Genomic DNA, 72,089 nt, shown 5'->3' on the forward strand with positions numbered 1-72,089 from the left:
ATAAGACCCCAGGTTAGTTAGGTCCAGTCTCCTGGAAAATCACTAGAATGTGTCCTTGGCTTTGGAAGCTAAGAGCATCTTATTTTCAGGGAGAGCCATGTAATATTTATTTTAATAAATTATCTTTATTGATAAACCTTCATACTGATAATCCTCTTGTAGTGGTCCCAAAAGAAAACATGACTAAAGATATTATCCATTTTAGTACAGACGCATTTCACGATTCAGTAACCTGACTTGTCCAATAGATGGTAGTGTAGTACTTCGACTAAGACATGCTATGGAAATTGCCGGTAAAAACGGAAAGCTCGTTTTCCATTTTAAACGTTTGTCTGACTGAAATGACCACATGTTGTACGTATGTAATCGTACTATACATCTAACCTTCAGCGTTGTATTACCTACCTTAATTATCTGCAGCAATAAAATATGTACGCGTAATTGGACATGTGCAAGTTAAGCAATCTGTCTGATTTTAAAGTAGGCATGGATGGATGGTAAGATGAATGCAGGAAAGACCCGTGAATAAACTGAAAGTATACATAAAATATGATAAAATAATAAATATTTTTAAACATTTAACTGGATAACGACAGCTTCACAGTACTTATATAACCCTGCACAATTTCGAATATCATCACAGCTCCCTGAAAATTAACAGCTATCATTATAGTACCAATAAGCAGTTATCCAGACATCCCGAGTCTCCCGGAAGTTTCGGGAGTCTCCCACATATTGACAGCGACTCCCTGATACCCGCAAATTGAATAAAATATCCCGGAAAGAAGAGCAAGTAAACAAGAGAATGCATGCGAGACAGTAGCGTGAGCATCGCGCACTTGAGAGACGCGCGCGTACGACGGAATGAGCGAGAGAGAGAAAGATAGAACGTGCATATGTGTGGATCCCTGCGTGTGTGCCTATAGCCCGTGCTAGACAGACAGCATCCTGATTAGTTTACTTAGCAAAATAAGCCAATCAGATTTCAATGCGGGCGGGCTTTTATTTAACTTCTCGAGGACCGAAGTTATTGGTTCAGTGGAGCATCATGACAGAGGGAGAGTGCCCCAAAAAACGAAAATATAAAACGCATTTCACTTCAGACTACACAAAAGTGTATCCTTGTCTAATATGGATGAAAATAATGACAATGTTGCGCGCGCTGTACTATTTGCAACAGTGATTTCAGCATTGCCCATGACGGTGTAAGCACCTGTGACAATGTTAGACAGGAAATTGCATGTTTTTGTTAGTGTTCTGTACGGACTACATTTCCCAGAATGCCAGGGCAAGAGTTGCCGCGTTTTGGACACATAACAGTGGCCAATCCTGCTCATCCATGTTGATGGGTTGCAAATAGGATGTACATGGACCAATAGGAAAGACGTGTTAAGGAACTGCGCGGCTAAGAGAGAGCGGGAGAACACGTTGGAGAATCGTCGGGGCAGGACGTGAAGAGGGTCGGAGCAGGATTTGAGAGGAGACGGAGCAGGTTTCGGTTTCGCCCTTCGGGAAAAGGAAAAAAAGTGTCGCCCGGAGTGTTTTGCTGTTTTGCCCCGGTGCCGGAGACCAGGAGGTATACGGCTGCAAGGGAGGTAGGCAACGCGACGCCGTGTGGATTGGCACAACGCCGAAGGAAGCCCTGCTCGCCGGAACTCGCCTGCGCCCACTGCTCGGCATTGAGTTTTCTTTTCTTTTGATCCCGAACAAAGTTGTGGAATAAAAAGTGCACCAACGACTGGGCCCCAACGCACCACGCTGTGCAACAGGTTTTTCTTATGCTTATACTTTAATTGCATTGCAGCGAAATGTAAATGTAGGTTTACCGTTTAAGGGTACGCTGCTCTGTTTTTTTTTCCTCTTTACTTTAGTGGTCATATTGGAGCTGTTGTTTTCTTCCTTGCTGAATAGGGCTCAATAAATAGCCCGGTTATGTTTAAGTAGTGTTGAATGTCTTTATTGAGGATGTGGTGGTTTTGTTTTATATTCTGGGGGAATATGTTATGAACTGATTAGCTTCATCTCAGTTCAATATTCCCACAGTGGAGGCACCGCGCTGCTAAATCTATTATTTGTGTTTTAAATGTTCGGTCTAAGGGAACAAAATCTCGTCGCATAACACCTCGCGGGTAAACAGGGAGTCACAGCCACCTCTAGTGAACTTAGAACCCAGGATCTAGTTAACGTGGTCAGCTTGTAGTCGCGTGTACCCCCTTTGGTGGCTGAAAGGGGGGGGGGTTACAACGGTTTAAACGATTGTAAAAGGCATGTTGAGGTGAGTTTTTAACAAGTGTCATTTCATGTGCTGTATTATTCAAGTCCACACTAGTTAAACACTTGGTTAGTTGCTAATGCTGTCATGAAAGATTCCTTGAAGACTTTTGTAAAGTAGCAATGGAATATAATTAAGGAATTTGCATAAATGGTAGAATAATCTACTTATATTATTGTCAAAATACATAATATTGACATTCGTGAGTGCGCTGACTAGAGAAAATTAATGAACAAATTAAACTGTGAAATCAAGTTTGTTGAAGTTATCTCCCTCCTGGTTGGGGGCACCTCCCTGAATTGAGTTTTTGCAGGTTGGGATGTCTGAATTATCCCACCTTAGGGATGGAAGGGGGTGCTGGCTGTGAAAGTTGTGGGGCGGCGGCAGACTATCCGTAGCCACGCCCAACATACAATCCGTAGGCACGTGGCCACTTCCCTGCGTTTGATTGCTTTTATTTCTGTGTGGACAGATTTCCGGGATGCTGCACATCATTCGGGGGCGTGAGGGAGCTGTAGTGCATTTGCGGGAGTCTTCCGGGAGAGGTGTGATGTCTACATAAGATTATGTTTTAAAATGCGATCCAGTTGTTTAAATGTTATGCCACTACACATTTCTATGCAGGACATAATTCATGGACTCAAACAGAGCACTAGCACAAAAATGTATTGGTTATTTTAAGAAAGCAAGATAAATTACTGCGCATATGATACAGTAAAATGAGGTCAGTAAGAGCTTTTTTAACGTTAGTACTGCCTAAATCTCATTGCGGCGCCTGTCACTCAGACGTAAACACGCGAGAGTATGACAGACTGCGGTCAACGACGTTGTGTGGCGCGAGCGGCACGTGATCGTCAACGGCCAGAGTCCGCGCCCTTTTAATAAGGGAGATGTCCGACGTTTGAGCTCCGGCAAATAAAACCAAAGCCGGATTTATTTTGATAATTTCTGCTTAGACTTTATTAAACTAATACATGTATGTTTCGTGGTAACTTATGTACTTATTGATGTAGCTGAATTTCGATAATTTAGAAGTTAATTGCGAATTTTTACCTGGTTAGCTACACTGTAAACCCTAATGCTGTAACTAATTGATTGAACTGAGTTGTATTAACTTAAATAATTACAATTAGTTTATATTAATTAAAATTTATGAGTATTTAGAACTTTTTTCTTATTTATGAGTTTGTAAAAATTAAACCTTTCAAGTAAGATGTAAAATTTTGCTGGTTTAATTTAAACAAAATGTCTCTTTAAAGTTTTATTAACTGAAAATCTTTCAGCCTTGTGATTTTGCGTATGACGTCATCCAGGTTCACGTAAACTGTCTTGCCCGCGCTTATTCCTCGTTCGTTTCTTTCAAGATGGCGGATCGGCCTCGCTTCACACTACAGTAAGTAAAATATCCAAATATACAAATCCAATGAATCTTAAGCAAGTGTTTTAATCCATATAATCACAGTAATATTTAAAAGTAATTTAGATGTGTTGGATTATAGAGTACGCTGTAGCTTGTGGGTCAATAAGATAAACTTTTAACGTTAGTTCAGTGTTGGGAGCTGTTACTGACCGGCACAATGTTTGTAAATTCAGGTAAAATTGAAATTAAAACATTTATGCCGCACTTATTTTTAAAACTGCGTTATCCACAACATCCCAGCCAACACATCCATGTGGGGCCCGCATGGGATGCACTTGGGCTGACATGGGAAACCCAAGTGGGGCCCAGTCAATTTTGTCCACAGTTTCCATGGTGGCCCCACATGGGTTAGCCACATGGGCTAATGATGAGCCCTTGATGGGCTCCATATACACTGAAAAAAAGAACATGTTGGATTTACTTAATTCAATAGTGGACAGTGGTTGCACACAGATGTTTTGCTTTGGCAGCAACTTGAACAATTGAGTTAGTGTTAATACCCCCAGAGGTAAGTTGACATCCATCCAACTGCCTTGATCCTAGGCGAAAGCTGCCCCGGTACGTCTAGGTGGTGACACTCCATCCTACAGGGTTGACATGATGCATTTTCCTGAAGCACACAGAGGACACGTCGGGTTTTAGGTAAGTGTGCTTTGTTTTTCTGTGTGTGTGTTTTATTTGGTATGGATTTTATTTATTGGCATGTAAAGATTTTACTGAGCACTGTTTTGGTTGATCACTGTTAGCACTTATTCATCAATATTAACATTAGGGGTGTGCATTGGCACTGCCCTCACGGTTCGATTTGATTATGATTCACCAGGTAACGATTCGATTCAATTCGATTCTATGATGCATTGCGATCCATCAAAATTCTACTGCGCACAAGGCAAATTTTTTATCAGTTGTGAGGCAATACAAGCAGATATTAAACAACAGATTTTATTGGCTGCTATGTCTCTCCTGTATCTTTGACATAAAAGTTATTAAATTAAATAAAATGCGATTAAATAAAATGTAATTAAATAAAATGGTACAGGGTATTGGATATGGCATTTTCAAACCTGAAAAAGAAAATCAAAATCAGTGCTTTCAGTGCTTTGAATGAGAAATGTTTCTCTTCTCTCTGCTTAAGAACCATTTGAAATTAAATAAATAGAGCAATAAAATAACAGCCAACTTTTTTCAGCAGTGAACATAAATATTTTTTTTTTACACACAGTAAAATAGCAGCTCTAAGACAGGCCACTTCCTGAAGTCCTGTGCAAATATTAAAATAATAAGTAGCACTATTTTAACAACAACCACCCAGGAATAAAAATATTCAGTGCAACAACACACAGTAACCACTTATTGCTGTGAAACTTTTTTCAAGTAGTAAAGTAAAGTGCAAACTATTCTCAACAAAACAGCAGCTTAGCAGCTTTAAGACAATGGCAATTATATGCCTGCCCTGATCCTACATCACATCAACTGCATACAACAAAATATCAAGATGTGAAATACAGTAATGTAAACCAAAAATAAAGTGTGTAGGCTTAGCCTACTACCAAATTTGTGCAAACAAACATCTTCTTCCGTCTGAGTTCAACATCACCATCAACAATCCGTTTCAGAGTGAGGAATGTCCGCTTTCCAAGCTTTGGGCGCGTTTTTAATAACCCGTCTATCGCGGTCATCTCCCTCCGCCTCAGCCATCTTGCTCGTTGTTGTTGTTATTCCGCCGGAACCGGAAGTATTTGAAACTTCACAACTTTATTTTCCGCCAGAAAATCAACAGTGACATAATCGATTATGGCACTTTGCCGCATCGATGCTGAATCGTTCATGCCCCGCATCGCGATGCCTCGCCGAATTGATTATTGTTGACACCCCTAATTAACATTATTAATATTTATTAACATTTTGATCTGTTGTGCTGTTTATTGTGCGATTAGCCTATTTTATTCCCAAGGTTACTGATTTTATGTATTTTGGGAAGGTGTATGATGCCGTTTTAGCCCAACCCTTGTGCAGAGCTTGGAAGTCATGCGGATGTGTTCCTTTTTAACCCTCTGTAGTCTTGGGGTAGGGGACACACTTTCACTAACTGGGGCGTGCTCACACATTTCATTCAATATCAAAAACTTAATTCCTGGCAAATAAATTATTTCTTATATATTTGGTTTGGCAACAAACTCATCTTAATCTTAGTGTACTTTGTAAATATGTTAGATTTATGTGAAGTTTGTAATTTGACATTCAAAGTATAGACATGGCAAAATGCAGTTTGGAACACTTGCAGAAACATTATAAAACTACATTTTAAGCAATGCTGGCAGTTTGTTTTGATCCCAGATATCTGATCACCAAAGTCTTGGCTACACGAAGATGACTAAATGGTGTAGTTGCAATATTTATTTGGATAAATAAACAAGAAAAACCTAACTCATGTAACTATTTCAGGCTCCTTTCATTGAATATGTAGCAACTTTCATGTGTATGAATGAGCCATTGTCACCTGGCCACATCCCTCCCCCCTTTTATGGCGCTGAAGGGGATGTATCTGGATCGCGTTTCACCGTTGCGCTGTTCATCAAATTACCATGCGAATGCAATCTGAATACGCGCTAATGCGGCTATTTAGAATGTGAATAGCGATCTTCGGGTGACAGTGGTACTACACACCCCCGATGCAGATAAAACAAAGTAAGGTGACATGGTTTACTTTTTTGCCGATTTAACCTAATTTAAAAAAGTTTAATACTTCCAACAATGGACGTTTTGAAAAGAATGCAGATTACTGATTTAGTCAGCATTTTTTTTCATGTTTCTATAATAAGATTTCAGTGAGTTATGAACTGAAATACACAAGAGAGATCGCTGCATTGCCAACGATGCCGTCGACTCTAGAGGATTAGAGGTCTTAACTTTTTAATAGCATGCATATAAGGTGACATTTTAATTGTTTTATTGACCATATAATTGTAATTAGGTTTAAATGGTGTATAATTGTATTTGCTGGTCTTATTGCCCTTTTCCTGTTTTATGGGTAATAGTTCTGCAGGTACACACAGAAAAATAAAGGTGCTAACTGGAACCGAAAATGGTTCTTTAGAGTGATGCCATAGAAGAACCATTTTTGGTTCCATAAAGAACCTTTCAAACCAAGGTTCTTTAAAGAACCATTTCCTTAAATGTTCTTTAAGGAACCCACAAAAGTGCCACGAAGAACCATCAAAAATGGTTCTTCGAGGTACCTTTTCTGGTTCTTTGAAGAACTTACAGGGAAAAAGGTTCTTTATAGAACCCTTCTCAAAAACGTTCTTTGTGGGCCCAGATGGTTAACCCTTAGCAGTCGGCGGACCCGCCAGCGGGGACACTTGCATTTTTTTCTGGTAACCGTGAAAAGAACTTAAAATGCGTCGTCATGTTTGATCATACACGTAAGTGTAGTACATCATTTGAATCTGTAAAGGGTCTACTTTTATTCATGTATACTCACAATATCCACAAAACATTGTGCTTTTGTAAAATAAAGAAAAGAAACAGGGTGCGCTTTCAGCCGTCTCAGTCTCCGCGAAAATCTTTTTGAAACACGTCACTAAAATGAACTGAAACTCCGCGAATACTGCACAGACAGACATGAGAAATATATCCATAGAAAGCTTAAAGTGTCTACTTTTAAATAAAGCAATTTAAATGAAAAATAAATATTTTCAGTTTATGTAATCCATGTGAAACCAAGGAGAGGCACAGAATTTCTGTCACACTTCATTATCTGCTAATGACCCGAGGCAGGGCACGCCCACAGCCATTCACACGGAAAACAGTCCGGGCAGCATGCATACAAGGCCACGCCCCCCGGCTTAAAAACACATAGTCTAATAGTGCGTTCGACTATTTCTCTCCAAGTCGGAACTCGGATGAAAACGTCACGAAACGTCAAGAAAAATGTCGCTTCCCGTCGGAAACACGCCTCTTTCATGACGTTGAAGTCGGACAAGATTTGCCCCAAGAGCCTGTCACTTACCAGCCAATCAAAAAAAAAGAAAGGGCCTACACAATAGCCAATCAGAAAATAGTACTATTGTATCTGGGTAAAATACAACACAACAACCAATGAAAAGGCTTCCTGTGGAATGTCACTCTTGCCTGTCTTCAAAACTTGACAGCCCTGGGGTAAGTTATTAAGTCTTATATAACTCTTATTCTGATAATATTAAACTAATATTAGTAAATATTTTCCTCACTTCAGCTAGCTTTTGTCAGCTTATGTGAAACATTGGCTTTCAATGCCATTTACATAGGTTAGTGTAGCATGTAGATAACTCTGCTAACATGCTGCCTTATGTAGCAAACATGTTGTTTCCTGGTGGCTAAGATAATGCCTTATGGAGTTTACAGATGTTTGTAAATGTTCTGATGTATTTCACCTCGTTTTGGATAGCTTTAGATTATGGTTGCTAATATATATTTGGCTCCCTTTTGTTTAGCCTATAATACTGCTATCGGTAATGTTGTTTAGCACAAACATTTCGGGTGTAAATGTTTGAGATGCTAACATTTTTTTATTTATTTGTTTTTAGGAATGTGTCTGCATCACCCTTGCCTTCACCAGCACCTCACATCGGGACATGCATGCTAAATAAACCACAAACCAAGACAGGGTTCGTACGGTCATGAAAAACCTGGAAAAGTCATGGAATTTTAAAATGGCAATTTCCAGGCCTGGAAAAGTTTTGGAAAATGAATAAACTCAGAAAGTTTTGGAAAAGTCATGGAAATTTGTTTTTCAAAAATATCCGTGTACTTGAATTTGTTCAATTGATAATATTGGTTTTCAAATTGCAATAATTTTTTCGTTCGGGCGATCAGTCACATCCCAGTCAGCACAAGTACGTCGGCGCTACGTCGCTGATAAGTTTTTTTTAAGGTCGGTATTTAGTAGCTTTTCAGTCATTTGCACATTGGGCGTTTAAGCGAGCAACACTTTTCAACACCGCGACGATCCGACGTTTTCGCAAATAAAACGCGATGCTTCGTAATGGAACGCGATCCAAATGCGACCATCCGCCGTTTATGCGACGTATTGCCTACGTACTTGTGCTGACAGGGATCACGTGACATGTTCTCTGCTTGGGGCAACTCAGTTGCAGCTGAGCAAAAATAAACAATGCCGGGAAAATGTCGCTTTAATAATGTATGGCTTCATTCTGAAAAGTATAATGCATGGCTTGAGAAAGACCAGGACCCGAGACGAGCAAAATGTAGACTTTGCCATAAAACGTTCGACATTTCGAACATGGGAGAAGCAGCGCTATCTAGCCATGCTAAAGGTGCAAAGCACCAGTCTGCCGCTGCAGCTGCGCAACAGTCAGCTTCCAACCCGATCGCTGGCTTTTTCACCCAGGTGACTAATGTCATGATACCCTCTGCCAGCTGCAGTGCTTCCCTCTCCTCCACCACAAAGCAAGGGACCATTTTGAGTGCTGTGTCCAGAAACGAAACCCTCACTGCAGAGGTACTGTGGGCGCTAAAAGTGGCTAATTCTCACTATTCTCACAAGTCTTGTGAAGACATAAGCCAGCTTTTTCCGGTCATGTTCCCCGACAGTCAGATAGCTGCAAGATTTACATGCGGTGAACGCAAGTGCTCATATATGTGTAATTTTGGACTGGCTCCTTATTTTAAGAAACTGACTTTGGCTAGTGTATCAAAGCAACGAGTATATGTCATGTTATTTGATGAAAGCCTGAATCACTATTTACAGGCTAAACAGCTAGACATGCATGTCAGGCTATGGGACGGGTCCGAGGTGAAGACTAAATACATCGGCTCAGAGTTTATGGGCCATTCATCAGCTCAAGACATCGTTGAAAAAATCAGCAACTTGCTTTCTGAGACCGGAATCAAGAATCTTGTCCAAATCTCAATGGACGGGCCGAACGTAAATTGGAAAGTATTTGAAACTCTCCAGAAGCAAGTGCAGAATGATGTGCGTAAGTCACTAATCAACATAGGTTCGTGCGGGTTGCACATACTACACAATGCGTTCAGACATGGATGTAAATCCGCTGGATGGGAAGTCGAACACGGACTCTCTAGCCTGTATTGGCTGTTTCATGATTGCCCTGCTCGTCACGAAGATTTTGTGACAGCAACCGGATGTGACACTCCCATGCTCAAGTTTTGCAAGCATCGGTGGATTGAAAATGTGAATGTGTCAGAAAGAGGATTGCTGCTCTGGCCACATGTAAAAAAATACATCGACATGGTAGAGAGAGGTGAACTTATGAATCCAAAAGTGAAGTCGTTTGATGAGGTGAAGATGCGATGTGCTGATCCTCTATTTCCAGTGAAAGTGGAGATATTTAACAGCATTGCGAGAGAAATCGACCCCTTCCTCACCATGTATCAGTCAGACCAGCCCATGCTGCCTTTCCTTTCTGATGACATGTACAAACTGATCAAAGGTAAGGATAAACATGGATTGTGTGATTTGTTAATGTTTTATTGTACACATTGCAGTAATTAGAAATGCATGCAAATATATTAAATGACATTTTTTCTGTCATTTTTTTTCATTTTGCAACTTATCTAGAGCAAGATATTGCATAAGTTTAAGTAGGTTAAAAAAAGAATAGCGCGTTTTTGTGTTTCGAAATGCGAGACACGCGGCAATGGAATGAATTAAACGCAAAGTCTAGAGAAGTTTTTTTTTTTTTTTTTTTTTTAATTGAGCGACACCTACTGGCAAAGTGTTATTTTTTTTTTGTCGCTTTTCCCCTTATAACAGCAGAAATGACTTTAAATACTCTGTCATAGAGATTAAAAATTTATATATATATATAGTAATTGTTTAGACTATATTTCATTTGTCTAGTGTTACACAGTTATTGTAATGTTCCTTCTTGAAGTCCAATAAATTAATTGATATTTAAATGTTTACAAAATGAAAGTGTTTAGCTCAAAAGATCATTTAGAACATTTCATTTGGTTGTAAATTTGCAAATTAAGTGATCAAACTGCATAATAAAACCCCTAATTTTTTAAAAAACTTTTTTTGCAGGCCTCATGGGACGATTTCTGAAAGAAAAGCACTTGCAAGAGGCCACATCTACACTAAAGCTCCTCCAGGTCCCTTTTCAGGACAGCAGTCTGCACAAGGATAGTTCTCAGGTTGATATTGGATTTGCAGCACAAGTCACTCTCAACCAACTCAAGTCTTCCAAAAACATTTCTGAAAGGCAGAGACTAGAGATTAGGATGGACTGCAAGAAACTCTTGATTGCACTCCTTGAGAAGTTGCTGAAAAAGGCTCCAGTGCATCACACATTAGTGAGAAGCATGCAGTGCCTTGACCCAAGACGTATGGCTGAATGTAAAGAACTGTGCGTAAGTCAAATGAGAAGAATGCTGCACATACTTGTAGGAGCTAAACATGTAAATGAGGCTATGTGTGATGACATCCTTCGAGAATTTAGGGAGTTTTGTGATTTGGCTGCTTTTCAGGCTAAGTTCAGGGAATTTGACCCGAAAAACACTCGAGTGGACACCCTGTTGCATGAGACAATGGGGACAAAACCATCATTTTCCAAAGTGTGGGATGTTGTGAAGATTCTGCTTGTCTTGTCACATGGACAGGCCAGTGTGGAAAGAGGCTTTTCCATCAACAAAGAGTTAATCGTTGAGAATCAGAAGGAGAGGTCTCTGGTGGCTCAGAGGCTCATTGTTGACCATATCAGATCTGTAGGGGGCATAATCAAGGTAGAGATCACAAAAGAGCTGCTTCTTTCGGCTGCAGGAGCCAGGCAGAAATACCATGGCTACTTGGAAGAGGAGAAGAAAAAGAAAGAACAGTAAGCTGTTGACTTGAAGAGGAAGACCCTCACAGATGATCTAGAGGATTTGAAAAAGAAGAGGGCTAGAATGGAGGCAGACATTTGTGCTCTTGAGAAATCAGCAGATGAATATGCTGAAAAGGCAGAATCTTCAAGCAATCTCACCTTTATCACCAAATCCAACAGTTTCCGCCGAACTGCAAAAGAAAAGAAAGCATCTCTGCAGAAAATTGGAAATCAGATTGACGAGAAGCTTGCAGAAATGAAAAAATAAACTCTGTTGATTGTTTTTGGGGAATGGATAATTCAAATACAGATGTTAACTTGTTAAAAATGGTTATCCAGTGAAGTTAAATTTCCTTCAGTTAAAGTTAATGACAATGTTGCTGGACACTTTTATTTATTTTATTTATTTATTTTTTGGTTTTACATTGTTGTCTCCCATTGATTTATGTTAATAAATGTCTAAGGGTTTGACATTATTTATTTTTATTGTGTTACTGTGTCAGCATTATTTAAAGAAATATTTATTTTGTATTAAACCGCATTTGTTCATTTATTTTATTCAAGATACGCTGTGGTAAATTTGAACATGGATTTTTATTCTTATTTCACATGTATACACAGACGTTTTATGGAACATTAAGTCATGAATCCACAAACGAGTTACTAGGAGTGCTGCTTGGGTGTTGAGAGGTGTATTCCTCTGGTGCTCTTCAGCTTGGAGATCCAAAATGTTTCCCAAATAAACAGTAGTTCTGAGGCACTCACAAAGAATATGAGTTTTAAAAGCCTTTATTTAAACTTGGCTATCCATTAAAAACATGCCAACATGTTTCAGCCTCTGTGGCCTTCTTCAGGGCAAATTTAACAGCATTTTTTTACCCTGAAGAAGGCCACAGAGGCTGAAACATGTTGGCATGTTTTTAATGGATAGCCAAGTTTAAATAAAGGCTTTTAAAACTTATATTCCTTGTGAGTGCCTCAGAACTACTGTTTATTAAGTCATGAATATTTACCTTTAAGTCATGGAAAAGTCATGGAAATGTAATGGTAAAAATGTGTACGAACCCTGCAAGAAATATGTTTCTGTCCTCAAATTATTTTCTTGTAGCACTTTCCTCTGTCCCATACCTGACTGAAAGGGGTAATTATACAGCTCATTATGCAGGTCTTTGTCTTCTCTGGTGTGAACAGCATTATTCATGAGCATTCCCACCTCCTCGCATATGGCCTTTCTAAACAAAAAGTGTCTTAGAAAATTTAAATGAATGTATTGTTTTCTGTAAATGAGTGAGTGAGATGATTGTCACATCATTTTGAAGTAAAACCTCTACACTACAAGATCCAGGTCACAAAAATCTTGTACACAAATGTCATGAATGTGTTTTGTGGTCTAATTTCAGTGACTTATTTTTTTGTTGTTTTCAATAATCACGCATAACTATTTTTTTCTCCAATATAAAGACTTGTACATACATGCTGCTCATATATTATTGTAGCCCAGTTTCTGCTGAATACAATGTTATCAGACTTTAGACATTTATATGTTTATAAGTAACTGAAAAATACACAAATGTCAGGACATGTCAGAATCTCTTCAGGGCTCCAAAACACCTTCAGACTCCTAAGGGTTAAATAAAGAACCCTTTTCAAATGGTTCTTTAGTTAAAAATGGTTCTTCTAATAATGTTATTATTTAACATTGCAATATTGTGTAAAGCCGAGAGAGAAATGCAAATAGAAGTTGGTTTTCCATTTTATTTATTTAGAAACTGAACTAAAATCCTAATATCATACAATGTGCTTTTTAAGAAATATTCAGGGCATTGGCAACTCTCTGCACAGCTATTGGTACACGTGTTGTTAAAGTGTCAAGCTTCAGAATAAACATCTCTAAAAATTAAAAAAAACTTTTAAAGTTTAAAGCTGACAGGGATATGCAATGTTGTAGACATGATAGAGGGCCAACAAAACAGCCATGGCCAAAGAAATGTCTGTCTCTCCATTGTCCGCTGTCATTTTGTGACCATCCATCATGACAGTAACATCTGTGCTGTCACTCAGGGGCTTGCCATCAATGCTGCTCAAGATGATCGTAGGTGTTGGGCTTATCGGTTCCTGAAACAAAACATTTGGGTCTTAAATCTGTATTCTGTAAACCTGTCATGTTTACAAATCATAATTACAAATCACAGCTTTCTCCTATGTTTAGTTGCATACAAAATCCCAGTTTGTTAACAACAAAATTACTTAATACATTAGATGTATTTTTTTGTGGGACATAGCAGTGGTATTTGTCCTGTAATTGAAAATGCACTTAATATCTAATTATTTCTAAATTCACATTTCCTATCTCGCAAAATAGCGGTATGGGCAACAATGGTCTCTAAAAAGAATTTGACTTTGGTAATATGGAACTTGTTTGGATTTTCCAAAACCGACACAATGCAAACAGAAATTTACAAAAATAAGGTTCACCTAAGTAATGTGTTTTTTTCTTTTTAGATTTTGTTACCTTAGATGGCCAATTTTTTTATTGGGGAATTTGTTTGGTTGTACTGTTCAGTAACTTGCAAAAGTCTTAACTGACATAAAAAAGAATCATGATAAGATCATAGGTTGTGATCCTGCATGAAAAAAAAAAATGTGATGAAACCTTTCCCGTGTTGCCCAAACCTACAGCATATATAAAAATCTAATATCAGGCAAAACATTGAAGTACACATTTCGCATTTTCAAAAGAACAAATTCAAGACTGTCCACCACAAGCACAAAATGACTAACCTTATCTATTACAAACAGCTGGGGTGTATTTTCCATGAAGATGGATGGTAGGAGGAGTATAACTGCATTCACCAATTGGCCTGTAAATCACAAATAATTTAACAAAACTCACAAATTTGATTCGGCAAAGTTTTGAAACACTCATACCAATCTGAAATGAATGTGGCTTAAAGACCTAAAACAGATTAAGTGAAATCTGAAATAAATAAGGGGAACTTCTTATCCTAATTACATGCTACCATCAAAAGGAAAACACTGGATATAAACCACAAATACTTGTAATACAATGTGGTAGAATTACCTAAAACAATTAATTATAATAGCTTCATGAGGCTTAATGACCTAAAAGTGAGGTGCAATGGGAAAAAATTGCATTATTTATTCTGCTGCTGTTGCTTATTATTTAACATGAAGCCCCGTTAACAACCACAGCATCTGTACAGTTAACCCACACATGTTCTTCACTATCTAATTTAAGGTGTACTTGATCGTAACACCATGAATTTGATTAACTTGACTTGGCACTTAGACAACAAAAGTAACAGTGGAAGGAGGGCTGATGACCTAATTAATAGGGTTAAACAGACTACCTTAGACTAGCAACAGTTCTTTCAGATACAATGAGAAATATTGTACTCTGGTAGATTTAACTATCCTCCTATCTGATTTAGTCTTTCAGTGTATTATAAGAGACTTGTGTAGCTTACCATTTCGTTCAGTATCAGTCTGGCTCTCATCAACAGACTGCAGGCAAAGCCTCTTCAGGTTGCTTTCAGGTGCCATGGACACAAGCTGGCTTGCCAGCTTATTGAACCCTTTGATGACCTGCTTGTCCACATCAATCTTAAGAAGTGCTGATGCTTCTTCACACAGCTGAAGCAAAACATGTAGTTTAAATGAATTAATTCTATTGGTGTTTTGAAGCAAATATGGGACAAATTATTTATTCTATTCAATGCAAAGTGCAGAATTACATATGTACTAAACTGATGCACATTAACATCTTAACTCACCAAGACTGGAATAGAAAAGAAGGGGAATTCTTGTAAGACCTCTGCAGTGGTGTGCTGTTGAATATAGTATCTTCTGTACCTTTGTACTCTGTGGAGGCACTGGCCTCATCTTTTGGCACTCCTGCTTTATTGCTGCAATATGGTGGTTACAACTCCTTTGGTCCTTTATATATATTTGGTCCTTTATATATATTTCTAAAATTATAATTTAAATTATTTAAATGATACCAACAACCATTAAAATTATCAGTTATAGTCACCCATCAAACTCAGTGGTAGGGCTCTAAACAAAACCTAATTGGTTACATTGCAAACTATAGTCACAACAGATCGTTCTCACCTAATCAATTTAATTCTTATTTATAGCCAAGGTTTGTCTGTTCCGTCCTGGGGACGTATTGCACTAACTTACTAATTTGCAGATCTTAACCGTTTGCTAACGATGGTATTTCGGGTGACCAAATAATCCATGTCATCCCAGACACTTTGAGCTTGAACAGGATTTGTAAACTACTATTTCAATTAAAAGGACCTGGATTTCACTTGAGCGCTGAATTCTTGCTGAGTCTCCTGTAACCATGCATGTGTTACTTAATGTTAATGTGAAACATGCTGGATAAGTCTTTCAATCAAGGAAACAAACCAGTTAAGCACAAGAAGAAATTAACTAATTAGTCGAGCACAGGAGCTTTTCGGTTTTAAAGCAGTTCGGAAAAACCCGAAGTTTGCGTCCAGGATAGGCTCTGGACCCCACGCGACCCTGTATAGGATAAGCGGTTTCAGATGATGGATGGATGGATAACCCAAAGTAGCTCTAAGTGTCCGGGATGATATGGATTATCACCCTAATAGTATTTATTTTAAATAAAAATCCTTCAGTAAACAACCGTCACAGCAATTGAGCGTTTAAAGCAGAAAACCCTGAATCATGGAATAAATTTCCTACATACGATTGGCCACAGACCCTCACATAAAATAAAAAAAAAACTTCAACTACTTTGAAGTTCTTATTGGTAGTCATACGGGAAAAAAAACTCCCTATCGTCAAATTAGTAAAATCGTTCGGAATGTCAAAAAATTACTCGTGGGACTTTTTTTTAATCCGATCCTCATAGTTCATTTTAAATTGCCTTCTGATGGTTAAATTATTCCAAAACATTTTTCCCCATTTAAAAAATTACCTTACTGCTCTTGTACTGTAACTGCTCCCGATCGTCTTCTGAGAAAAAAACCTCGTAACCCCCTCGCACGAGCCGCACTCTACCAGGACTCGTCAGCCGCATGCGCATGCGCAGGTTGTGGAAGCCACAAAACCATAGGGATTTTACTCTGATATTTCGGACAAAAATTAAAAATGTATTTTAAGAAAACAATTACAACGACACTAAAAGTATCATACTGAATTATACATGGGATTCTCAAGTAGCAAGACTACAATAGTATTTTCTTGTAAAATGTACTTTCATGATCTTCGTTGTATTTACAAATTCAGAAAAACCTTCATCTTCTCCTTTTCAGTGCAGCTTATGGAGAGGGACAATTATTTTGCAAATTTATACCCACCACCACCATCCAATAACTCGAATAAGAATTAAGAACCCTTCAATATCCCAAAGAACCATATGACTAACACGTAGAACCATCCACTACATAAAATGGTTCTTTAGTAGGTTATGGTTCTTTATGGAACCACACAGACTTCTAAAGAACCATTATTTTTCTGTGTGTAGTTCTATTTGTTTAATATTATCTTTGAAAGTCTTATTGTACTGTGTTGGCATGATTTGCATAGTGTAGGAATGATTCAGCCTCATACATTGTGATTATGTGTTAATGTAAGTAGTACAAGCATAATATTTATTATTCATGTATTTGAGCTGATTTACATTTTGTTTTGGTATGAAAAGGTTATTTTGATACGTCCCCCATTGAGGGGACCACATATTAAACAGATTTTTGGAACAGGGAGCCGGAAGTGGGGCTTGCCCCGTCCGCTCCAGGCATCGGCCCAGTATTGCAGTGCTTCCAGGAACGGTGCACCTCTACTGCCCCTTGTTGTTGAAAGGCAGAACTGACTGACTGACTAACTGACTGAGTGGGTGACTAATAGACTGAGTGCCTCTGGATGGCCAGCTAATTAGCTGCATGTGCTGTGAGGGAGGGGCCCTGTCCGTGCGTGGCCCCCGTTTCCTTCCGGTTTTCTTTTTTTTTTTTATTTTGAAGTAAGGTGACACGCTGTTTGTGTGGTGGACAGCTGTGCTGAGGTAAGGCATGACGTCATCTTTGCCTTTTGAATTTTCCCTCATGTTTGTTTAAATGATTGCTGTTTCTTGAGAGGACAGGAGGACAGGGAGGAGTCGGGGCCCCGACAGCGACAGCTGCGACGCCCCTGGGCATTCTACTCAGAGCGGGGGCGTCACGGAGACCCGGCTGACGGGGACCTGCTAAGCGGCAGCCCCATATCGACTCGGGTCTCTCTTCATCCCGTATAAATCTTTCGCTTTTTACTAAAGATTTCCGTGGGGTATAGTCATAGTTGTTTGGGTTAATTCTGACTACCACAAAAGTTTACAAGCCCTATTTTGGCAAGAGCTAATCCTAATCATTTTCATCCTTGCCGTTTTAATCACTCATGAATAGATGTTTGTTTTAAGCATTTTAAATTTAATTAAATACTGCAATACTAATTGGAGAAATACATCTTTTCCAATATTGTGCAGCCTAATAATGAAGTACTTAATGTCCTTAATGAAGATATCTAACAACATACGATGCAACATTCAACAGGGGGTAGTGAAGTGATATGTGGCAGATCAAAGTGCCAATTCGATGTGGGGCAGTGATTAGCATGTGGAGAATGCTGCAGCAGTATTACAAAATCAGCAACTCTTTTAAAAATAATAGTGATATAAATATATTATTTATTAATAAGTATATAGAATCAGTACACAAAGTATAAGTATATAAATATAAGCATATAAAGTATATAAGTACATAAAGTATAAGTATATAAAGTTTAAGTATATAAAGTATATAAGTATAAAAATCTTAAGTATAAAAATTATATAAGTATAAAAAATTTAAGTAAAAAAAGTTTAAGGGCTCAGAGGCCTGCTGCTCCTACTCATCAGAGTGGTTCTGTTGCTTGAATTTCTTCTTCAGAGCCTCTGCTAAAATGGCAGCAATGTCCTCTGAGGCCATGGGCGTCCCCTGCGTCAGTCCCCTCCTCGGCACTGGCGTCCCACCTGGCGACCTCAGCACCGGGCGCAGTTTAACACAGGGCAGCTCCGCCAGGACATCCACCATGTTGGGGCCTTTGGTGGGTCCTGCGCCACTTCCCTGACGATGACTCGTCTTCTGCTTGGGGCCCTGGATACTAGCAGGTGGAGGAGGAGGAGGTGGCAGTGGAGGAGGAGGGGGTGGGAAACAGCTTGGAGCTGAAGTGGAGACTACAACAGGAGTCCCAGTGGTCTCCGAACTGCTCCGGGATATATGTGGGTCAGTCAGGGCACCAGCAAGCACGGAGATCTCAGACCGTAAACGGCCCACCTTGTCTTCGAGGGCTGCAATCTTCTTCCAAACTGCCGCCCACTCGGACCCTGCCTCTGCTGCAACAGGAGCATGCTGGTGATCCCCGTGTCCACTGGGGAGGTGGATGCCACTCCCGACCTTTGCAGGGGTTTTGTCATTTTTAGCAACCCCCGTTGCAACAGTCAAGGATGGTGCAGTGGGCTTGCGCACACGAAAGCTGGAACACTTAAAGCATCCCAGACAGGTGTGTAGAAAACCACGCAAGCGACTGAAAGGACCCTTTGCAGACATTATTTAAAGCAATGGAACACAAACAGTAAATGAAGATCGCCCAAATCAAGACCAAGAGAAATAAAAATTACAGCTTCTGCTTCCAGATATACGTAGCAATAACCAATGAGCACGCAGAACCATTCGAGGTCAACTTAGCCGACCGTTTCACGTTCTAAAATTTACAGGATACAGTGGTACCTCAGAAGTCAAATTTAATTTTTAAATTTTTTTTTCTCTCCCAAAATGGCGGCGCGTGCACACGCTGCGGCTTCTCTCTCTCCCGACTAAACAGTGTTTTTGTGTTTTTCGTCCTGGACGTTGCAGTGTTTCTGTACACCTTTGTCGCGTTTATCTGTTCTTAAGCCCATATATAGCCGAACATTTTTGCTCAACATCGGCAGAAACAAACTTTTTAAGTTAGACTCTGTGGACGCCGAAGAGCTGAATGATCTGGGTCTGCTCCGCAGGCCTACTCAATCACCGACCCCCACTCCTGCACCTCGCCCAAAATGGAGGTGCCTCAAGCGGCGTGAGAGAAAGCAGAAGAGGGATAAGAGCGGAGATATCCGAGCTAGGCTGGTGGCTTGCCCACACAAACCCGCTATCCCCTCCATCGTTCTGGCCAACGTACGCTCATTGGATAAGAAACTGGACTACATCCGACTACTATGTTCATCTCAGAGGAATGTAATGGACTGTTGTGTTTTTGTGTTCACGGAAACATGGCTCAGTGACTGTGTCCCGGACCGCGGCATTCAGCTTGACCAGCTAACATGCTACCGTGCTGACAGAGTTGTCGTCGTGGGAGGTAAGACCCGCGGTGGCGGGCTTTGTGTTTACATCAATGACGCCTGGTGCTGCGATGCTGTTGCGGTCTGCAAATACTGCTCACCAGTGTTGGAGTTTATGGTTATTAAGTGCCGGCCGTTCTATCTACCGAGGGAATATACAGCTATACTGTTGTTTACTGTGTATATCCCTCCCACCTCCAATGGTAGCAACAGGAGGGAGGCACGGAATGAACTGTACCAGCACATCAGTGAGCAGCAGACAGCCCACCCAGATGCTTTTCTCATCTTGGCTGGGGATTTCAATCATGCAGACTTAAAGAGTGTGTTTCCCAAAATACAGCAACACATAGACTTTCCTACACGGGGAAATAACACACTGGACCTTGTTTGCACCACCCAAAGAGGAGCTTACAAGGCTTTCCCCCTCCCCCAGCTCGGTGCCTCAAACCACATTACTGTCATGCTAATGCCTGCTTACAGACCCCCGGCGACAACATCCCGGAGCAGTGCCGACGCCAAGAGCTAGCCCCCCCCCACCCCGAAGGGCAGCCCGTACTCAGTCACCCACTCATTCGACGACAAATAGCCCCCCCCCCACCACCAGCCAGGGCAGACACCCAGACATCACAGGATGGCAGCCACAGCCCCCCCAGCTCCAAGAAGCCACTAGCCGCCCATAGCCCGGGGGCCCAACCCCACCACCCGCCAGAATCATGAGGAGACGAGACCACAGCCGACCACCCCCTCCTACATAATGGAATTGGCCAGAATGGACCAGAGAGAATCCAATTCGCCCAATTGTTTTTTTTGGAGGGAATTAGACATTCTCTCCAAACTTATGTGGTCTAGAATTAAATTTCTATACTGAGTAACACATAAATTATTTTTTGATTTCCAGTTCATGAAGATAGTTTTCTTTGCAATGCCTAAGGCAGTAAGGATCATGTGCACTTTATTTTCTTCCATATCTAATACACTTGCATCACCTAAAATGCACAATGTAGGTGAGGTTGGGATATAGCAATTAAACCAAATTCATAGATCTTCACATATCCTTTGCCAGAACTTCTGCACCGGTGTGCAGGACCATATGGCATGCATGTAGTTCTCTACAAAGTTACCTGAGCAGTGGGTGCATAGGTTTGAGTGTATAAGGCCCATTTGGAACATCCTTTGTCCTGTATAATGAGCTCTATGCAGAGTTTTGTATGGTATAAGCTGTAAGTTGGGGTTTTTAGTCATTTTGAAGGTGTTTAAACATATTTCTTTCCAAAAGTTTTGATCTGGATCGATGGATAGATCTTGCTCCCATTTTGAGGTTGGGAGGGAAATTGAGTCATCCATTTTTGACAATAACTTATACATTTTTTGCAATAATTTGGGGCTAGAAAGATTTAAAAATTCTAGCACCCATGGAGGTATTTCTAAGTTAAACTGATTAAGATTGAACCTTGCCTGAATTGCTGGTACTCAAGAAATTTACTTCCGTATTTTGAGACTAGTTCCTCGAATGAAATAAATTTTCCGTTTTGCATAACATGTTCAAGATTTCTAATCCCTTTATCATGCCATAAGGGAAAGCTCAATTTTATCTTTTTTCGGCAAATATCTGGATTGTTCCAAATGGGTGTTAATTTGCAGGGGATAAGTGGAGACCTAGTTATTTTTAAAAATTCCCACCAGGCTGTTAATGAGGTGTTAATACTAAGGCTCTTAAAACACTTATAAAAGGCAGATCAGACAATTTTACTTCTCCGCAGATTGCTTGTTCTAAGTCCAGCCATGGACTATCTACCGGGCTTGATTTGATCCAATTTGTTATATACTGCAGTCTGTTGGCTAAGAAGTAGTGATAGAAACTTGGTAGTTCTAGACCACCATTACCTTTGGCTTTTTGCAGAGTTTTCAAGCTGATTCGTGATGGTTTGTTCTTCAATAAAAATGACAAGATGCTTGCTTTAAACCAAGCCATAGAGGGTTTATTATTGATCATTGAGAACAAGTAATTGATTTTAGGCAGGACCATCATTTTAATGGTGGCAACTCTTCCAATGAGTGATATAGGTAGAGATTTCCACTGCACAAGATCCTCTTCCACCTTTTTTAACAAAGGAATATGATTCATCTGTACTAGATCTGAGAGTCTGGTGGAAAAATTTATGCCTAAGTATCTAAGGTTACCTGACTGTAAAGGAGTAGTAGTTGTGTTTTGGAAACTACAATTCAAAGGCAAAACTGTTGATTTGCTCCAGTTGACGGAGTAGTCTGATATAGATGAGAACTTATCTATAAGTGATATTGTCTTCAGAAGAGAGGTTGGAGAATTCCTAAGAAAATGTAATACGTCATCTGCATAAAGGCTTATCTTATGGTCTGTTTTTTCTGTTTGAATTCCTTTAATATCTACATTTTGTCTAATTAGTTTGTTGTTTTTAATTGTATTTGATCATTTTAATATTTCATGGCCAATTTTAATATTGTCACTTTGAATGTCAGGGGTTTGAGGAACGTTTTAAAACGTACGTTGGTTTTTAATCAGCTGGCATCTTCCCCTTCAGCATTTGTTTTCTGCAGGAAGTCCACCTCCGGGACCAGCGGGACGAGGCTCTCTTTTCACGACAATGGAAGAGGGGTAGATCCTACTGGAGCGTAGGTGGTGTCCACTCCTCAGGCGTCGGGATTCTTTTTGGCGACCACGCCTTTGAGGAAGTAAGTTAATTTACCGCTCTTCAAGGCAGGGTTTTGGGAGTGGACGCCACATGGAGGGGACAGCGCCTCCGGGCCATATGCATCTACGCTCCAGTGGAGGCCTCGTCCCGTATAACTCTCTCTGAAGAGTTGTCCCCGTTCTGTGTCACAGATCGACACTTGATTTTAGGAGGGGACTTTCACATCGCGTTGGAGGGTAGAGAGGATGTCAGCTCAGGGCATTTTCGCCATTTTATTCGTTCCTTTAAACTTGTGGATGGTTTTAAAACATGCAACCCCAGCATGCTGGGCTTCACCTGGCATAATAGTCGCGGAGCCAGCAGTCGCATCGACTACATTTTAGCTTCACCCCCCGTTGTTTTTGAAAAGGTGTCCTTCTCCCCACAGTGGCCCACTGACCACTTGGCAGTGGAGGCCACTGCCTCCATAGACGCCGCTGTATATGGGGGCGTCTATTGGAAAATGAACCTGCAGATCCTGGAGGAGAGCGATTTTAGACACCTTTTCTTCGATCACTTCTCCGAGTGGCAGAAGGAGAAGCCTACCTTCCCCTCTGTGGCCGAATGGTGGGAGAGTGTGAAGGACGGGATCCGAACCTTCTCCATGCAGTATAGCAAGCAGCGCAGGATGGAGAAGAAATTCTCCATTCTGCAGCTGGAGAGAAGGTTGCGGGATGAATATGCCACTTACAACAATGGGGGCATGTATTAGGATGAATTCACGGACGATTACGTCACCCACATGGCATGGAATTAATCCTTTTACTATAATATTCTGGGAAGTTGTAATTGTGGATTAATTCTGATCGTATGTGGACTGATCGTCCTGAAATTCAGATCAATCGTCCATGATTCACCCCGAATGTTACTAGACTGCACGAACATGTTATTTACCGATCCCCTGTAAAACCTAATTTTTCCATAAATAACTTGGGCTCATAAAAAGAAACCAGGATGCTCATCTTGCATCAAAAGCATGCATTTGAGATGACATTTTAATTGTATAAATGGCCATATGTGTTTACTTAGATTTTAATGGTGTGTAAATATATTGGTTGCTTTTATTGCTTTTTTTTTTGCTTATTTTATGGTGAATGGTTCTGCAGATAGTTTGTTTAATACTATTTTAAAATATTTTCAGTAATGTCTTATTGTATTGGCATTCACTTGTATGATGTGGGAAAATTTCAGCCTGTTATATTATGACTATTTCTGAATATCATTGTTTTAGTAGGAAAATGTTTTTAATTCCCTTGTTGACAGTGCCAATTTTTTAAGTGCAGTTTCTATTATATGTTTTAATGTGTTTGTGTCGATGTAAATAATTGTGCAGAACTTTTTAATAAAGTATTTGGATCTGAAAAAAAAAAATCTGTTTTATCAGTTAAATATCTGATACGTCCCCCATGGAGGGGACCACATATTAAACGGATTTTTGGAACAGGGAGCCGGAAGTGGGGCTTGCCCCGTCCGCTCTACGCATGGACCCGGTATTGCTGTGCTTCCGGGAACGGTGCACCTCTACTGCCCCCTGTTGTTGAAAGGCAGAACTGACTGACTGACTGACTATATAAAGTACATGATCTTACCACACTGACATTTCTGATTTTGCTAACAATCATGTACAGTAAATTTAAAAGCTTTTTGTTTTGTCATAAATTATTTATGCTATTTTACAATGCAGATAAAGTATTCCTGTCGATACAAGGAGGATATATTTCTTTTCTCGATGGATGTTGTTTTGAACCTAAAGGTTGTTTTTTTGGAAGAGCAGTATATAGTTACTGCCTACATTTTTTGCTGTGCATGTGATTTTGATGAGAATATTACATTTTTATATCTCTGCGTAGATTTTTTCAGCAATAATTGAGTCTATCCTTGTGTATTTAAGGTTTTGGTAATTCATGATTACCAAATAAGATTTGGTGTCATTGTACAAATATAAGAAGATTCAGTGTGCAGTTACCAGGTTACAAATAAACAAACAAATAAATAAAATGGCATCAGAAGAGAAGTACGATGACAGTAAAATGTGTGAAACTAGTGGAATGTGAAAAATGTGTGTGCATATAAGTCTCCACATGTATAAAGCGGCTGTATAGCATAACAAAAAGGAGCAATGGATAACTGACATAAAGTGCTTACTGTCCATAACGACAATGAGTCATGTACGGCGTAAGATAAACACAACATGCGTTAACTTTGGATATGCATAATGCGCACACAAGAATCATATGTCTTTGGAATCGAGAGAACTATCAGATAACTTCAACAAGTTACCAAATGAATGCAAAATCAAAGATAGGCTATTAATTTCTGCCTGGCACTAACCTTGTATTCCTCTGTCACATGACCGGTGGGAAGTAGGACCCGAATGCAAGCTGTAGGGCAGAACCCCCTTTGCGGGGAGCTTTTCTGGCAGGCAGGCTTGGGCACAGAGACGCAAACAGACAAGGACAGAACTGGAGAACATTGGCCTGGGCACTTTACCAAACTAAGGAATGGGAAAACACAAGGCAGCTGGTAGTGACTGACAGAAGGACAGGAACATGAGGTAAGACTAATAAAGACCAAGCGTGGCTCATTAGGGCCACGTCAGGGAGGAGAACTGGAGAGTAAGGTTGACAGGACGGGCAGGCCATGACAGTAACACCCCCCCACCCCCCAATCCTGTGCCCTCCTGGTGCAAAGGTATCATTAAGGGGACACACAGACCAGGGCAAAACCAAGGACAGCAGGGGAGACAAACCACCAGGACACAACTCATGACAGGCCAGGTAACCCGACAGGGATGCAGACTAGGGACCAAAAGACAAACAGCGGGTGTCAGTGGCAACAAAGGAAACAGAAGAAGGAGACAAAGGGAGGGATTGGGCACCAAAAGGACCAAAGGTGGCACAGGACAGACAGGGCAGGACACAACCAGACAAACAATGTGCAACAAGAATAGGGCCAGGAGAGGGAGCCAGGGGGAACCTAAAGTGGGAAGCAAGAGTGACTGGAGTGGGGGCTGGAAGAGTGAAATCGGGCTAAGAGGTGAAACCAGGGAGAGCCACGGGGAAGCAAGACTACAGATCAAGCTCCGAGGTACCGCAGAAGGGTCGCGGCCAGGGGGGCCTTCGGAGTCCTGTCTGGGCCTGTAGAAGGACGAGCTCCTCTCGTCTGCGCCAGCCGAGGGAAGAACAGCATCGGTAGACGGCGAGGGGTCGGCAGAGCCGGAGGGCATCGAGGAGCAGGCAGGACAGGAACTGGACCACACCGTGGACCCTGCAGAACAAAAGCACAGGCCAGTACCAGTGCCGGAGGAAACCGCAGGTGGTTCCTTTTGGGAACCAATGGATGGGGTCCCCCGAAAAGACCCCCTTGGACCGAGCTGGGGCCAGGCGGTAAGTCTGGGTAGCATACCCCAGATCTTTCCTCCTGGAGCCGAACCCCCGACCAGTTTTCCGTTGACCCTGCCGTTGTCACGGCGATAACCTCCTCGGCTGGGGAAACTCTGGTCACGGGGCTGACACCACGGACTGGGACTCAGGGCAAGAACTGGAGGGTCCCACTCCATGTCCTCCGGGCCGCCTGTGCCTTAATCCATACTAAATGTAATTAAACAGAATGAAGCTTAAAAGAATAAAATGGTAAAGAGAGGAAAATTTAATGTGTAAGTTTCAAAAAACGGGCTCTTGCTTTTATTCAGATGTTTGCAGGCGTTGTGACTCTGTGATGAATGGTGACGTATGAGATCCTGAGAATGGGCTACGCCTCCAAGGGTGAGTGGCAGGTGGCATTTCCCAGGAATTACAGGCTGGAGATGTCTGAGGAGCTCTCCTGGAGTGAAGACAGAAAGAGAAGAAGGGAACAAGCAGAGGGTGTGGGGAGAAAAAGACTGCAGATCCAGTTACAGGTGAATTGTACAAATGCCCTTGAAGTCTTGGTCCATGAGGGATCCAATTTTTAATAATAAAAAAAAAAAAGACAATAAATTATTTAAAAATAGAGTTTTCATTTATATCTGTCTAGGAGTTAAAACACATAAAATCAATTAACTTACCTGGTGATTTTGGAACTTCTGACCCCAAATCAAAATAATATAGATTATAACTAAATGCATCGTTTTATTTGGGAAAAAGGGATAAATTAAATAAAAGGTTAAATTTGGAATCTAAAACAAAAACAGCAATTTCACATCAGGAATAAATATCATTTCAAGGGTCTTCAGTACATTTTTCCTGTGTCTGCTCCCTTTACACGTAGAGAGTGATATAAACATGTACCAATATGTTAGACTGACTGAAATGAAACAGAGAAAACGTAAAATAAAGAAGTAAGGAAAATAGAGGTTAAAATGCACGGTAATTTGTTGTCGTATTGGCGCAAATGCACATAAAAAATGTACAACCGATTGCTGCATGTATCGCTTTTAAAGGTTAATGCGTACTTGTGAACCAGTTATGTCCATCACTGCGTACATAGCTAACAGAAAGTCAAAACGCATTGCTGTGCTCTAGAACTTGTGAAGTAACTTGCGTGCCTGCTAGCGGCATTCCAGTTCATTTCAAAAGGCATGCACAAGCAGTGCCATCTTGTGGTTTGTCATATATGGCAGATAGGCATGTTGCTGGCCACCCTAAACGAGGACCCAGCATGATGTTGGCCACTGCTGCTGGGCTGCTGTCACAGTTGGTGATTTTTGCTACCTGACTCGACGGTGATCTCAGCCATGGTCCATCTCCTGACCCCCATTATATTTTGTGAATGTAAACCCGTTTAAGTTCACTGCTGCACAGTGGGAAGCAAGTGATCAACTCTGGCGTGTACTGACAACGTAAAATTCGAATAATACTTATCGATGTCAAATATGTGTATCTACATGCAACTAACCAACTATTCAATCAGACTCAGGATGTGCAACAATACCATGCCCATTTACAAAACAATACTCATATACTTTAGTTTGTGTTCACTAAAGGGGGGGGCGAGGCCATTGAAGCACCATGCTTGCATTAGTTATAGGACAGACATGTGATCGTGTTAAATCCCCAAAACACAAAAATAACACAACACTACAGTCACCACATCCTGTCAGCTGGATGGAAGGATACTTTTTTTTTTTCAAACACTGGGAAAGTTGGCCGGTGAAACAAAACTGGGCACAGACAGAAAAGAACCCCACAACTCTCCTCACTGATCTGTCACTCAAAGGTCAACCCCCCCCCCACACACACACACACACACACACACACAGGACAATAGCTCAGCCAAGGCTGGTGATGTTGGAACGGCCACCGGGGGGCGCCACTATGCGGTGGCCAGGGCGCCTAGGGACATTGTCGTCAGCTTGGGGACCTGAAAGGCAGCAACAGACTAATTTCAGAAAGGGCTTCAACTGGATGTGTGCAGTGATCTTTTTCCATATAGAATTTAAATGTTTTAAGGTCCTTCCAGCAAAAATGAACTACAAATAAACTACAAATTTACCTCAAAATGGCAATTCCATGGCAATTATGGATGTTCAGTTGTTAATAATAAAAATATATGTTTATTTATACTCAAAGCTTCATAAAACCACACAGGCAAGATTATATGCTGATCCTGGCTCTGCAGAGGACGGCAAAATAGCGCATTGATATTTGTACTCATGCACCAAATTTATCGACCCATGAAATGAAAGAAGAGTTAATCATGTGGAAGAGAAGAGAGGAAGAGACAGGTAGATTGTAGAAGACGTCATGCAGAGAACCACTGATACGTATGGGTATGAACTTGAAGAGGAGCCCCAGGTTTGGGATGAGAAACAGACACGAAACACCGGAAGGGAAAAAGAGGACGACCACCAGGTGCAGGATGGCCTGCAGAATGCAGGAAATACCCCAAGAAGCCATGCAAAGGATCCACTCCTTACTCAGAAGTCAACTTGGCCAATACCCAATCAAACCCATATCCAAAATTTTCAGCATCAAAGAACTCTTAATTCTCCTTCACTGTCTTTTAGCCCTCAGTCTCTCCCTGGCTCCTTCCTGCCCTGGTACCTCATCTATCACCAAGGAGTTTACAGCCTACAGGAATGTCCATCATCATGACACATCGAAGCAATAGCGGTTAACCTCACAAACCTATAGCTGATGTGTACTTGTTATGTTTGCTTGTATTTGTGTTACCCTCCAACTGCTGAGAGTCCGGCCCTGGAAATATATAAGATGATGCAGGTGAGGTCAGGGCAAGGTGCTAGGAGACATCAGTGTCGATACAAGTACAGACAATCGTCATTGTGGGGTCCCTTGCTCCCCAACATGCTGGGGAACCAATAAAAAGGAAGAAGGCATGGACTCTGCCCAATTAAAGACCTTATTGCATGTGTGTAGGAAACCAAATTTCTCTGGGCTCCGCGTGTATCACGGTTACATATGAAGCACACATGTGTTTAAACTTAAAAAAAATCAGGATGAAAGGTGCCTTATTCCCTTTTGCACAGTCATGATACGTTTCTGTAATCACCTCATCAGCAAGGGGGTATCTCACGCCCCGAAAATTAATATGAATAATTTCTGTTTTTCACCATTTTACTTCAGGTGCTCCGGTTCGATAAGCAGACCCTGTCTCACTCAGTCACCCACTCAGTCAGTCAGTCTGAGTCAGTCCGTTTAATATGTGGTCCCCTCCATGGGGGACGTATCAGATATTAAACTGATACTACACTTGATCTTAGCCAAAAGGCCGAGAAGCCTTTTATTAGATGGATTTTTGGAACAGGGAGCCGGAAGTGGGGCTTGTCCCGTCCGCTCCACGCATCGACCCGGTATTGCAGTGCTTCCGGGAATGGTGCACCTCTACTGCCCCCTGTTGTTGAAAGGCAGAACTGACTGAGTGGGTGACTAATAGACTGAGTGCCTCTGGATGGCCAGCTAATTAGCTGCATGTGCTGTGAGGGAGGGGCCCTGTCCGTGCACAGCCCCCGTTTCCTGCTGTTTTTCTCTTTTTTTTTTTTTTTAAAGGAAGGTGACACGCTGTCGTTTGTGCGGTGGGCAGCTGTGCTGAGGTAAGGAATGACGTCATCTTTGCCTTTTGAATTTTCCCTCATGTTTGTTTAAATGATTGCTGTTTTTTGAGAGGACAGGAGGACAGGGAGGAGTCTGGGCCCCGAGGCTGGCGGCTGCGACATCCCTGGGCATTCTACTCCGAGTGGGGGGGGCACGGAGGCCCGGCTAACGGCGACCCGCTAAGTGGCGGCCCCATATCGACTCGGGTCTCTCTTCGGTCTTCAGGACCGGTATACGTTTCTTCTCCTTTCCAGATTGGAAAAGACAGGAAGGAGCAAAAGTGGAAGAGTTGACGAAATGGCGTCGGATGGCGTAGCTTCCAGCGGTGGGGCGTAAAGACCTTGCATTCCAGAGCATCCCCGCGCATATGAGAGTCTGCTCCATACATCTCCGTTCAGGTAAGTCAGCTTCCGGTGTGATCACTAGACTCCAATCTTGTGTTTGTCCCTAAAGAGAACAGCCAGGATAGGAAATGCTGGAAACCCATCCCGACCGGAGTCCATCCCTTCCCGGTGACACAGTAAGCCGAAAGTGTTTGTGAGTGTGGTTTATGTCAGATTAGGAGAGCTGAAATGAACCTTTTGTTGGATGATAGTCGGCGACCAAAACAAGAACTAGATCACAGAAAAGTGTTTCAAAAACGACAGCGTCAAAATGAAATGCAACGCTGGATGGAAGTTTTCTAGTCCTGATGAAGGATGTAGAATCAGAATCCAGATATGTTTCCATACAAGGAATTTGCCTTGGTGGTGCTTTTATATGACATTACAAAGAACATACCACATTTAGCAAAGACATATGCAGAAAGGTAATAAACAATAGACTGGCAATTGGGTAATATGATAATTATATGATAATTAAGTTTATTAATGGCAGTAATGATGGTATTATGATATTTATATATGTGTACATAGTAATCATTGTAGTATGAATATAAACTATATAAATGGTATAATAATTTAAAGGGCTCTTAAATGGTGCCGTTATTAAGTAGCAGCCAAGTCAACTATATGTGCAAGAGTGCAATATGTATACAGAGTTTGCAGTATGTGTGCATAATGTGCAAGAGTGCAGAATATAATCATAGAGGAAGTTTATCAGTTGTTCACTGGTTATGCTGGTGGATATTTCACTGCAGCTGACGATTAATTGAACGTCCAGTCAGAGACTGGCTTGGTTAATGAGAGAGACTGCCTGAGGGGAGAAGCTCTTGGCGTGTCTTGTGGTCTTGGTTCTGATTGCCATGAGTCTTCTCCTGGAGGGTAAGGCTTGAAAGATGTGGTGAGCAGGGTGAGATGGGTCCTCAAAGATTTTGTATGCCCGTTTCCTGGTTCTGGTGATGTACAGTGTCTGGAGGGTAGGCAGGTTACTGCCAATTATTCACTCTGCTGAGCGGATGATGTATTGCAGTCTGGCCTTGTCTTGTTCAGTGGCTGATGCAAACCAGGCTGTGATGGAGGAGGTGAGGATGGACTCAATTATTGCAGCGTAAATCTGGGCCATTGTGGTTATAACATGTTATTTTGGATCAGGCACGGACAGTTGTGAGAGTTCAGTCTGCATTAGCTCCGATAGAATAGTATTAAATGCAAAGCTAAAGTCCACAAACAAAATTCTAACATATGTCTCAGGGCACTCCAAGTGTCAGAGCAAGAAATGGAGTCCAGTGTTAACTGCATCGTCCACAGGTCTGTTGGTTCTGTAGGCTGACTGTAGCCTGGGGTCAAGCGATGGGTCTGTGATGATTTTAAGGTATGACAGCACAAGTCTCTCAAAAGCCTTCATTACCACCGATGTGAGAGCCACTGGTCTGTAGTCACTGAGGCAAGAGACTCTGGGTTTCTTTGGAATAGGTGTTATTGTGGATGATTTAAGACACAAAGATCCAGTGACTGGTTGAAAATATCTGTGAAGACAGGTGACTGTTGATCTGCACAGTGCTTCAGAGTGGCTGGGGAGTGTTGGAGTACGCCGTCTCCACCGGGTCAAGAGATTCACAGCTGACACGTGGAGAAGTTGCAGGTCACCAGTTTATTCTCTGACAGATTGCAATCCGGGAGCGACCATCTGACATACATTCGGCATGTACAAGAGGAAGCTCTGCCATATGTATCAGCTGTGTCCCTTTTAAAGCCCTTTGGGCATCTCCCCCCTCTCTCGGTACCTTCCGTCTACGTGACAACCACATGTTTGACATTTGCTCTAGTTAGTCGGTTAGTACTTGTCCTTCTGGAAGGCTAAAAGATAAAGGGGCCGCTGACGTTTTCTGTCGCTCCCTCTATCTGTTCTGATTAGGTCCCCCTGCCCTGCCGGCGCCAGTCAGTTCTCGTTTCAGTTAACTGCATTTTCTAGAATCAACCCCCCCCCCTTTCATCATGCCCTGCTTTAAGCTATATTCTCCTTTTCCTCTATTCATTGTATGTTCTTTATAATTCTATTGAATCCCACACTACCTAGCAATGTTGGTAGTAACGCGTTACTGTAATTCCACTACTTTTGTCTGTAAGGAGTAATGTAACTAATTACCATTTCAAATTAAAAAACGCAAAGTACTGAAATTTCAACGGACTCGTTACCTTTGTCTTGCGTGAAAATATTAATGGATAAAGGCAGCATGTTCTCCTAATTTCCTGTTTATGATGTAACGCCATCCGACCTTACCGTGGCGCAATGAATGGGTGATTTTATAGGTACGCTGATAGGTACAATTAGACAGTTGTATTGTCTGGCACTGTCACAGCAGCAACACTAAAGTAATATAACTATCCAGAGAGCACACATGCATTGGCACTATGTCTCCGCGGTACTTGAAAATCCATCGGCAAACATCTCTGTGTTGCAGAAACATCACCACCGAACATTTGAGCCCATATTCCCCCGATGTTAAAGCGATCAATATACAACATTTAGACCACTATTATTTTCCTTTATTAGGCTATATATACAGGTTAGGTCAGGCTGGTGGAGCATGCGCTGATCGATGCAGCGCGTTTCGCCGCACCCGTGCACCACACGTCGAAAATCCTCACGGACACACGGTCCAGTCCCACCCTCATTATAATTACTTTTATATGCAGTAATTGATAACTAGTCATTTTTGGTAACCTGCACAACGTACGCTGCAGACTAGTAACGTTACCACCGTTGGCTGAACTCGAAATAGTTGTGGTGCTATATATATGACGTTAGATTGTTACAGGGACTGTGATAAATGCAAATCGAGCCCCCCATTATGGTTGCGTTAAAAAAGTTAACATTTTTACTCAGATTTCTTCCATTTGTACGTGGTGTGCTTTTTATACTATGACAAGTTTTCCTAACATCAGATTTAAAAATTGCAAAATATACCAACATATTGAATTGCAATCCCTGTATCTTGAAACGTGACGTGTTGCCAGACTCTCCGATACACAGCTCTATGGTCCATACAGAGGAGATGAAGAACATGCAGTTTGCTAAGTCACAAAGTTATCTTTTGTCATGTGACTATACCGTTACATACCTTAACGCAATTAAGATGTTTTCATGTGTTTCTAATGATACAATTACAACACTAGCCATGTAGAGGCATTAATCGGGGAATTCATTTATAAAGGCTTTGTGTGACCGAAAAAGATGCCAAACATTCATAGGCACATTTGTAAGAGGATTTTGGGATTTATAAAGAAAAACGTATGCTGAAAACAACTCACACGTTTTGTGAACCTGACTGAAGGGGATGCGGTTTCGACAGAATGCTTGAATTGAAGGCTCCAGGAATGTTGTCGGCATTTCATTTCATTTCATGGTCACACGGCCATTGGCTCTGAAATTAAACTGTTCTTTTAAATAGAATTGTTTAAATTTGCAAACTGAATTGTATGCTGTGTTTAAATGTTCAGATATCATTAGATATTTCACTGCATATTTTTCAGCTTAATGGCCTCTGAAATTGGTGCTCTGTCACTAAGACGTACTACACAAACAAAGCATTTTCTGCCCAGTGTAAAGGCTTCTTATTCAGTTTCCCTACAGTAAATGGTAAATGGTAAATGGACTGCATTTACAGTATATAGCGCTTTTTACTACTCTTACGAGTACCAAAGCGCTTTACAATTATGCCTCACATTCACCCATCCACACTCACATTCACACACCGGTGCTAAGATAATAGTTGTGCAACTTATTGAATCTTTCCATTTTTTCAAAAACAACAGAAGGGGACATAAATGGGGGTGTCGGACCCGTAACCAGCTGAGATGAGGGAGCTGCAGCCTGCGCTGGAACCTGATACGGAGGGGTGGGATGAACCATGGCCACAACTGGTGCTGGTTCGTCCTTTGGGGTTAAAAAGACTGGGGACAGCACATTTAATTAAAGTGAATCCTTATGTCACTCTACATAAGAACATAAGTACATAAGAAATATACAAACGAGAGGAGGCCATTCGGCCCATCGAGCTCGCTTGGGGAGAACTTAACTAATAGCTCAGAGTTGTTAAAATCTTATCTAGCTCTGATTGAAAGGAACCCAAGGATTCAGCTTGCACTACGTTATCAGGAAGACTATTCCATACTCTGACTACACGCTGTGTAAAGAAGTGCTTCCTTAAATCCAGTTTGAAATGTTCTCCCGCTAATTTCCACCTATGGCCACGAGTTCTTGTATTTGAACTAATGCTGAAGTAACTATTCGGTTGAACAGCATCCAAACCTGTTAGAATCTTATAGACCTGGATCATGTCCCCCCTCAGTCTCCTTTGCTTGAGGCTGAACAGATTTAGCTCAAATAACCTTTCCTCGTATGACATTCCTCTAAGACCAGGAATCATTCTTGTGGCCCTACGCTGCACCTTTTCTAAGGCCGCTATGTCCTTTTTAAGATATGGTGACCAAACCTGTACACAATATTCTAGGTGAGGTCTCACCAAGGAATTGTATAATCTTAGCATTACCTCCCTTGACTTAAACTCCACACACCTGGAGATATACCCCAACATCCTATTGGCCTTTTTTATTGCTTCCCCGCACTGGCGAGAATGAGACATGGAAGCATCAACATACACACCAAGGTCTTTCTCATAATCAGCTACCTTTATTTCAGTAGGTCCCATAAAATACCTGTACTTTATATTTCTGCTCCCTACATGGAGTACCTTACATTTGTCTATGTTAAATTTCATCTGCCAGGTGTCAGCCCAGTCACTAATTAAATTAAGATCCCGCTGTAGCTGCTGAGCCGCTAGTTCAGTATCTGCTACAACAAAACTACATCACATACATCACAGATATCACACTTGGCAGTCAGTATTGCACATTGAGAAAAATTCTGCCATCTTATTGGATACAGGAAACGCAAGCTTTGGAGACTTATGCGCTGGTCTTGACACAAAACACAAAATACTGTACATGTATGAAGTAATTGCCAGTTTATTGGTAAAATATTTTTGTTAAAGCTTTTTAAATATTACATAATAATATAAGTGATATAAAAACCTGTGAGAATCTAAATACTATCTACAACTTCATAGAGTATGATACTCAATGCAGCCTCTGCAAATGTTTCCAGAATCTAGCCGGGGCAATTTCTTCTGATGTAGCAGCAGATCTCCATCATGATCTCCAAACTGCAGCTGACAGTGTGTGAGGAGCAGGAGAGAGATCTCTACTCAGTACCACTGTAATGAGAGACACTCACCTGTGAGCCCAGCAATGAGAAGAAACAGGAGCATCAGAGGATCCATACGTGTGTGTGTCACTGAGCCCAGATCTGAGGAAAACTGACCCTCACTTCCTTATCCTCTGGACCTTCACTGACTCTGTCGTTTCTATTCTCACACACAGCAGGCAGAGTGAAAGGGGAGTGAACACTTTAAACAGGAAGTGAGAAAACCACAAGGCTGAATATTTAGCACCAAATACTTTAGCAAGTCATTCTATTATTATTACTATATACAGCGTAAAACTTATAATAAAATGCATCATAATTTTTCTTTATGCTGCTAGGACACTAAAAGATTTACTATGCACAAGGCATATATATTTGCTTATGATGACAATAGAATTTGTAGTATTAAACAAGGGAGCCATGGTTTGAATAAAAGAGGCTCTGTGATGCACTTTGTGTGAGAGAATGGAAGGGAATAGCTGTGCAGACATCTGACATGGGATTAATGCCTACAGAAGGTCAGGATGACGATAATTATGGTATGGAGTATCTAAGGGGGTAACCCAGGTGATTACACAATCACGTACAAGAAAAATTGAGTCATTTGAAGGGAACTTTGATTACCTGTTCAGTAATGAACAAACACCAGTTTATTAGTAATAGTAATAGACAAATTTTAACTAATCATTCATCCACAGGGCGAAGCTGCAGCAATTTCACTGGGACTGGGCACTACCTGAACTGGGTTCAGTGATATCAGGTCAGCTGCCTTCCGCCATCTCCTCTTTCAATGTCCAGTGAAAGCGAGCAAAGCAGCTGTGTGCTTTGGGGAGTCAATGGAAGAATTTGTGGAGAGTTTCGAGGCACCATGTCGCAGAGAAGTGATGTGTTGAGTGGCCTTCCATGGCTGAGTTCCAGGGAGCCGGACCTTCTCGGCAACAAGAGGGAGCAGTAAGGGCAGGTTGTCTGCGTCAGTACTAGAAGCCCAGAAAGGTCTTCCTCTTCCTTGGGCTCCTCCAGTCGCTATCGCTCCATGGATCAATTAGTGGACTGTTGACGATCCACTGAAGTGTGCAGGCCAGTGGCTTGGGCCAAGGCAGGAGGCTGGGTGTTGGGGCCAAAACAGATACCAAGGACTGGGGCTCTGACCCCATCACCACTGGATCACCTGCAGGAGCAAAGGACACGAATCCCAGCACAAGGGGTGTCACAGAGTCTGGGGATCATCCTGCTTAGATTGCAGAACTATTCAACTGCTCCAGTTACTAATTTAATCCAATGTATGATATTTGTAAACATTCTTTAATAGACATTACCACCAAAATTCCTGTAGTAATTAACAGCTATTTTAGAGCGGAATTCCAAAAATGTTACGTGTTTCCACAGTTTTGGCCACTAGTGTAGACTGTGGGGCCAGTTGCAATATTGTTTCTGTACACATAGTAATTCCTGACATTCTGACTGAAAAGACAAATCAGTTACTAGCAATGTATAACAAAAGTACACTGTAGCCCTTCGTCTGATGTAAACAAGTACTGAAGAACCTAAAAATATGAAAAGGTATCATGTACTGTAGTCTTCATGGACTATGAATCTGTTGAAGGTGCAGTAAGAGAATATACTGGCACTAGACAGTGCTGTGACAGAAGATTCCACAGAAGGGCCATGGACAGTGGAGCACATTAAAGCTACATATCCTGATGTTTTCAAAGGCGATGGCTGCTTGGATGGAGAATATGAGATAGAAGTAGACAGGAGGGCAACACCAGTCAAGCTATCAGAGAGACAGGTTCTGCTTTCCATCATGTCTGCTTTAAAGGAAGAGCTGCTTCACCTAAAGAGGAGGGGAATAGTAACACCTGTGGACAAAAGCATGGAGTGGAGCAGCCTAGTCCTCACAAAGAAGCCAAACGGTGAGCTCAGCGTGTGTACAGACCCTAAACCACTGAATAAAGCACTGAAGAGGAACCATTTTCCTCTCCCTACCATTGATGACATCTTGCTAGATCTAAAGAAGCTTTTCAGTGTGTGACATCAGAAATGCCTGTTGGCTTGTCAAGCTGGAGGAAAACTTCAGCTACCCGACCACTTTCTCGCCCCCTTGTGGCAGGTACAGGCGGCTGTGCATACCTATGGGCATCAGCACTGCTCCAGAGATTTTCCAAAGATGACTGAGCCCTGGAACGGCTTGGAGGGAGGTCATGTGATTACAGACGGCATTTCGATCACAGGTGAGGGAGACACAATGGAACTGGCAGAGAAAGATCTTGACAGAAGACTGACGTAATTTATGGACAGATGTACTGAGTAAAACATCAGGCTAAATGCAAAGTAAGAGTGAGACAGACGCTGTTCCATTCATAGGATATTTACTGACAGTGGATGGACTTCAAATTGATCCAGAAAAAGGCAAAGCAATCCAGCAGATGCCCAACACATGTTAAGGGGGGCAAAGACTCCTAAAAATGGTAAATTTCTTAGCCAAGTTTTGCAGCCACCGTTCAGACCAGTGTGAGCCTCTGCGACAGCCGACCCATAAAGGCAGTTTGTGGGAGTGGACAGACATTCAGGATGCTGCATTCTCCAAAATCAGAGAGTCCATTGTGAATGCACCGGTACTGAAATATTATGATCCCAAGGAAGACTTGATTCTCCAGTGTGATGCTTCAGACACCAGTTTGGGTGCAGCTGTGATACAATGCAGAAAACCCGTGGCTTTTGGGAGCAGAGCACTCATGCAAACTTAGCAAGGATATGCTCAAATAGAAAAGGAGCTTCTAACAATAGATACTTCATTGATCAATACTGGTGACTAGAGGGGATACCTGACTTCCTAAGAGAGAATCGGATTTATCCAGGACTGGGTCATGGACAACATTAGCATCTGTTCCTGTAATGAACTCATAATCATGGAGTTTAAGGATATGGCTAGAGAGGTCCAGGAAGAATGAGCTTTGTGGGGGCGTGGGAGCATAAGCAGAAGCGAAACAGATCTTACTTCACCCAACTCAGACAGGATAGAATTAGAACATTTCTGTGCACTGCTGCCACATGGTGGACACAGAAAAGACTGCAGTCAATTCTAAAATCAGTCAGTCAGCCCAGACGTCTTTACTCTGAGTATAACCTCTTACCTGACATTAATCCATAGGAGATGCCCGTCCATCAGAGGGCTCATACACAGTTAAGGGCGGAACTACATGCTGTCAAATTATAGTGAATTTGTACATTTTCCTAGGATGTCTGCTGTTAGTCATTATAAACAGGAAGTGAAATAACAACCAACCTAAAGTAAGTGATTCTCACCTGGTGGCCCATCAGAGGATGAAGAGGAGCATCAGAGGAGCCTTTTTATGTGTCTCACTGACCTCAGATCTGTGGAGACTGACACTCACGTCCCAATTTTCCGTAACTTCACTGTTTCTCTGTCTTCTCTATGCTCACATACAGCAGTCACAGTAAAGAGGGAAGGGTCACTTTACACATCACACAGGAAGTGATGCAACAACAATGATGTTTCGTACACAATGGGGTCCCTGGTCCTCCTCAGTTATATCCAGGTTTTCATGGTTCATCATCATGAGTTTGACACTGTAATATTACTTGTCAGGGTCGGTGCCCGTCTGGCCCTGTACTCTGTGCCTTTTCCCTGTCTGATGTTGCCTTAGTCAGGCCGCCGTGTGGCTCAGTGGGCTGAGTGTGCAGCTCAGAGGCAGACATCCCTCCTTCATCAGCTTGAGGTCTGAGTTCAGTCTCACCTTCTGTGTCATATTTTGGTTTTATTTAATCTGTATCCATTCCTCACTGGAATACCAGGGTCTCTCTCTGCAGTGCTTTCCTTACAACTTTGCTATTTGCTTTTAAAGCACTCAGTGGATTAGCCCCACAATACATTTCAGATCTGCTATTTCCATATTCAACCCCCCCGGTCTTTCTCTGTAGCTGCCCCCTGACTTTGGAATAGTCTCCACATTAAGCCCTGCACTACTATTGAAGAGTATAAATCTTAAGTTAAAGATCCACCTTCTCTCTTGCTTTCCAGGTTCTCCTATGGTTTTTGTCATGAAGTTTTTAATGACACATTTCATTTAATTTTAATTAACCTCTTACTCTTTACATCTGTTACTTATTGTACTACATTTCCATAAATTTTTATTTTCTTATTTCTTATATAAGAACATACATAAGAACATAAGAACTATACAAACGAGAGGAGGCCATTCGGCCCATCGAGCTCGCTTGGGGAGAACTTAACTAATAGCTCAGAGTTGTTAAAATCTTATCTAGCTCTGATTTAAAGGAACCCAAGGATTCAGCTTGCACTACGTTATCAGGAAGACTATTCCGTACTCTGACTACATGCTGTGTAAAGAAGTGCTTCCTTAAATCCAGTTTGAAATGTTCTCCCGCTAATTTCCACCTATGGCCACGAGTTCTTGTATTTGAACTAATGCTGAAGTAACTATTCGGTTGAACAGCATCCAAACCTGTTAGAATCTTATAGACCTGGATCATGTCCCCCCTCCGTCTCCTTCAGTGTGCAAGTATGCATGCTTTCATGTAATTTTATTTATACATTTTACCATCAATATAGTACTTGCTAATCAGTTCTCTCTAGACTGGGAAGCACTTTGGATAAACTCCTGTTGTTTTTAAATGTGCTCTATAAATAAATGACTTGACTTCCTGAGGCATCAGATCCCTTGGTTTAGATGGTTGGTTTAGAGCACAGGTGTCAAACTCCAGTCCTGGAGAGCAAGAGCCCTGCACATTTTTGGGTTTCCCCTCATTTAACACACCTGATTCAACTCCATGTGCTAATTACCACACAGCTCTTGAGCTGAATCATTTGTAGTGGAACAGGGAAAGAACTAAGCTATACAACCTCCAGGACTGGAGTCCGACACCCCTGGTTTAGACGGTGTGTTTAGTTTAGACGGTGTGGTCTGCTGGGGCAGCAGCATCTCTGCTGGGGACAGGAAGAGACTAAACAGGCTGATCCGGAGGGCCAGCTCTGTTCTAGGATGCCCTCTGGACCCAGTGGAGGGTGTGAGTGACAGGAGAATGGTGGCTAAGCTGCCATCCCTGTTGGATAACATCTATCACCCCATGCAGGAGACTCTGACAGCACTGAGCAGCTCCTTTAGTGGCCGGCTGCTGCATCCACGATGTGGGAAGGAGAGATTCAGAAGGTCTTTCCTTCCAACTGCTGTCAGACTCTATAACAAAGTCCTTGCAGCTGACCACACACACACACACACATAGACTAACAAAACACACACATCCAATACACCATGGGGTTTTCTTATGTGCAATATTTCTTTGAGTGCAATTCCACAGTGTCGTACATATATTTATGTTTATATTTTTATATCCACTCTGTACATATATAGATTTTATTCTATTGTTTTTCATTTTTGCTGCTTTATTCTTGTACTGTCCACTTTCTCCCGTGACAATGCAAATTTCCCACTTGTGGGACTAATAAAGGATATCTTATCTTATCTTATCTTATCTTATCTTATCTTATCTTATCTTATCTTATCTTATCTTATCTTATCTTATCTTATCTTATCTTATCTTATCTTATCTTATCTTAGCTCCTGTGTGTGACTGCCCTCTAGTGGATAAACAAAATTCAGCTACATAAGTCAATATTACAGTTTTTTCCAATCATTTTCACACTTGTCTCAATACCATGACTTTTTCCAAACACTTCACACTGTAAACTTTCGGTGCAAAATGCACTAAAACCACCAGAACACTTCACACTTCACCCAAAAGTGACACATGCTGCCAAACCTATAGCACATGCACTCTCTCACAAGACGACTTTGTCACACAAAGTACAATGCATGAAAAAACACAAACAACTTGAAGCGCTGCAAAATGTCTAGTGTTATCTTACAGTAAACATCATAATACAAACAAATAATACAGTAAATAAATTCAGCTGCGCGATACACTGGAAAAGAAAAATACATTACAACCACCTACTGAAAGTACATTACATTCAATACAAAAGAAAAAAAAACAAAACAAAAATCGCCAAATAGCAAAGTCTCACTGTATACAGTTGCGTATACTGTTGTCCTGGACTAATTCATTCGGTCCCTTGCATTTGGCCATAAATTTTCATCGACATCACAATATTTTCTCTTGCAATACACCACGGAAAAAAATCTCTTTCAGTGCCTTATCCAGCTCTGGATGTCCTCCACATGGATGTCCACACACCCAGCAGCCATTGCATCTAAAAGCGACATCTGATCATGTGGCCGATGGTCATATACCTTCCATCCCCATGCAGAAAAAAATCCTTCAATCGGGTTGAGAAATGGAGAGTATGGTGGCAAGAATAATGACATCATCCAGGGATGGGCTATAAACCACTCTGTGACTTGGTGGGAGTGATGAAAGGCCACATTGTCCCACACAATCACAAATACTGGTAAATTCTTCCTCTCCCTCCTGTGGGAGGTAAATGCTAAATCCTACAGTAGTGGGTTACAGTAAAGACAAACGTGCATCGATGCGTCAGTTTTTTCCTGGAGACTTTTCTCAAATCACACCGCTACAGTAATATACACATCAATCAAATGCCTTCAGTCAGAATGCTCTAAATAGTGTATAGTATTTGTTGCTTTGTCTGAAAATCCTGACAATTGATGCCTCTGTGGATCTAGGCAGGTGGGGTTGAACTCTTAGTCCCGCTTTCCTCAGGGACAGACCATGATTTCCAACATGGTCAAATACTGTGGCTCTGATTTCATCAGTAGCCATGGTTCTTCCTCTTCCTCTCCGTTGATGTCTTCTTGCTCTTTCTCTGCCTCTTGCTGCATCCATTGTTAACTGGCTAAAGAAAAATGGCAATGGAAAATGCGGATCCAAAGATTTGTACATATGGCAAATTGGCACTAACCACACAAATTCCTAGATAGATGCTTAGCTGAAATTACAGGCAGGTATGTGCTTTCATTCAGCTTTCCAGCTTCAAGCATTGTAAAGTGCTTGGTGGTGATCTAGGGGGATGGTGGTGGTCTAGTAGTTAGGGATCTGGCTGGGCTCCCATTCGGAACACCGGAAGCTTGTGAGTTCACTCCCAGGGGATGCCACCATTGTGCCCCTGAGCAAAGGCCCTTGACCCCAACTTGCTCCAGAAGGACTGTCCCTGTAGATACAGTACTTCACTGTAAGTCGCTTTGGAAAAAAGTACCTGCTAAATGAATAAATGTAAATGTTTTACTGTAATATATGTGTTGCCATACCCACTATTTATGCACAGAATACATTGTGTTGCGATGCAAAAAGGAAAGAGACACTCTATGACCTCATTTGTATAAATGGTAACAAAGCAGCAAACAAAAACAAAATTATAAAATTTCTGCTAAAGGCATAATTATTTGTGTTAGTGCAAGTGCATAGTGTCCTTTGTCTGTCAAAATGGAGCATATTTCAATTTACAGTGCAATAAAATTTAATTTAAATTGACTGAAAATTAACTGTTTTGAACATATTATCTAAACGTCTGAAAAATCGGCTGTAGTTGTACAAAGTTTTGCTGGTGGCAAACACTGACTGAGAGAAGTATTCATAAAATTTGGGGGAAGTGGTGATTGAATGCATATTGTGTCAAGGCAATGCAAAAGCATACATAGTTTAGCTCACATAGTCCAATTTTACGGTGCATGTTTTAAGTGTTTGGAAAAAGTGGACATGGTATTGAGACACGAGTCAAAATGATTGGAAAAAAGTGTAATACATTTAACCCAAGTGTGTTTTATGGCTTCACTGTGAGGCTTGACTGTTTTTTCCTCCTCAATGATTAGTTTAATCTAGCTGGTGAAGCTGAAGGCAGAGAGGGAAATTAGTTTAGTCATGACTTCAGAAGTTACCCTGACAAGCGATTCTGTACAATCAGGGATGGAGCTGCTGGTTGGGCTGGTCATCGCCTGCTTTTTCTGACTGATGTAGGTCTGAATGTAAAGTTTCAAACTGCATGCTTAATATGTATTAATCTGTTTTATAATGTTCACACAAAAAGAGCTTTTAATGTGTGTTGCACCTTACATCTCCTACTGTACAATGTAGTTCATCTAAAGTTCATCTAAATCACCTATTACTCACTGTAATCCTTTCTATACCCACCTCTGTATGACTTCACAGAGCATCACTGCCAACAAAATAAGAGGGTTACAGTTAAAGTAGGTGAAAAAATTTCATGTAAAATTTGCCAATCCAGGTTTTCAGCACCATGGACAGCAGCCTACTGTTGCTTAAAGGGCATTATTATGCTCACTTTCAGTTTATAATTTTATATCTATGATCAACTAGAATAGAGTATGCATGCTTCAGTGTTCGAAAAGCACATATTGTTTTCTCATAATGCACATGTCTATTCACCCTCTGTCTAATCCCACCCCCAATGAGTCCAGTGTGGTTTGATTGGTCGGTTTACCCTTCATTCCCCTGTCATTCAGTCTGCAGACAGATCCTTGCAGGTAGGCAGACAATAAGGATTGTGTTATGAGGTGACCTCATCATGTCACGGAAGTAAGGGCTGGAATTCCAATGAGGTGTTTTAGGCAGATGAGAGATGAGTGGTTTCTGTGCTGAGAGTTACTCCCTTTGCTATGTACTTTGCATCTAAAGACTTTGCAGACCGTTTACATGCAGTTGAAGCCATGTAACACACTAATAGAAAGGGAAAAGCATAATAGGTCCCATTTACTGAGTGTTATAGCAATATGCAATATATTATTTTATATATAAATTCCTTTTGACGTTGACCAGAAGGTATGTGATACCCCCCCCCCCCCCCCCTTATCAGATAAGTAAGAGCTGCTGTCAGCTGAGACAAGCTGGTGTGATTCATTTCAATTCAATATTACTTGTGTCGCGCATTTTCACAACATTACATTGTCTCAAAGCACTTTACCTTATCCCTGCCCAAAACCCACAGAGAGCAAACCAGTGGCAAGGAAAAACTCCCTAGAAGGAAGAAACCTTGGGAGGAACCAGAATGAAAGGGGAAGCCCATCCTGCAAGTGCTGGCAGAGGAAGTGATATGAGCAAAATGGCAAAGTTCCAGTTCACACTGTCCATATTTTAAGATTAAAATGAGTAAAAAGTGGGCGGTCCTGATTTCGTGTCCTACATCACACTCCAAGCACTGGCTGTACAGGTTCCCAGGAGACAATCCAACACTGCAGATAAACCTCCCTGTTTAACTGACTGCCATGGTATGACTACACAGATTGAGCAGGGCCGCATGAGAAAGGTCTCACTGCAGTTAGCGTAACCATTTATTTTACAACTCATCTCGTCTCATTCTGCTTCATAAAGGTCACACCCCACTCCCAACTTCCTCTGACGCAAGGAGATTCATGCACAAATGGCTACAGCATAAACTGAAACAATAATGATATATAAAAAGGCATTTCATAAAAACACAGCATAACAAACTACATGTCACTGCAGGACTTTAGAGAATAGCTACTCCAATAATTGCGTAGTGATATTGAAGAAGAACATGTCATCGACTATGCCCACTAATCATGGCAGCCTTAATGCATATATCAATAAAAGTTTTTAAAATTTTAATACGTATTGTCTCTGTTTACGTGATAACGAAGACCTAAATATATATTTGCTTTAAATATGTGACTCATGTTAGAGAAAATATAAGTAAACCATGAGGACAGAAAAGTAACAGGAATGACCGACATATAGTGCCAAACAGATAAGGTGCAAAGACTGTACTCATAGTACAGACAAAGTAAACGTAGGGCACTATGTAGGGTAGGTTGTAAATTTGTTTGCACTTTGCAGCTTACCTTGCGTTGACTCTTTGTAGTACGGTCCCCACGACGGTGGTGGAAATAAAAGGGGCTGGTTATCAGGGGGCATGGATTTTGTGGCAGTTTCTATATTGGCGTTGCTGGTGGAGGGAGCTGCATTTCTGGGTTTGGATTCTGCAATGGCTTGAATGTCCTGTGTATTAAGGTGAACACGCGGACGGTTACATCGTCCACACAGCATAGAATTAATAAGACTTGTTCACTGTCGTCCTGTTACTGTAATATTCTGGGAAGTTGTGATTGTTCAACTCCACTGCGCACAGTTAGGAGCAACTCCACCTAGCAGACATACGTACGAGGTGATTGAGGTATGGAATGATTCTGTCCCTGTATGGACTAATCATCCCCAAATTCTATTGTGTCCATGATTCACCCATATCATTGTGCCAAGGTTGAGCAGCACAACATGTTTTTCCAAGCCTCAGATCACAAGATCCACAGATAGTGAGGATAGCTGAGAAGATCATTAGAGTCTCTCTCCCCTCCGTCATGGACATTCACATAACACGCTCCATCCACAAAGCCACCAACATTGTGGATGACCCCACCCACCCCTCACATTATCTTTTCACACTCCTAGCGTCTGGAAAAGCATTCAGGCCTTCAACCCAGACTCAGAAACATGGCATCAGACTACTGAACTCTCAGGGACTGATCTGATACCACACACAACACACACACACACACACACACACACACATGTTTGTAATTATATATTTGTGGGGACTCTCCATTCATTTCCATGGAGAAAACTGTAATCCCAACATGACATACCACACACACACACACACAGAGAGAGAGAGAGAGAGAGAGAGAGAGAGAGATTAGGTATCTGAATATTTGTGTGGATTCTCCATTCATTTGTATGGGCATAACCCCAATCCTAACTATGGCAACCTTAATCCTTAATCCCTACAGTAGTAACCAAGAAGTAACAGTAAGTAAGCAAACAAAATACAAAACTTTGACAATTCCTTTGATTGCATTCACAGAATTCTATAAAATTGAGTTTTTTCATTTGGGCACCAAAAACATGTCCTTACAAAGTCAAAATAACATGTTTTTATAACACTGTGGGGACATTTGGTCCTCACAACATAATATATACATTACCATCCACCCAAACACACATACACAGACTGGCTTACCTATATCCTCTATAGATTCCTGAATGAAATATCTGCAAAGCAGTTATTATGGCATGGCCTTAGGTTTGAACATGCAGTTTTTAAGGACACTGCACTAATTCTAAAGGAAACACTGCACTAATTGTAAAATGGTTTTAAATGAACTTTATTTAACATAAAATAAAATAGAAATCAAACCAAAATTTTGTCTCTCAAAAAACTTGTATATGACATATCTTCGAAATTAAAAACACCAGGATACTGAATTTGAATAACAAGAACTATAGTCTTCTTTCTCAAAAGCGTAAACAACTATCTTAAGACCTACTAGTTCCTGAATTATAGATGTTGCCTATGAAATTCGTTGAGAGTTGACGTCGCCCTACCAATGTTGCTAAAATGCTAATTGCGTCAACCAGCTATGGAAATACAGCGGCGGTACACCCCCAATACAGCGGTATTACGCATTACCGTAATGCTGCCTAGCAAAAACATAATGTCATAAGAAAATTACAGACAGACTTTATAGACAGAGCTGCGTGGTTACTTATTGACAAGTAGATACATGATTTGGGGGCTTGAAAGGCGGATAGATATCCAATCACGCCCAGCTACAGTAAGCACAACCTAAAGAGACTACTTCTGATTGGACCAGCTTCAAATTCGTCCCTCCCTGACAATTCATTCTGTTTTCATTCGTTGAACATAATGTCAGTACATATCTTCATACTTTTCGACCAATGAAATATCTCGGTGGTTTCCATAGAAACAAAATCATTGCAGGTTAAACACAAACATTCTGACAGAGAGATGGCGCAGAGGTGAGCAGCATCTCTTTGTATGTTTCTTGCTATTTCTTCAAATTATGTTTTGTTAGCATATTCAATTTTATATTTGATTTTATGTCCTACATGCAAATATTGCGGCACAATATCGTTGAAATATATTTATAATTAGTAATTTAAACTGTAGATGCTGTGGCCATTATTATTACAGTTTTTTCCAGTCGCTAACAAGCGTTTGTCCAAACAGTTGTCACATTTTCAAAACTCTAAACACAATTAGCACAGCATCGGTCTTTTGTGGCCATACCATTCACACATTTCATGTCGTTTTCACCCAATATGCAGTCAGTGAACACATATCTACAATGCTTACATTTTCTTAACAGACAAGCTATACCTCCCAACAAAATTATGGATCGTTTTTGTCTTATTTACAAATGTTAATACACAACATACAACAATAAAAACAACAATATTCCAAACCTTACCTACAGTATAAAACCTCTACTTCTGCAATAATATCAGCTCAAAAACAACACATCAGCTCAAAAATAAGCTGACAATTAACAAACAATTCAATAATTGACATTCGCAATATCAATAGCATCAGCCTCACAACTATTACTCGGACATTGTCCAAACACAGAGTACGGATGCTCTACACTGTTCCCTTTGAAAGGAACAATGACAGAGTCAAGGAGCTCCGGCGACAATATGTCCAGGTAGTATAGTGTATATTCAATGTCTAGTTCTACAGTAAGCTTACTGTAAGCTATAAGTATACATATAGGTAACCTATACGTAATAGGTTACAGTACAGTATATGGTGACATGAATTTGCATAAACTTTGTTTCAGAGAGTTATGGAGGTGGAGGCCAATCAGGCCCCTCACAAATTCATCTACATAGATGAGGCAGGATTCAATCTGGCCAAAAGGCGTCGGCGAGGACGAAATATTTTAGGAAATAGGGCCACAGTTGAAGTGCCAGGACAGAGAGGGGCAAACATCACAATATGTGCAGCAATTGCAAATACTAGATTGGTCCTTCATAGATCTCAGGTTGGACCCTACAATACCGAGCGCCTCCTTGCCTTTTTGAATGATCTTCACCAGCACCTGGTTCCAGACCAGGATCAAGAGGGAGAGCACATGAGGACCTTTGTCATCACCTGGGACAATGTGGCTTTCCATCACTCTCAAGCAATCACAACATGGTTTGAAGTCCACCCAAGACTGGTCGGTCTCTTCCTTCCACCCTATTCACCTTTCCTCCATCCCATAGAGGAGTTATTTTCTGCATGGAGGTGAAAGGTTTATGACCATCAGTCACATGACCAGATGTCACTCCTTGATGCCATGGATGCTGGCTGCAGGGACATCGCAGTTGAAGACTGCCAAGGGTGGATCCGTCATACCAAGCGGTTTTATCCCAGGTGTATCGCCTTGGATGACATCAGATGCGATGTTGACGAAAACATGTGGCCTAACCCTGAAGATTGCTGAGATTAGATAATTTTGTGGGGGTTTTTTTCCAGTCTTTTTTTTTTTCCAGTCTTTCCCCCTTTCATCTGAGCTTTTTTGTTGCTGTTTTTTGTGTGTTCGCTCAGTGTATTTTGTGTGTTTGCTCTTGTATGTTTCATGAATATTTTGTTCACTGTAAGCAATACAGTAAAACTTGTATACAGTAAAGGAAAAAAAAAACTGATTTGCTTTTTCCTGGAATGATTTAGAATGTGAACATTAGATGTGGACATACAGTTCCCAACCAAAAAATATAGTGTAAAAACGGTGGATTGCATGTCTTGCATACAGTTACCAGTAAAAATGAAACAGAGTCTATGTAGTTTTTGTAATGCCAAAGATTGCCAGTATTTTGAAACCTGGTGCACTTTGATTGACTGCATGTACCTTGTGAACTGAAAACATGCGTTATTGTTTGACAGAATAATTTCATTTTGAGTCAGATTTCCAGTGTTTTGGTAAAGTTAGTGTGTGCAGAGAAAGGTGTATTGTATTTTGAAATGAAGTGCTAGTATATGTTTAACAAAATGTGTTTTTGAGAGGAAAATTAGCCATTTGGCCAATTGTGTTTTGTAGGTGTGTGTCTGTGTTAAGTGTTTGGAAAAAGTATCTGAAGTATAGGTAAGCACTTGTTAGCAATTGAAAAAAACTGTAATATGATTGTTTATATTTAAATGGTAAGAGAAAATATTTGTGTTAAACTTAAGAACAATAAGACTTATGGTTGATATGATTGGTTATACTCATCCAGCCTGTGATAATGCATTTCATCTTCAGATGTTATTCTGCAAAGATCGCCTATACGTTTACTTTTTAAATGTCCCATGTTCTTGAAGTAAGATTAACCTTTTGCTAGGTTCGGTACCATGGCGATGTTATAGCGTATCGAAGCAGCGTCATAATTTCACAAGCTTTACTGTATTGCAGGGGCGCCGTAAGGGGGAGGAAAGCTAGGACGATTCCAAGGGCCCCTGAGTGACAGGGCCCCTAAAAATTAGGAAAATTACTGGATTGGTTTGGACTGGAGGGCCTAATATGATATGCTTTCATGGGGCCCAAAATCTCTAGCAACGCCCCTGCTGTATTGTGAAGCAGTTTTAGCAATTCAGCCGTTACTGCCGGAGTAGCCTCGACGCCACGAGCAGCTAATGAAGGCTCCATCTCTTTCCATAGGCATTCTTGATGAATAGCATTTAGGAATGAAGTTGAAATAATACAGTGCAGATTTGGCTTTGCGAGTATCACATATGGCTAGTTAATTATATGTCTTGTTTATTCACCAGAATGAGAATTGCGAGAGCTGTTTCCTGGACCAACGACCAGCACTGGGGAGCCTGGGACCTGTGGGACGAGGTGATTGACTGGCGAGATAAGGAAGGTTTGGAGGAGTACTCACCAGCAACACCCCCACTGTCCAGGCTGGGGAGGTTATGGGAGCACTGGGAGGTGTGACTGACTGGTGTAAGGGAGGGGAGGGTGTGAGCATGAAAGGCTCTGAGACTCTTCATAACAATTATGGCCTGACATCTGAAGAGTGGGAAATTTATAAGACGTACTACCTTCAGAAAAAGAAGAAGGTCAGGAAGAATAGGAGCACTCAGGGGATAGGTGAGGTAAAGGGTGCAATTAGTGGGGAAAAGGTGGAGGTGGCAGAGAGGGAGAAACATGTGGGGGTGACCTCCAGTGTACAGGTGGAGGCCGCAGACCTGAATGTAGGCATTAATAAAATGCAAAATGGAAGCAAGGAGAAGCAAGGTGAGGTGGGGGTGAATGTAAAGGTGGTTAAGGGGGGGGAAATTTACCTGAAGGCAGAGGATATGAAAGGAAATGTGAAGGTGGAGGCTGTGCAAGTCCAAGTGTGTGAGTTTGGGCTTGCAGAAGTAAAATCTGGGGATGTAAATGTTGAGATTGTGGGGGTAGAAGTAGGGGAGGTAATTATTGAGGGTGCGGACATGGTGAGTGATGTAACCATGTTGGAAATAATAGTAAGTGATGTACTAGTTGAGATTATAAATAGAGAAGGAGGTCAGGAGGAAACTGGCGGTGTAGAGATAGATGTGGGTCAGGTAGAGATAGAAGAAGTAGAAGTGGTGGGAAATTAATATTAAAGTTGAGCTTGTACAGCTCTTTATATAGAGAAGAGCTAAAATATGAAGAAGATGAAGTTGTGGTTCTGCTGCTGCTGTTTGGGGAACATAAAATAATTGAAAGAGTATCAAAGATAATGAATTAAGTGTGATAAATTTTGAGATGTATATGTGGAATGTTTCATAATAATGTTTAACGTTTATTAAGAGAATAATGTATATTTCTAAGTAGATTTGTAAACTGCTCTTTAAAGTATTATTTTTCATAATTCCAGAATTACTAAAATCCCCAGGTAAGTTAATTTGATTTCATTGTTTAAACTGCACACACATAAAGATGATTAGCCCTGTTATGTATTTGTGTTTTATTTATTGTTTATTTATTAAGCACCGTATCCCTCATTAAGGGCATGTTGTACAGGTCACCTGTGTTCCCATAAACTTTAACTTGTCTTGCAGTCTTGTTCCCCCCACACCCTCTGCTTGTTCCCTTCCTCTGTTTCTGTCTTCACTCCAGGTCCAAGACGTCTCCAGCCCACTGTCCTTGGGAAAAGCCACCATCCGTGGCCACTGCTCCGGCTTCTCTGGGCCCTCCTGCCCTGCAGTCCCCTTCAGCTGTCCACCCTGTGTTGGTCTGTGTGTCAGTTGTGCCCTGCGTTCCCTGTCTTTTCTGGTTTCTTGCCCGTGTTTGGTTCCTGTTAGTGTTTGGTTCCATATAGTTCCTTGCTCCGCTTCTGTCCTCTGTATGGTTAATGGCCTGTCTTGTCTTCCCCAGCTCCTGTAACCCACACGAAATGTTTCTTGTCCCGTGTTATCACTCGTCTGTGGACCTGTCCTGGTGTGTGATGTACGTTCTATCATCCTGGTTGTCCCTAGTCTGGCCCCAGTTCTCCTAGTGGTGTCCCGTCTTGCCCCCAGAGTGCCCTGTCCTGGTGTTGCCCCTGCCTACCCTTGTCTGTCTCGTCCCCTAGTGGTGTTCGGTGTCTGCGCCCTTGTCCCGCAGCAGTGCCCATCTGGTGTCTTGTCCTGCCCTCTTCCACTCTGTCTCCCATCTTAGTGTACGTATAGCCTGCTGTCTTCCCCGCTGTCCCATCTGCTCCCTCACATGCCCTGTAAAAAGTGTCCTTCAGTCCTGCGATCCTCAGTGCAGTCATTGATGTTGCTGCCTGCATGTGCTCCCCAGTGTGTCCTGTGTCTAGTGTTCTTGCCTGATCCTCCCTACCCTGTTTGGACCCCTTGTGGTCTGTTTCCTTTGCCCTTCCTGTAGTGTAGTTTTCTTTAATAAAGCCCCTTTTGGTTTTCCTCCATGCCTGTCTTCGCCTCTGTCCTTGCCCTCGACGTGACACCATTACAGTGTGACCAGGTAAATGCTGCTGAAGGCTTACCTCAGTTTATCATTATTCCCTTCGTCTTGAAAGAGAACAGCAGCAAAAAGTGGGAAAATGATTAAAAAGTAAAGAACACTTCTTTTTAAGGTCAAGTCATTTTTGGAACTGAAATTAGAATAATGAAATATATTCAACAGAATGGTTGTCCATCCATCCATCTTCTGAAACCACTTAATCCCAACCAGGGTCATAGGGAGCCTATCCCAGGAACAATGAGCACAGACAGGGACCAACCCTGGGCAGTCGCCCACACACTACAGGGCCAATTTAGACTAATCAATTAACCTATCCTGCACATTTTTTGACCGTGAGAGGAAATTGGAGCCCCCAGTGAAAACCCACACAAACAGCGTGCAAACTCTACACAGATAGGACCCAGGATCAAACCCAGGACCTGCTTGCTGTGAGGCAGCAGCACGAACCACTGCACCACCCTGTTGAAATGGTCGTTTGTAAAATAATACATTCAGGTTCTGTTATTGTAGATCTGGAACGTGGTGTTAAAATGTAGTGGTGAACTTAAGACTCCCCATTCAGTATCGCTGTTTTCCTAATGATAGACACAACAATTAATATTAAATATTTTATATAAGGACTGCAGGGCATCGTCCAAGCAGCAGAGAAGCTCATTGGCTGCAGCCTCAACCTCAGTGATTCACTACCTGCCCCAAGAACATAAAGGCGACCTGGCGAGATCATCGCCGACCCCTCCCACCTCGGCCATAAACTCTTCCAAATTCTGGGCACTTCAATCTATATTTGAATTTATTTTATTATTACATATTTTTTTGCTTCTTTAAAACTAATCCTCTGCTTATTCCCTTAAGACTTTGTTTTAATATTTATTAGGATAGAATATATCATGTCAAATTCAGTGTATACAGGCCTACTTGGCTCATAAGAATGATTGACTGAAGTCAACTTCCAAAAATTATAGTGAATTGCATTATTTGCTTTAGGTTTAAAAAAGTTTAGCTTTTTTAACATTTTGTAACTTTTGTTGAAAAAGACATACTTTCCATATACATATACTCATATTTTCTGTGTCTGTGTCGGAGAGAGTGATCAGCCCCCCCCCCCGGCCGCTGGCCCACAGAGTATGAGACACGCGCTGTTTTACTTGCAAGGGTGCACACCGCAGTGTAGCTACAAGGGTGTGGCACCATGAGAGGGTTTATTTATACTTTAAGGTGATCAGGTTACATTGTGGGTGTGAACAACATTTCGAGTGGGATAGAATGGGATGTGGAAGTGGGAGTGGAAATAGGAACAACAGAACGTACAGCAGAGGTGGGCTCGTCTGCTGCACGTGATAGAAAATTACTGTTAAGCACTTACACAGTTGCCATATAAAACAAGCTATACATTCATAAGAATACACATGAGTGATAATATATACACAATCTCAACCCAACAGTCTGCCTTCACCGGACGTGAATTTTCGTTTTACAAGATGATTAGGGAACACTTATTATAAAAGAAGTGTTGTCTGATTGGCCAGTGAACGTGAAAAACATCCCCGGACACGTCCTCTTTTTCATCTCACCAAATATGGTACCCTAACCATACCATTATCCTTCGTCCACCAAACTTTACAGGTGACACAATGCAATCAGGCAGGTAACGTTCTCATGGCATCTGCCAAACCCAGACTTGTCCATCTGACTGCCAGACAGAGAAGCACGATTTGGTCACTCCGCAGAACACATTTCCACTGCTCCAGAGGCCAGTGGTGGTGTGCTTTACGCCACACCATCCGATGCTTGGCATTGTGTCTGGTGATGTGAAGCTTGCATGGCCATGGAAGCCCATTCCAAGAATCTCCCAGTACACAGTTTTTGTGCAGGAGTTAATGCCAGAGAAAGTTATTGAGTCGACAAACCATTAGCAATTTGTATGCACTATGCACCTTAGCACTCTGTTACTTCACGTGGCCTGACACTTTGTCGCTGGGATTCTGTTCCTAAACACTTTCACTTTGCAATAATACCACGTACAGTTGGCTGTGGAATATATAGCAGGAAAGGAATTTCACAAACTGACATGTTACAAAGATGGTATCCAATGACAATACCAGGCTAGAATTCACTGAGATCTTCAGAACGACCCATTCTTTTACAAATGATTGTAAACCCAACTGCATGGCTAGGTGCTTGATTTTATACACTTTTGGCAATGGGTCTGAATGAAACACCTGAAGCCTTATATCATGCTCAGGCATTATATAAGGCAACCGGGCCAAGTGTGAGTACACCCTAATACTGACCATTTGCCAGGCTGAGCTCTACCGGGGAGGGTCCTGGTGCAGCTACTGGAAGAGGTGGTGCAACTCTACTCACCTCAGCCACCTGACAGACAACCTCAGTGCCTCAATACCTACACTGGAAGAGTAGTGTGCAAGGGAACAGCAGGCCATGAGATACAGACACCATCACGAAGGGCTACAGAGCCAAAGACTCCACTCACTCACAGAGACAGTCGCTTGTGATGTAACCCAGGGGTTCTTGACGAAGCATTTGTGTTAATTGTGATTATAGCATTATGTGATGTTTCCTCTGTTTATGTTAAAGTTCAGTGGTCAGTTTAACAGATAAACCACACACAGTTCCTTAATAACTATATTTTATTCTTCAAAACAAATATAAAAATAATTATGCAATAAAAAGTATTCTGTGAGCTTGCTGGAAAACAGTTTGGCTACACATTAGTTCACATCAAAGTATATGATGCTTCTGTAATCAGTTATGGCCAACAAGCAACATCTTATGCATGATTTAAAGTGGTCAAAACAGCAAACTGGGATGTGTTGATGCTGGGTGATACTGGTAATTTAATCAGTCTCATATCCCACCAAATCCCATCAGATAAGTAGTTCAACAATGAACATAAATATACCTGAAGGCTGTGGGGCTTCTTTGGATAGTATGCTGGCTTCTGTCCTACCCAAATGAACACAAAACAGCGATTGGTTTAATAAAAAAGCATTTATTTGCTTAACAGAAACTGCAACAAACAATGGATAATCTTGATGGGGGTGTGAAGCAGGTAGGAAATGGCAGATGTGATACGCGAGTATGTGAAGTACGTGATGTGTGTGAGTGTGTGGCGTACGTGTGCACATGCCCGTGGCAGAGTCCGTGTGCGTGGAAGGACGGCACTGATAAACAGAAACGCACAGTGGAATGCAGCGGGGAATTTAAATCCATGCAGGTATTCCACTAATCTGTAGAATTTATGGAATAAAGAAATATATGTAGTTACCAATGTAAAACAGACATGCATACATACAGTACAGGAACTATACATAACAATGTAAACTATAGATATGGGTATGGAATCGGAATGTGCAGTGCAAAGTGGCTGCTGCTTATCAGTCCAGAAAACTTACATAACCTATACATGACAATATACATGCATATGAGGACCGTAGGGAAGAAGAAACTGCAGCATGAAGTGACTGGTGCTTATCAGTCCAGTATAAAAAGCAGGTGCAACTGCATGTAAGGTGCAGAGTGCAGTGAGCTGGGTGACCATTACCATAGTGCCTGGGGTGGGGGCACAGCTGGCAGAGGGTGGCAGTAGTTGATCCTTCTGTTGGCCTGGGGGTACAGACTGTTCCGGAGTCGGGATGTTCTGGTATTAACACTCCAGTACCATAGGTGGAAATTAGCGGGAGAACATTTCAAACTGGATTTAAGGAAGCACTTCTTTACACAGCGTGTAGTCAGAGTATGGAATAGTCTTCCTGATAACGTAGTGCAAGCTGAATCCTTGGGTTCCTTTAAATCAGAGCTAGATAAGATTTTAACAACTCTGAGCTATTAGTTAAGTTCTCCCCAAGCGAGCTCGATGGGCCGAATGGCCTCCTCTCGTTTGTATAGTTCTTATGTTCTTATGTTATCTGCCTGGTGTCATGAGACTGACGATGTGTTGGGTGAGGGGTAGGCAGTGTAGACTACAGACAGTGTAGGCTTTGGTGAGCCTCCTTAACCAGCCACTCCATGGTCTTTAACCAGTTTAGATCCTAAAACCAGTTGAAACAAGCAAAGCACATAGGCACAGAAACACAAAGTAAGATGACTGAACAAAGCCAAGGCGGAGAGGGAGGGAGCAAGATGCATAGGAAGCCTCACACTGCGTTGCTTGATATGATGAAGGGCAGCCCTGCCCCCTGCTGGTGGGATGGCAACAGCTGTTCAGTGCTTTAATTAAGCTCTGCATCATTTTCATTCCAGTGCTGGAAATGCTAGGAAACATGGATGGGTGATATGTAGCTTAATTAATTAAAGTAAGTTCATTCATGTCAAAAGTAAGAAAGCTGAATTTTACACCACTGCATATAGTTAATTAAGTTTAACCTTTTGCATGACTGGATAGGCCAGCTTTACAAATACCAAACTAAACTTCACTAAGATGATTTCGGTCCAACTCGCAATATGCAAGGCTCATTTCAGCAGCATAGACACATGGTTCGAATTACGGGGGGAACTGGGGGGTACAGTAACCCCCGCCAAGACCCAGACTCCCCCAAAGAGACAAAAATAGCAGTTTGGGGGGTCTTAAAACTTTTCTTTTGCTGTAAAGAAAAAAACAAAAGCTAACTTCACCTTGTAGGAAAATTTCTATGTAAAACAATTTCAGACACCGCTAATGTGGACCGTACCATTTTAACCACCTCGGCGCTAGAAACTGCTTAGCCAGTCGGTTGTGCCAGAATTGTGGGAACCCTGATCCAGGATGCACCGGACCCGCGCAGCGCGCCCTGAAGACGCTCCTGCCACTCACCGGCCGTCAAGAGCTCCCTGCTCGTCAGTGAGGAGAATCCGCAGCGGGCGGGGGCTGCTCTGTTGGAGCGGGAGGAGACGTGCTGCAGCTGGGAGGCCCGGCTGGCTGCAGAGCGCCGCGGACTTGACAAGCAGCAGGAGCGGGACCATCGTGACCGTGAGCGGCTGCTGAAACCTGCGGAGGAGCAGGAGCTGGAGCAGCTCAGCGGTGAGTTGACCAACTGGGAGAAGTAGCGCGACCGCCAGGGGTGGCTAGCCGAGGCAGCGGAGGCGGCATTACGGGGCTAGGAGGAGGCCGCACTGCCGGAAGTCTCCAGCAGCCCCATGCGCTGTGTGTCCCCGGAGAAGGGAGCCTGGCTGTGGGAGTCGCTGGGCATGGTCACCCCTGGAAGCTGTGCTGGGAAGAAGGTCCAGCGCCGGTGTTCTGGGCAATTCAGTTTCCCCTGTCGCGCGCTGATTAGTACACGGATTCGCTGTTGTTTTCATGCGGGTGAGGGTAAAATGCGGATTCCGCCGGATTCCGCCGAACGTAAACAAAAGGAGGAGCTCAGCATTGCGGTGCAACTGCGCAGTCAGTACAATACGGATGTCCGAAATCGTATTGTTCTTAATGTTAACATTAATTTCATTGTTAATTTGTTAAACATGTGAAAATGTTCTATATATTATCTGTTGAGCGTTCTCTGGTCGAGGATAATCTGCATTTTTCCCCTCTCTTGTCCCGTCAGACAGATGTGGATGTCCATGGCTACCAACGTCACTGTTCATGGATGCCTGTTCCTGACGAATAAAATAAATCATAGTAAATAAATATGTCTTTCACCAAACATGTCAGTATTTTATTGTAATTCTGTATTTCTGTAGATCTCACATCCAAGCACTATTGAACTGTTTTGGTGTTATCTGATTAAATTTTCTCATATAAGTACAGCTATACTGTACAGCTTGAAAGCACTCCTGTGAAATATCTACCTAGAAACGTGGTTGCCACTCTACAAGCCATTTTATCAGAATTAATACACGAAATAAATAAAATAAAAAGGATATTACAATTAAAGCATCTGTTATATTGAAACATGGAAGTGGCACGTAGAAATCCTGCCCTGGGACATGTGATATATTGCCGGAAAGCTGGCAATTTGTACTATATACGAAAATGCATGGAAGTTCCCAGGGCAGGATTTCTAAATGTGCACTTCGCCCTGTACACTGTAACAATGGGGAAGCTGCCATAAATAATCTTCAACTAAAAGTCCACGGAAGTGGCACGTAGAAATCCTGCCCTGAGACATGTGATATATTGCCAGAAAGCTGGCAATTTGTACTATACGAAAATGCATGGAAGTTCCCAGGGCAGGATTTCTAAATGTGCACTTCGCCCTGTACACTGTAACCGTGGGGAAGCTGCCATCCATAATCTTAAACTAAAAGTCCACGGAAGTGGCACGTAGAAATCCTGCCCTGGGACATGTGATATACTGCCGGAAAGCTGGCAATTTGTACCATACGGAAATGCATGGAACTTCCCAGGGCAGGATTTCTAAATGTGCACTTCGCCCTGTACACTGTAACCATGGGGAAGCTGGCATAAATAATCTTCAACTAAAAGTCCACGGAAGTGGCACGTAGAAATCCTGCCCTGGGACATGTGATATACTGCCGGAAAGCTGGCAATTTGTACTATACGGAAATGCATGGAAGTTCCCAGGGCAGGATTTCTAAATGTGCACTTCGCCCTGTACACTGTAACCATGGGGAAGCTTGCATAAATAATCTTCAACTAAAAGTCCACGGAAGTGGCACGTAGAAATCCTGCCCTGGGACATGTGATATATTGCCGGAAAGCTGGCAATTTGTACTATACGGAAATGCATGGAAGTTCCCAGGGCAGGATTTCTAAATGTGCATTTCGCCCTGTACACTGTAATCATGTGAAAGCTGCTATCTATAATCTTAAACTAAAAGTCCACGGAAGTGGCACGTAGAAATCCTGCCCTGGGACATGTGATATATTGCCGGAAAGCTGGCAATTTGTACTATACGGAAATGCATGGAACTTCCCAGGGCAGGATTTCTAAATGTGCACTTCGCCCTGTACACTGTAACCATGGGGAAGCTGGCATAAATAATCTTCAACTAAAAGTCCACGGAAGTGGCACGTAGAAATCCTGCCCTGGGACATGTGATATACTGCCGGAAAGCTGGCAATTTGTACTATACGGAAATGCATGGAACTTCCCAGGGCAGGATTTCTAAATGTGCATTTCGCCCTGTACACTGTAACCATGGGGAAGCTGCCATAAATAATCTTCAACTAAAAGTCCACGGAAGTGGCACGTAGAAATCCTGCCCTGGGACATGTGATATATTGCCGGAAAGCTGGCAATTTGTACTATACGGAAATGCATGAAAGTGCCCGGGGCAGGAATTCTAAATGTGCATTTCGCCCTGTACACTGTAACCATGTGAAAGCTGCTATCTATAATCTTAAACTAAAAGTCCACGGAAGTGGCACGTAGAAGTGAGGCCCCAGCACATGTGATATATTGCCAGGAAGGTCGGAATTTGTACTTTACGAAAATTCAAGATTGAAGATTCAAGATTCAAAAGGTTTATTCGTCACGTACACAGTTGTACACATACAACATGCAGTGGAATGTAACCCTGGTCACTCTGAGCAGCTGTGCATGATAAGAGAGTAACAAAATATAGAAAAAATAAGAAAAATAATAAGATAAAAAATGAAATGTTCAGCTGTACATAATCTATACATAAGTGAAATGTGCAAGAGGCCTGAGGAATGTGCCAATGATTTGGACAGGGTGAAGCAGCACCTAGAGGCATTGAGTATTGTCCTGATTTAGGAGCATTATGACCTGGGGGAAAAAGCTCTTCCTTAACCTTTCCGTTCTGTGGTGCGTTTCCCAAAACCATAATTCGAAGGAACGTTCGCAAACACTGTCCTTAAGTTGCGTATTTCAAACAACTCACGAGCTGTAGTTAGAAGCTTAGTCCCGGGTAAATACGTCAGCGATGGTGGAAAATGCAGTCTAATAAGGGTATAGTCACCGTGTAAGTAAAAAATTGTATAATCTTTCATAACTAATAGGGAATAATTTAGCTCTACGATCACATATAATGTGAAGTTGTCTGAAAATGTTTGAAACGTAATTGTTGTGTGGGTCTCTGGTCATAAGTACGGTAACTGTCGGTAGTGAGCAATAGGGACACCTTGCTGGGTGATGCGGGAAGAATCCTCTGTGTGACCCATCTGTACGTTGACGTCAAACTTCAACTCACCAGTGGCACTTGCACTCTCATCTAGCACATATTGTATGTTCTAGTCACTCTTTGCCTTCTTCTCATGTTTAGAAACATGTGTGAACAGTTTTGAGTCATTGTGTTTAAATGATGACTGGTGGCTGTGCTGAACTTCTGCAGCCTGTGTTTTCTATTTTGCATCAAAGTTCACCACAGTGCAAAATGTGTTTTGATGAATGGGAATGTGTTTAGAGTTTTGCTCAAATCTGCAAATTGTGTTTAAAGTTTCACCAAAAGAGTGATTGATTCAATAAATTAGTTTTGGCAATTGGAAGTTTTGTTCCAAGAATGAGGTTTAGTCTTTTAGCAATTCAGAAAAACTGTAATAGAAACATAAGGCAAGGTAAACTTTAACTTACCAAAGCTCTTTGGGGCGGTCAAACCAGATGTGTCCAGTTTGTACAGATACTGCACAGTTAGAATAGAATAGAATAGAATGCCTTTTATTGTCATTATACATTTTTTACATATACAATGAGATGAAAAGCATCTCCTTGGGTCAGTGCTCAAACATATACATATAAAATATAAAAAGAGAAGTAGTATCTAAAGTATGTATAAAATATGTATAAAAATAAGCAATGTAAACAAATAGAAAGTATTAAAGTGACAGTGTAATATATCTTATTGCACTAGCATATGTATATAAAGTGAACGAATGCACAATTTCACATTGACCGGATTATTACACAGTGATAATATATAATAAATAGATGTGGTAAGATTTTTTAGTGTGTGTGTGAAAGGGAGAAAGGGGGAAAGGGGAGGAAGACCATAGTAGGGGGAGTGATTGTTTTCTGTGTGTATTCAGTGTGTGTACAGTGTGTGTTCAGTGTGTGTTCAGTGTGAGTATGGCTCTAGGGAAAAAACTGTTCCGGAGTCTGTCTGTCCTAGTCCTGATGCACCTGTAGCGTCTTCCTGAGGGCAACAGGTTGAATAGATCAGAGCCAGGGTGGGATGTGTCCTTGATAATGTTCCTTGCTCTGCTGAGGCAGCGGGAGGTGTATATGTCCATAAGAGAGGGGAGAGGGCAGCCGATGATCTTCTGGGCAGCTTTGACAACTTTATGAAGCCTCTCCTTATCTGCCATGGTGCAGCTGCCGTACCACACTGTGATGCAATACGTCAGGAGGCTCTCAATGGACGAGCGATAGAAGGTCAGAAACAGATCCTGGTTGAGATTCAGCTTCCTGAGGACTCCGCTGCTGTGCCTTCTTGACGACCTCTGTGATGTTCTCGGTCCATGAGATATTGTCCGAGATGAGGACCCCTAGGTACCGGAAAGTATGGACCCTCTCCACGCGTTCACCGTTGATGTATAGGGGGGTTAGGTCGGTGCCGTGCCTCCTGAGGTCAACAACGATCTCTTTAGTTTTCTTGGTGTTCAAAGTCAGATTGTTCTCTGAACACCAGGCCTCCAGCTTCAGGACCTCATCCCTATAGGCTGCCTCGTCTCCCTTAGAGATGAGTCCGACCACCGTAGTGTCGTCGGCAAACTTGACGATGAGATTGTTGTTGTGGGTCGGACTACAGTCGTGGGTGTAGAGGCAGTATAGGAGGGGGCTCAGCACACAGCCCTGTGGGGATCCGGTGCTAGTTAGGGGTAAAAGGCTGTTATGGGCAGGGTTAATCAATTGTACAGTTGTGCTTAAAATGGGGGTATAAAATCCTTCAAATACTACAAAAGTTATGTAAGAGAACTTTTGTTTTTTGTTTTGTAAACAAGTACACCTACTCTTACAGTTTTAGACTTAACAGGTTTTAAAGAATTTTGTATTATATTATATTATATTATATTAAAATAACATGACTATAGCGAATGTCTGTCAGCCCCTTTTGACAGAATGGCCTTATAGCTATGTTTTCATAGAATCTGAGCCGGAAAAGTCAGATTGCTATGCCAAGAGTACAACTAATTTGAAAACAGTGTTAGTGAAGTCATTTGAAGACTGAATTGTGTTACAGTGGAAAAAAAACACAACAGCACAATAAAGGGCAAGTGACTCAGGCAAAGTCAGTCAGAAGGGTGTGTGAACATGATTGGCAAACTGGGTGATAAGTATAATGATGAATGCCTGCTCACCAGTAAGTTTATGCTTATTTCCTTACAGTATCTCTTGAGGAGGCCTGCCAATGGTGTGGACAGTTTCAAAATAAAGATGGTGACTGGGTGAGGAAAATTACTGTAGTCATTTGATAGATGTGAAAATATGGCTACTTGTCCTATACTGTATGTTGTTAATCCCACTGTAGATACTCTGTGATGGATGCCAGAGGTGGCAACACCGTGTCTGTACTGGCATGACCAAGAGCCAATTCAAACACATAACAAATGTTAAATGGTATTGCACAGCTTGTGAAGAGGAGTCTTCTTTATAAAAACGCAGCCACACTACAGTAGTATGCAAAAGTCTGCAACCGCTTGTTAATTTAGAATTTTTTCCAACTTTTGACCTTTTACTTTTAACTCCTTCGTTGAGCCAATATATTTATTTGAAAACAGTGTTACAGGGGACACAGTAATAAAAATCAAGTTTTTATTCTAGCTTGGATTTACTTTTCTGAGTTTGTTTGTTAAAGCTCCCATGTCAATTGTCTTATTGAGTAATATGCGTAATGTATTTCTCTGGCCAAAGATGCAAAATAAATGTGTATACTTCATATATAGTAGAACAGACATGCGTCAAGCTTTCTTCATGTTTGTGTAGGTGGCCTTGAAAAAGGACTTTTTGTGTCTCAGTGATGGCTCAGTATCTGGTGGGCCACACTTTGTTCTTGATCACCTGCCTGCACCATATTGGCATTGAGTGAACCAGTTTGATAAGGTGATCATGGGTGATAACATGATTCCAGGCTGTAATGAGTGCACTGTAAAAAATAAACCGTAAATTTTACGGTAAAAAACTGGCAGCTGTGGTTGCCAGAACTTTACCGTCAAAAATACGGTAGCAACGTTATTGGTTTTACAGGTCTGCACCCACTGTACTGTATATTTTACAGATTTTAATTGTTTTTTTTACGGTTTATAACTGTCTAATTAACATATTTATGTTGCTATAAAAACAGTTTATACCTGTCAAATTCCAGGGTTTACATTGTAATATTCTGCCTTTTATGTCTCCCTCAACTTGCTCTTTGTAAGTAAGTTGTCCATGAAGGGCAGCCACTCATGGCTGTGCCCAGGAAGCTGGGGGTTAAGGGCCTTGCTCAAGGACCCACAGACATGCTGAAACTGGATTTGAACCGGTGACCTTGTGATTATTGGCACACAGGCTTAGCCCACTGAGCCATACAGAACACATGGACCCTGTTGCTTGAGTACAAGAACTTTTATAAATAAATTACAAATATCAACTCTAAACACAGAAAGCATACAATAGGTATTTTAGACATCCAGAAATTGTGCAAATGTTGCAAAAGTAGTCAAGTAGAAAACAATTTGAATAGTGGAATATAATCGTGTGCATTATATGTGTGTATGATCAGCAGGGTTTAAATATGAGTACAGTCAATCAATTTCAATACATCTATATTGTACAGCACAATACTATATACAGTACTATACACTATATACAATATCTATACAGTATCTAAGTAGTATTGCATTTGTAAAATGCAACTAGAAAACCCCTTGTCTCATGCTGTCTTGCCATGCTTCCCCAAAGATAATACTTGTTACAGTTCACATCAGTTAGCATAGCACTGCGCTAGCAGACCATAGCTGCTCTGGGTAAAATTGTTCTAAAATACGTTACACAGCAAATGTGCCAGTGTTAAATTAACACTGCATACTGTTTATATTGGCCCACAGCATTCAGTGTTACCTATAATACTTTACAGTGTGCAGTGAGTGTTGTTTTTACAGTGTTAATATTTCTTAAAACTCTTATAGTGTTCAGTTGACAACATAGACTGTTAAGTCAGTAAGTCGCCACCTCTTCCTGGATTGCAAGCCAATATGGGTGGCACACAAGTACAAAATGGGTGGCCCATGTCTGCCCCATTTTAATATGCACTCATTTGAACTCATTTGGGCATTCAGCTGCTGTGTTTTACTAACCCACCATAATAAGAAAGACTTAGACCAACATTGCCTTTTCTCATTTAAGCATGACTAATAGGTTTTTTGTATTTGTATAAGAAAGAACCAGTTAAGTTCATCTATGAACTGCTTGTGGTATTAATGTGTGTGAAATGTATAACACCAGCCACCAAACACAGATTATAAAACTTGCCTGTGTTCAACTGCATAACAATTATTTAACAGGGCTGCGAAAAGGTGAGAGCTCTGGTAATGGTTGGAGTGTGTTTCAGCTAAAGCAGCCAGAATGGGTGGTGGCCTTATTGCTTTTAGACCACAACTTGTGATGGAAGAACAAATAAAATCATTTTGCTCATTAAATATTCAGATTTTAATTAAGCTTAATTTTTGAAACCCACCACGACTGAGGATGGTATGGCACTGATATTAGTCTTCACCACATTTTGCTACTTGTGTATGCTAGTTGGTCTGAGCGGTGTATTTGTGCTGCAATCTTAAGTGTAGTGGTGCATGTGATCTGGATACTTTACCTAGAGAGCCCAGGCTTAGAAAAGGAGGAAAAAAATATATATTGATTTTCCATAGCCTTTTCTTTCCCACCTAGTGCTGCCTTTAGTCAAACCATATAGGCTAATTAATCTCATTTAGTCATTGGCAAGCACACAAGTGGCATTTCTGTGGTTTTTATTCTCTTGCCCTATTCATCACAATCGCGGTGGATTGAAAAAAAAAATCTATTAAGTCAAAAACAGTACCGTGTCATGCTATGCAAATATACATCCAGTACCATTGGTCTACAGTGGAGTGGGCGGTACCAGGAGCTGCAAAGAAAAGGGTATCACAACTGTCCTAACACCTTTCCGCATATATTAATCATACAAGGGCCAGACTAGCAATCAAATGCACCCCCACCCCATTAAAATACATATCACTCTAGAGACATGTCCTGTACGTCTCCACAAAACTTTCTTTGACCAGACACCAACATATATAAAACCACAAATCAGGGGAAAACCATCAGAACCACAGCTCTTAAATCTTCAAGATCAGACAGAACTTAGCCAACAACACTTTAACATAAGACAAGAAAAAGCTGGTCTTTTTTGGTCAGAGTCTTTCTCATTATGGTGGGTGAATCTGGGGTGGCTCTTCTGATCCTTATGACTTCTTGTGTGCATATTGAAATGGGGCTAATATGTGGAGCTGATGACTTAACAGTCTAGGTTGTCAATTGAACACTATATGAATTAATAAATATTAACACTGTAAAAACAAAACTTACTGCACACTGTAAAATATTATAGGTAACACTGAATGCTGTGGGCCAATATAAACAGTATGCAGTGTTAATTTAACACTTGCACATTTGCTGTGTAACGTATTTTAGAACAATTTTACCCAGAGCAGCTATGGTCTGCTAGCGCAGTGCTATGCTAACTGATGCGAACTGTAACAAGTATTATCTTCGGGGAAGCATGGCAAGACAGCATGAGACAAGCGGTTTTCTAGTTGCATTTTACAAATGCAATACTACTTAGATACTGTATAGATATTGTATATAGCATATAGTACTGTATATAGTATTGTGCTGTACAATATAGATGTATTGAAATTGATTGACTGTACTCATATTTAAACCCTGCTGATCATACACACATATAATGCACACGATTATATTCCACTATTCAAATTGTTTTCTACTTGACTACTTTTGCAACATTTGCACAATTTCTGGATGTCTAAAATACCTATTGTATGCTTTCTGTGTTTAGAGTTGATATTTGTAATTTATTTATAAAAGTTCTTGTACTCAAGCAACAGGGTCCATGTGTTCTGTATGGCTCAGTGGGCTAAGCCTGTGTGCCAATAATCACAAGGTCACCGGTTCAAATCCAGTTTCAGCATGTCTGTGGGTCCTTGAGCAAGGCCCTTAACCCCCAGCTTCCTGGGCACAGCCATGAGTGGCTGCCCTTCATGGACAACTTACTTACAAAGAGCAAGTTGAGGGAGACCTAAAAGGCAGTTTCCCCATGGGGACTTGCAGTCAAATATAAGAACATTGTTAAACAGCTTTAAGTTACATTTTCATGTTGAGTTAACTTAAATATATAAGTACACTTAAAAAAAGTGAACAAGTGAATGTTGGGAGATATTAAAAAAAATGTTAATTGATCTCAAAATGTATAAACAGGGTAACTTGGGTATTTTAAGTAAGAACAAATTATTTTGCATGAGTACAACAAACTCAAAACTAGATTTTTCTGTTTACTTAAAACTGGAAATTTCATAACTTAAAAAATTTGATGTAACTGATTACCTCAAATTTTTTGAGTTTTGCCAACTTATTCGGGATTACAGTGCAGTATATTGTTAATTTTACTGCAATAAACCATATTTTCATATGTTTTTAACTGTGAAATGTAACGTCTTACTCTGTAAAACTTATTACGGTTTTTCACTGTAAATTCTAAGGTTATCGCATGTTTTGTGGAATATGGTTTTATCCGGTAGCATTTATACGGTATTTTACTGTTAAATCTACGGACATTTTTTACAGTGTGACTCAATCAACTCATGTTTTGATTTTGGATGTCTCTTGGATATCTCCAAAGCCACCTTGTGCCACAAGTTCTCAATCGGATTCAGATCGGGAGATTGGGCAAGCCAGTCAATTGATCGATGTTGTTCTGACGCTTCCAGTTGATCACCTGTTTGGAGCAATGGCACGGTGCATTGTCATCTTGGAACAGGAACCAGCTTGTAAACAGCTGCTGCACTGACGGCACCATACACTTTTGCAGTACTGTGATGTACTTGGTCCCACTGACCATGCCGTCAACGATGTGCAGACGTCCGATGCCACTGGCAGCCATGCAGCCCCAGACCATGACCTTCAAAGGATGCTTCACAGTGAGGTTCAGCCACTCAGGCTTGAACTCCTCTCCAGGAAACCTCCTCACATAGGTGTCTGCCTGGCTACCAAACAGGCAGAAAGTGCTTTCATCGCCGGAAAGCACCTTTTCCCACGTTTCACATGTCCAGCGTGACTTCTTCCGTGTCCAGTCAATCCGGTTGCACCTTTGGACATCAGTCATCAGTGGCTTGTTGCGTGCCTTGCAACCCCGCAGACAAAACTGTTGATGAGGTGACACTGACATGGCAGCTGTCTGACCACTCACGCAGTAGCTGAGGTGAGGTCAACTTGCGATTGCTCAATGGAATGCGTCAAAGTGCATGATCCTAGCATGATGTTGATGCATGTGGATGACCAGACCGAGGCGTGTCTGCCACCAAACTCGCTTTCTTCTTTTGTAGAATCTTTACAACTGCTCTGTGACTGCAGCCGACTTTGTTAGTAATCTGGCAGCATGAAAATCCATGAAAATTTGTTGTTCCAAGGAATATTTCTTAAATAATAGTTTATTTTCATTTGTAATTCTTCATTCTGCCAATGCATATTTATTTGTTTAATAAATGGTGTTGTTCACAAAACTACAAAAAGTAATGTGAGAACATAGTAATTCACTACATTCACTACTGTTCATGGCTTAAGGGCCATTTGTTAGACTGCACAACACAATTGTGAAAGAAGGTGAGAGCTCCCGTAGTGGCTATGGGACTGTATTTCCATAGAGCTGATATTATGTGTGGCAGCCTCATTGCTTTTTAGATCACAAGGTGGGATAGAAGGACAAATCAAATCAATTTGCTCATTTAATATTTAAATTTTTTTATTAGGCTTGATTTTTGGAAGCCCAAATTTAGAAACCCACCGCAACTGAAAATGGAATGCCACAGATATAAGTCTCTTCCATGTAGAAGTACTTATTTGTTGGCCCAGAGTAATAGCTTTTCAGCTAGGGATCTGTGTCAGCAATTGGAATTATTGCTGGTTTTAATTATGTGAATGCCATGACAAGTCCTACTCTATTAGGTACTTGAGCAGTTGCTTTATTTTGGGTGTGATGTTAATTTTCATCTAGCCTGGTAAGGAGGTTTAATATACAGGGAAATTGGGTGGTTAGTGGCTAAATTATCACTCCAGCTGCTAGAAATTAACTGTGCATAGTTCTCGTGCCTGAGATGGCTTGTTATGAGGATGCAGCAGGAAAACAAGCATTGAGCAAACACCTTTTTTTTTCATTTTTCCATGGACATACATCTTTCAAGATACCACCCAAATACCCACAACAAAACATAAACCAATAGATCCTACTAGGATCCACTATTGGAAATGCAGTCACTACTTAAAGTTTCTTGGGTATTTATACTGTTGCCCTATTCAACACCATCATGGTGAAAGGTTAAAACAAAGGCAGTACCCTGTCATGCTATGCAAATATACATCAGAGCTATTGGTCTTCAGGAGAGTGGGCAGGTCCAGGAGCTGCAGAGTGAAACAAACTTTATAATCTGTGTCAATGAGCACTGCCTTGCCTGAAATGCTTACCTGGAAATGAACTTAAACGTGTATTACATATTACAGGAGGTGTACTTAAAAATTAATTAGATTGGTGGCTGGCTCTTGAAAGTAGGAACTGTAAATGAACTGACCTTAATGAGTATAATAGTCAGGTACATTGCAATTCATTCCACTTGAAAAGTTACAACTTAGACTAGTTCAGTGTAAGTGTATAGCTCAGTAGTCTAAGTATGTGGGTTTGTAATCCAGAGGTTGCTGGTTCAAATCCAGCTTCAACTAGATAAGTGCATGTTTATGGGCCCTTGAACCATGAAAAGTAGTGAATTGCCATGTTCTCAAATGACTTTTAGTAGATTTGTGAACAACACCATTTATTAAACAAACAAATCTGCATTTGCAGAATGAAGAATTAAAAATGAAAATAAACTATTATTTAAGAAATATTCCTTGGAACAACAAATTTTCATGGATTTTCATGCTGCCAGATTACTAGCAAAGTCGGCTGCAGTCACAGATTGTACATGAGAAGAAAGCGAGTTTGGTGGCAGACATGCCTCGGTCTGGTCATCCACATGCATCAAAATCATGCTAGGATCACGCACTTTGACGCATTCCATTGAGCAATCACCTCACCTCAGCTACTGCGTGAGTGGTCAGACAGCTGTCATGTCAGTGTCACCTCATCAACAGTTTGTTGCCGGTTCCCGCAGTTTGGTCTGCAGAGTTGCAAGGCACGCAACAAGCCACTGATGACTGATGTCCAAAGGTGCAACCGGATTGACTGGACACGGAAGAACTCACGCTAGACATGTGAAACGGTGGGAAAAGGTGCTTTTCAGCGATGAAAGCACTTTCTGCCTCTTTGGTAGCCAGGCAGACACCTAGGTGAGGAGGTTTCCTGGAGAGGAGTTCAAGCCTGAGTGACTCAATCTCATTGTGAAGCATCCTTTGAAGGTCATGGTCTGGGGCTGCATGGCTGCCAGTGGCGTCGGACGTCTGCACATCTTTGACGGCATGGTCAGTGGGACCAAGTACATCACAGTACTGCAAAAGTGTATGGTGCCATCAGTGCAGCAGCTGTTTAAAGGCCGGTTCCTGTTCCAAGCTGACAATGCACCGTGCCATTGCACCAAACAGGTGATCAACTGGAAGCATCAGAACAACATCGATCAATTGAGTGGCTTGCCCAATCTCCCGATCTGAATCCAATTGAGAACTTGTGGCACAAGGTGGCTTTGGAGATATCCAAGAGACATCCAAAATCAGAACATGAGTTGACTGAGTCACTCATTGCAGCCTGGAATCATGTTATCAGCCATGATCACCTCATCAAACTGGTTCACTCAATGCCAACATGGTGCAGGCAGGTGATGAAGAACAAAGTGTGGCCCACCAGATACTGAGCCATCACTGAGACACAAAAAGTCCTTTTTCAAGGCCACCTACACGAACATGAAGAAAGCTTGACGCATGTCTGTTCTACTATATATGAAGTATAGTCATTTATTTTGCACCTTTGGCCAGAGAAGTACATTACGCATATTACTCAATAAGACAACTGACATGGGAGCTTTAACAAACAAACTCAGTTTAGTAAATCCAAGCTAGAATAAAAACTTGATTTTTATTACTGTGTCCCCTGTAACACTGTTTTCAAATAAATATATTGGCTCAATGAAGGAGTTAAAAGTAAAAGGTCAAAAGTTGGAAAAAATGCTAAATTAACAAGTGGTTGCAGACTTTTGCATACCACTGTAGTGTGGCTGCGTTTTTATAAAGAAGACTCCTCTTCACAAGCTGTGCAATACCATTTAACATTTGTTATGTGTTTGAATTGGCTCTTGGTCATGCCAGTACAGACACGTTGTTGCCACCTCTGGCATCCATTACAGAGTATCTACAGTGGGATTAACAACATACAGTATAGGACAAGTAGCCATATTTTCCCATCTATCAAATGACTACAGTAATTTCCCTCACCCAGTCACCATCTTTATTTTGAAACTGTCCACACCATTGGCAGGCCTCCTCAAGAGATACTGTAAGGAAATAAGCATGAACTTATTGGTGAGCAGGCATTCATCATTATACTTATCACCCAGTTTGCCAAGCATGTTCACACACCCTTCTGACTGACTTTGCCTGAGTCACTTGCCCTTTATTGTGCTGTTGTGGGTTTTTTTTCACTGTAACACAATTCAGTCTTCAAATGACTTTTACACATACCGTGTGATGTTATATGTCATTGCAACCACACATCCATTCCTCTCACACTGTTTTTTGCATTATCGCAAATTAGTTCTACCCCTGACTTTTCCGGCTCAGATTCTGTGAAAACATAGCTAAAAGGCCCTTCTGTCAAAAGGGGCTGACAGACATTCACTATAGTCATGTTAATATAATATAATATAATATAGTATAATGTAATATAATATAATACAAAATTCTTTAAAAACTGTTAAGTCTAAAACTGTAAGAGTAGGTGTACTTGTTTACAAAACAAAAAACAAAAGTTCTCTTACATAACTTTTGTAGTATTTGAAGGATTTTATACCCCATTTTAAGCACAACTGTACAATTGATTAACCCTGCCCATAACAGCCTTTTACCCCTAACTGTGCAGTATCTGTATAAACTGGACACATCTGGTTTGACCGCCCCAAGGAGCTTTGGTAAGTTAAAGTTTACCTTGCCTTATGTTTCTGTTACAGTTTTTCTGAATTGCTAAAAGACTAAACCTCATTCTTGGAACAAAACTTCCAATTGCCAAAACTCATTTATTGAATCAATCACTCTTTTGGTGAAACTTTAAACACAATTTGCAGATTTGAGCAAAACTCTAAACACATTCCCATTCATCAAAACACATTTTGCACTGTGGTGAACTTTGATGCAAAATAGAAAACACAGGCTGCAGAAGTTCAGCACAGCCACCAGTCATCATTTAAACACAATGACTCAAAACTGTTCACACATGTTTCTAAACATGAGAAGAAGGCAAAGAGTGACTAGAACATACAATATGTGCTAGATGAGAGTGCAAGTGCCACTGGTGAGTTGAAGTTTGACGTCAACGTACAGACGGGTCACACAGAGGATTCTTCCCGCATCACCCAGCAAGGTGTCCCTATTGCTCACTACCGACAGTTACCGTACTTATGACCAGAGACCCACACAACAATTACATTTCAAACTACATTTTTAGACAACATCACATTATATGTGATCATAGAACTAAATTATTCCTTATTAGTTATGAAAGATTATTAAATTTCTTACTTACACGGTGACTATACCCTTATTAGACTGCATTTTCCACCATCGCTGATGTATTTACCTGGGACTAAGCTTCTAACTACAGCTCAAGAACTGTAGTTCGAACTACGCAATTTTGCAACAGTGTTGCTCCACTATGGTCTTGGGAAATGCATCCTAGAACGGAAAGGTTAAAGAG

The 72,089-nt window shown here is 41.4% G+C and overlaps 1 protein-coding gene, 3 long non-coding RNA genes, 2 other non-coding genes and 3 pseudogenes across 26 annotated transcripts; 7 read left to right on the forward strand and 2 right to left on the reverse strand.

Moving 5' to 3' along the window:
• Nucleotides 1-785: 785 nt before the first annotated feature.
• On the forward strand, nucleotides 786-24,649 carry LOC140585579 (uncharacterized). 19 transcript variants are annotated; one of them, XM_072708038.1, is made up of 6 exons: nucleotides 1,018-1,595; nucleotides 1,713-1,769; nucleotides 2,745-2,817; nucleotides 3,586-3,665; nucleotides 4,236-10,147; nucleotides 10,744-12,057. In XM_072708038.1, exons 5-6 carry the CDS (start codon nucleotides 8,848-8,850, stop codon nucleotides 11,535-11,537), a joined length of 2,094 nt encoding a protein of 697 aa, XP_072564139.1. In that variant the 5' UTR covers nucleotides 1,018-1,595; nucleotides 1,713-1,769; nucleotides 2,745-2,817; nucleotides 3,586-3,665; nucleotides 4,236-8,847; the 3' UTR covers nucleotides 11,538-12,057. The 19 variants fall into 19 exon arrangements, with proteins under 19 accessions (XP_072564150.1, XP_072564136.1, XP_072564138.1 ...); XM_072708049.1 differs by having other exon boundaries at nucleotides 786-3,248; nucleotides 4,236-4,334; nucleotides 10,031-10,147; XM_072708035.1 differs by having other exon boundaries at nucleotides 789-3,248; nucleotides 4,236-4,334; nucleotides 8,261-10,147.
• LOC140585608 (U2 spliceosomal RNA) lies at nucleotides 17,169-17,360 on the forward strand. The gene has a single exon (XR_011987552.1). It is a non-coding gene; the product is annotated as a U2 spliceosomal RNA (small nuclear RNA).
• LOC140585609 (U5 spliceosomal RNA) lies at nucleotides 17,779-17,909 on the forward strand (annotated as a pseudogene).
• Nucleotides 23,950-24,142, forward strand: LOC140585611 (U2 spliceosomal RNA). The gene has a single exon (XR_011987553.1). It is a non-coding gene; the product is annotated as a U2 spliceosomal RNA (small nuclear RNA).
• A 4,583-nt stretch (nucleotides 24,650-29,232) lies between the features above and the next one.
• On the reverse strand, nucleotides 29,233-29,338 carry LOC140585613 (U2 spliceosomal RNA; annotated as a pseudogene).
• Nucleotides 29,305-29,442, forward strand: LOC140585602 (U2 spliceosomal RNA; annotated as a pseudogene).
• A 17,616-nt stretch (nucleotides 29,443-47,058) lies between these two features.
• Nucleotides 47,059-51,984, forward strand: LOC140585597 (uncharacterized). Of its 3 annotated transcripts, none has more exons than XR_011987541.1 (2): nucleotides 47,059-47,103; nucleotides 47,925-51,984. It is a non-coding gene; the product is annotated as an uncharacterized lncRNA (long non-coding RNA). The 3 variants fall into 3 exon arrangements; XR_011987542.1 differs by having other exon boundaries at nucleotides 47,066-47,120; XR_011987543.1 differs by lacking the exon at nucleotides 47,059-47,103 and adding an exon at nucleotides 47,129-47,789.
• A 3,046-nt stretch (nucleotides 51,985-55,030) lies between these two features.
• On the reverse strand, nucleotides 55,031-56,977 carry LOC140585599 (uncharacterized). Its single transcript, XR_011987548.1, has 2 exons — nucleotides 56,851-56,977; nucleotides 55,031-56,311 (listed from the first exon to the last, which is right to left on the reverse strand). It is a non-coding gene; the product is annotated as an uncharacterized lncRNA (long non-coding RNA).
• Nucleotides 56,919-57,676, forward strand: LOC140585600 (uncharacterized). Its single transcript, XR_011987549.1, has 2 exons — nucleotides 56,919-57,057; nucleotides 57,578-57,676. It is a non-coding gene; the product is annotated as an uncharacterized lncRNA (long non-coding RNA).
• The last annotated feature ends 14,413 nt before the right edge of the window (nucleotides 57,677-72,089 follow it).

This window comes from Paramormyrops kingsleyae, unplaced genomic scaffold (genome assembly GCF_048594095.1).
Source record: "Paramormyrops kingsleyae isolate MSU_618 unplaced genomic scaffold, PKINGS_0.4 ups33, whole genome shotgun sequence".
In the NCBI taxonomy this organism is placed as follows: domain Eukaryota; kingdom Metazoa; phylum Chordata; class Actinopteri; order Osteoglossiformes; family Mormyridae; genus Paramormyrops; species Paramormyrops kingsleyae.

Excerpts from the sequence above, each read along its gene's own strand:
- LOC140585579 (XM_072708035.1), top strand. The coding sequence starts at position 8,848 with ATGCCGGGAAAATGTCGCTTTAATAATGTATGGCTTCATTCTGAAAAG. Across the intron at positions 10,148-10,743 it reads CATGTACAAACTGATCAAAG|GCCTCATGGGACGATTTCTG; the intron begins GTAAGGATAAAC and ends CTTTTTTTGCAG.